We start from the raw sequence: 72,089 nt of genomic DNA on the forward strand, positions 1-72,089 counted from the left end.
AGTATACACAGCAGACCCAGCAGACCCAGTCTACATGGCAGACCCAGCAGACCCAGTCTACCCAGCAGACCCAGTCTACACAGCAGACCCAGTCTACACAGACAGTCTACCCAGCAGACCCAGTCTACACAGCAGACCCAGTCTAGACCCAGTCTACACAGCAGACCCAGTCTACACAGCAGACCCAGCAGACCCAGTCACAGCAGACCCAGCAGACCCAGTCTACACAGCAGACTCAGCAGACCCAGTAGACACAGCAGACAGAGTGAACCCAGTCTACACAGCAGACCCAGTAAACCCAGTCTACACAGTAGACCCAGCAGACCCAACAGACCCAGCAGACCCAGTAAACCCAGTCTACCCAGCAGACCCAGTCTACACAGCAGACCCAGTCTACACAGCATACCCAGTCTACACAGTAGACCCAGCAGACCCAGTCTACACAGCAGATCCAGCAGACCCAGTCTACACAGCAGACGCAGTCTACACAGCAGACCCAGTCTACCCAGCAGAACCAGTCTACACAATAGACCCAGCAGACCCAACAGACCCAGTAAACCCAGCAGACCCAGTCTACACAGCAGACCCAGTCTACCCAGCAGACCCAGTCTACACAGCAGTCTACACAGCAGACCCAGCAGACCCAGTCTACCCAGCAGACCCAGTCTACACAGCAGACCCAGCAGACCCAGTCTACACAGCAGACCCAGTCTACACAGCAGACCCAGCAGACCCAGTGCACCCAGCAGACCCAGTCTACACAGCAGACCCAGCAGACCCAGTCTACCCAGCAGACCCAGTCTACACAGCAGACCCAGCAGACCCAGTCTACACAGCAGACCCAGACCCAGCAGACCCAATCTACCCAGCAGACCCAGTCTACACAGCAGACCCAGCAGACCCAGTCTACAGGCAGACCCAGTCTACCCAGTCTACCCAGCAGACCCAGTCTACACAGCAGACCCAGTCTACCCAGCAGACCCAGTCTACACAGCAGTCCCAGTCTACAAGACCCAGTCTACACAGCAGACCCAGCAGACCCAGTCTACACAGCAGACCCAGCAGACCCAGTCTACACAGCAGACTCAGCAGACCCAGTAGACACAGCAGACAGAGTGAACCCAGTCTACACAGCAGACCCAGTAAACCCAGTCTACACAGTAGACCCAGCAGACCCAACAGACCCAGCAGACCCAGTAAACCCAGTCTACCCAGCAGACCCAGTCTACACAGCAGACCCAGTCTACACAGCATACCCAGTCTACACAGTAGACCCAGCAGACCCAGTCTACACAGCAGATCCAGCAGACCCAGTCTACACAGCAGACGCAGTCTACACAGCAGACCCAGCAGACCCAGTCTACACAGCAGACCCAGTATATACACAGCAGACCCAGTCTACCCAGCAGACACAGCAGACCCAGTCTACCCAGCAGACCCAGTCTACACAGCAGACCCAGCAGACCCAGTCTACACAGCAGACCCAGCAGACCCAGTCTACACAGCAGACCCAGTCTACACAGCAGACCCAGCAGACCCAGTGCACCCAGCAGACCCAGTCTACACAGCAGACCCAGCAGACCCAGTCAGACCCAGTAAACCCAGCAGACCCAGTCTACACAGCAGACCCAGTCTACCCAGCATACCCAGTCTACACAGCAGACCCAGCAGACCCAGTCTACCCAGCAGACCCAGTCTACACAGCAGACCCAGCAGACCCAGTCTACCCAGCAGACCCAGTCTACACAGCAGACCCAGCAGACCCAGTCTACCCAGCAGACCCAGTCTACACAGCAGACCCAGCAGACCCAGTCACCCAGCAGACCCAGTCTACAGCAGACCCAGTGCAGCAGACCCAGTCTACACAGCAGACCCAGACCCAGTCTACCCAGCAGACCCAGTCTACACAGCAGACCCAGCAGACCCAGTCTACATGGCAGACCCAGCAGACCCAGTCTACCCAGCAGACCCAGTCTACACAGCAGACCCAGCAGACCCAGTCTACAGCAGACCCAGTCTACCCAGCAGACCCAGTCTACAAGCAGGCCCAGCAGACCCAGTCTACACAGCAGACCCAGTAAACCCAGTCTACACAGCAGACCCAGCAGACCCAGACCCAGTAAACCCAGCAGACCCAGTCTAGACCCAGTCTACCCAGCATACCCAGTCTACACAGTACACCCAGCTGACCCAGACCCAGCAGACCCAGTCTACACAGCAGACCCAGTCTACACAGCAGACCCAGCAGACCCAGTCTACACAGCAGACCTACACAGCAGACCCAGCAGACCCAGTGCACCCAGCAGACCCAGTCTACCCAGCAGACCCAGTCTACACAGCAGACCCAGTCTACACAGCAGACCCAGCAGACCCAGTCTACACAGCAGACCTACAGAGCAGACCCAGCAGACCCAGTCTACCCAGCAGACCCAGTCTACACAGCAGACCCAGCAGACCCAGTCTACCCAGCAGACCCAGTCTACCCAGCAGACCCAGTCTACACAGCAGACCCAGCAGACCCAGTCTACACAGCAGACCCAGTAAACCCAGTCTACACAATAGCCCAGAGACCCAACAGACCCAGTAAACCCAGCAGACCCTGTCTACACAGCAGACCCAGTCTACCCAGCATACCCAGTCTACACAGTACACCCAGCTGACCCAGTCTACCCAGCAGACCCAGTCTACACAGCAGACCCAGCAGACCCAGCAGACCCAGTCTACACAGCAGACCCAGTCTACAGCAGACCCAGCAGACCCAGTGCACCCAGCAGACCCAGTCTACACAGCAGACCCAGCAGACCCAGTCTACCCAGTAAACCCAGCAGACCCAGTCTACACAGCAGACCCAGTCTACCCAGCAGACCCAGTCTACACAGCACCCAGACCCAGTCTACCCAGCAGACCCAGTCTACACAGCAGACCCAGCAGACCCAGTCTACACAGCAGACCCAGTCTACACAGCAGACCCAGCAGACGCAGCAGACCCAGTCTACCCAGCAGACCCAGTCTACCCAGCAGACCCAGCAGACCCAGTCTACACAGCAGACCCAGTCTACACAGCAGACCCAGCAGACCCAGGTCACCCAGCAGACCCAGTCTACACAGCAGACCCAGTGCACCCAGCAGACCCAGTCTACACAGCAGACCCAGTCTACCCAGCAGACCCAGCAGACCCAGTCTACCCAGCAGACCCAGTCTACACAGCAGACCCAGCAGACCCAGTCTACACAGCAGACCCAGCAGACCCAGTCTACCCAGCAGACCCAGTCTACACAGCAGACCCAGCAGACCCAGTCTACACAGCAGACCCAGTCTACCCAGCAGACAGACCCAGCAGACCCAGTCTACACAGCAGACCCAGCAGACCCAGTCTACCCAGCAGACCCAGTCTACACAGCAGACCCAGTCTACACAGCAGACCCGGCAGACCCAGCAGACCCAATCTACCCAGCAGACCCAGTATACACAGCAGACCCAGCAGACCCAGTCTACATGGCAGACCCAGCAGACCCAGTCTACCCAGCAGACCCAGTCTACACAGCAGACCCAGCAGACCCAGTCTACACAGCAGACCCAGTCTACCCAGCAGACCCAGTCTACACAGCAGACCCAGTCTACAGACCCAGTCTACCAGCAGACCCAGTCTACACAGCAGACCCAGCAGACCCAGTCTACACAGCAGACCCAGCAGACCCAGTCTACACAGCAGACTCAGCAGACCCAGTAGACCCAGCAGACAGAGACCCAGTCTACACAGCAGACCCAGTAAACCCAGTCTACACAGCAGACCCAGCAGACCCAGACCCAGCAGACCCAGTCTACCCAGCAGACCCAGTCTACACAGACCCAGACCCAGCAGACCCAGTCTACACAGCAGATCCAGCAGACCCAGTCTACACAGCAGACCCAGTCTACACAGCAGACCCAGCAGACCCAGTCTACACAGCAGACCCAGTATACACAGCAGACCCAGTCTACCAGCAGACCCAGCAGACCCAGTCTACACAGCAGACCCAGTCTACCCAGCAGACCCAGTAGACCCAGCAGACCAAGTAAACCCAGTCTACACAGCAGACCCAGTAAACCCAGTCTACACAGTAGACCCAGCAGACCCAAGACCCAGCAGACCCAGTCTAGCAGACCCAGTCTAAGCATACCCAGTCTACACAGTATACCCAGCAGACCCAGTCTACACAGCAGACCCAGTCTACACAGCAGACCCAGCAGACCCAGTCTACCCAGCAGACCCAGTCTAGACAGCAGACCCAGCAGACCAGTCTACACAGCAGACCCAGCAGACCCAGTCTCCACAGCAGACCCAGTCTACCCAGTGGACCCAGTCTACTCAGCAGACCCAGTCTACACAGCAGACCCAGTCTACACAGCAGACCCAGTCTAACCAGCAGACCCAGTAGTCCCAGCAGTTTGATGCTGCGCTCCATCAGAGCAGAAGTAATGTGCTGTGGATCAATAGCAGCAGCAGAGAGACCCAGCAAACCCAGTCTACCCAGCAGGCCCAGTCTACACAGCAGCATTATAAGGCCTGTTATAAAACTCATACCAGCTCATAAGGCTCTTTAAAAGTACCAAAGCTATACAGTAAATATCTATAAATGCATTAATATGGCATTACACAGCAGACACACAGGTGGCTGGCCACAGTTTCCCTCGTGTGGGGTACTGTGCCTGTAGTGGCTCCTCGAGTGCTGAGCTAATCCCACAGACTTTACGATTAACAGTAAACATTTCAACAACCGGGGCAAAGCGCAAACTTCTCTGATAACCCTCAAGCTGTCCTTTACAGAAACTCCCTCTCTCTATAGGCCTATCTATCTCACTCTGTTGCTGTCCTCCCTTGTGTCTCGGTCTCTCTCTCTCTCTCAATTCAATTCAAGGGCTTTATTGGCATGGGAAACATGTGTTAACATTGCCAAAGCAAGTGAGGTAGACAACATACAAAAGTGAAATAAACAATATAAATGAAGAGTGAACATTACACTCACAGAAGCTCCAAAAGAATAAAGGCATTTCAAATGTCATATTATGTATATATACAGTGTCGTAACGATGTGCAAGTAGAGTACAAAAGGGAAAATAAATAATCATAAATATGGGTTGTATTTACAATGGTGTTTGTTCTTCACTGGTTGCCCTTTTCTTGTGGCAACAGGTCACAAATCTTGATGCTCTGATGGCACACTGTGGAATGTCACCCAGTAGATATGGGAGTTGATCAATATTGGGTTTGTTTTCGAATTCTTTGTGGATCTGTGTAGTGTCCCCCGCTGTCTCTGGATCTGTGTGATCTGGGGGAAATATGTATCTCTAATATGGTCATACATTGGGCAGGAGGTTAGGAAGTGCAGCTCAGTTTCCACCTCATTTTGTGGGCAGTGAGCACATAGCCTGTCTTCTCTTGAGAGCCATGTCTGCCTACGGCGGCCTTTCTCAATAGCAAGGCTATGCTCACTGAGTCTGTACATAGTCAAAGCTTTCCTTAATTTTGGGTCAGTCACAGTGGTCAGGTATTCTGCCGCTGTGTACTCTCTGTGTAGGGCCAAATAGCATTCTAGTTTGCTCTGTTTTTTGTTAATTCTTTCCAATGTGTTAAGTAATTATCTTTTTGTTTTCTCATGATTTGGTTGGGTCTAATTGTGCTGTTGTCCTGGGGCTCTGTAGGGTGTGTTTGTGTTTGTGAACAGAGCCCCAGGACCAGCTTGCTTAGGGGACTCTTCTCCAGGTTCATCTCTCTGTAGGTGATGGCTTTGTTATGGAAGGTTTGTGAATCGCTTCCTTTTAGGTGGTTGTAGAATTTAATGGCTCTTTTCTGGATTTTGATAATTAGTGGGTATCGGCCTAATTCTGCTCTGCATGCATTATTTGGTGTTTTACGTTGTACACGGAGGATATTTTTGCAGAATTCTGCGTGCAGAGTCTCAATTTGGTGTTTGTCTCATTTTGTGAAGTCTTGGTTGGTGAGCGGACCCCAGACCTCACAACCATAAAGGGCAATGGGCTCTATGACTGATTCAAGTATTTTTAGCCAAATCCTAATTGGTATGTTGAAATTTATGTTTCTTTTGATGGCATAGAATGCCCTTCTTGCCTTGTCTCTCAGATCGTTCACAGCTTTGTGGAAGTTACCTGTGGCACTGATGTTTAGGCCAAGGTATGTATAGTTTTTTGTGTGCTCTAGGGCAACAGTGTCTAGATGGAATTTGAATTTGTGGTCCTGGTGATTGGACCTTTTTTGGAACACCATTATTTTGGTCTTACTGAGATTTACTGTCAGGGCCCAGGTCTGACAGAATCTGTGCATAAGATCTAGGTGCTGCTGTAGGCCCTCCTTGGTTGGTGACAGAAGCACCAGATCATCAGCAAACAGCAGACATTTGACTTCGGATTCTAGTAGGGGAGGCCGGGTGCTGCAGACTTTTCTAGTGTCCGCGCCAATTTGTTGATATATATGTTGAAGAGGGTGGGGCTTAAGCTGCATCCCTGTCTAACCCCACGACCCTGTGTGAAGAAATGTGTGTGTTTTTTGCCAATTTTAACCGCACACTTGTTGTTTGTGTACATGGATTTTATAATGTCGTATGTTTTACCCCCAACACCACTTTCCATCAGTTTGTATAGCAGACCCTCATGCCAAATTGAGTCGAAGGCTTTTTTGAAATCAACAAAGCATGAGAAGACTTTGCCTTTGTTTTGGTTTGTTTGGTTGTCAATTAGGGTGTGCAGGGTGAATACATCTCTCTCCCTCTCCCTCTCCCTCTCTCTCTCTCTCTCTCTCTCTCTCTCTCTCTCTCTCTCTCTCTCTCTGTCTCTACCTCTCATTTAGGTAGCTAGCTAATTGTTGTTAGATTGGTATGAAGGTGTATCAACTGTAAAACACATATAGTTATAGACTGCTACATTTTGGTTCAAACTTGTTGCCACAAATTATGACATTTTCATCTGTTAAATACTTTTTCTTTCATTTTTCACTTTCAACCCCCCGTTCATTCTTTTCTTTATCATTCACTTTCTGTTCCAAAACGTATCTCTCAGATTCTCCAAGCTGTGGCATGACAAAGTAGTGTTATCTGTTGCTGCCTCAATCCTTCTATACTGCATGTCAGAGACGATTGTTTACTGAGGACCTGACAAATAGACAGACAGATGCTAGTGAGCGCCGCAGACACCTTGTCGGCGCTGAGAGGGAACGGCGGTGGTGGCGCTAGCGTCACGTGCGTTCCTCCACTCGGCTCTGCGTTATCAGGCAGCAGATTGATTTCTGGGTCCATCTTGATGCTGTTCCCTTTGTTTATCAGAGCTCAGTTTAGAGGACCTATGATGTATTGATGTGTGCGCTGTGAATTACCCCGCTAAAAGCACCCAAAACATCTCTTTGGGATGGACAGGTTCTGTACTTTCATTTGTGACGGTGAATTGTTGCTGTTCAGGGCACGTCTAGTGAGGGGGTGGGTGATGGTAGAGGAAGGAGAGAGGTGGTGATGGGAGAGGAAGGAGGGGGTGGGTGATGGTAGAGGAAGGAGAGAGGTGGTGATGGGAGAGGAAGGAGGGGGTGGGTGATGGTAGAGGAAGGAGAGAGGTGGTGATGGGAGAGGAAGGAGGGAGGTGTTGATGGGAGAGGAAGGAGGGAGGTGGTGATGGAGAGAAAGGAGGGAGGTGGTGATGGAGAGGAAGGGGGAGGTAGGTGATGGGAGAGAAAGGAGGGAGGAAGGAGGGGGTGGTGATGGAGAGAAAGGAGGGAGATGGTGATGGAGAGGAAGGAGGGAGGTAGGTGATGGGAGAGAAAGAAGGGAGGGAGGAAGTAGGAGGTGGTGAGGAGAGAAAGGAGGAGGTGGTGATGGGAGGGGAGGGAGGTGGTGATGGAGAGAAAGGAGGGAGGTGGGTGATGGGAGAGGAAGGAAGGAGGGAAGGTGATGGGAGTGGAAGGAGGGAGAGGGGTGATGGGAGAGGAAGGAGGGAGGTGGGTGATGGGAGGAAGGAAGGAGGGAGGAAGGAGGGAAGTAGGTGATGGGAGAGGAAGGAGGGAGAGGGGTGATGGGAGAGGAAGGAGGGAGGTGGGTGATAGGAGAGGAAGGAGGGAGGTGGGTGATAGGAGAGGAAGGAGGGAGGTGGGTGATGGGAGAGGGAGGAGGGAGGTGGGTGATGGGAGAGGAAGGAGGGAGGGAAGGGGTGATGGGAGAGGAAGGAGGGAGGTGGGTGATGGATGAGGAAGGAGGGAGGAAGGAGGGAAGTAGGTGATGGGAGAGGGGTGATGGGAGAGGAAGGAGGGAGGTGGGTGATAGGAGAGGAAGGAGGGAGGTGGGTGATGGGAGAGGAAGGAGGGAGGAAGGAGGGAAGTAGGTGATGGGAGTGGAAGGAGGGAGAGGGGTGATGGGAGAGGAAGGAGGGAGGTGGGTGATGGGAGAGGAAGGAGGGAGGTAGGTGATGGGAGAGGAAGGAGGGAGAGGGGTAATGGGAGAGGAAGGAGGGAGGTGGGGTGGGATGGGAGAGGAAGGAGGGAGGTGGGTGATAGGAGAGGAAGGAGGGAGGGGGATGGGTGAGGGAGGAGGGAGGTGGGTGATGGGAGAGGAAGGGAGGTGGTGATGGGAGTGAAGGAGGGAGAGGGGTGATGGGAGAGGAAGGAGGGAGGTGGGTGATAGGAGAGGAAGGAGGGAGGTGGGTGATGGGAGAGGAAGGAGGGAGGTGGGTGATGGGAGAGGAAGGAGGGAGGAAGGAGGGAGAGGAGGTGATGGGAGAGGGGGGAAGGAGGGAAGGGAGGTGATGGGAGAGGAAGGAGGGAGGTGGGTGGTTGATGGAGAGGAAGGAGGGAGGTGGTTGATGGAGAAGAAGGAGGGAGGTGGGTGATGGGAGAGGAAGGAGGGGTGGGTGAGGAGGGAGAAGGAGGTGATGTGATGGGGGGAGATGGGAGAGGAGGAGGGAGGTGATGGAGAGAGGAAGGAGGGAGGTGGGTGATGGGAGAGGAAGGAGGGAGGAAGGAGGAGGGGAAGGTGGGTGATGGGAGAAGGAGGAGGTGGGTGATGGGAGAGGAAGGAGGAGGAAGGAGAAGGGTGATGTGAAGGAGGGAGGTGGGTGATGGAAGGAGGGGAGGTGGTTGATGGAGAGGAAGGAGGGAGGTGGGTGATGGAGAGGAAGGAGGGAGGTGGGTGATAGGAGAGGAAGGAGGGAGGTGGGTGATGGGAGAGGAAGGAGGGAGGTGGGGAGGGAAGGGAGGGGTGAAGGGAGATGGGGAGGGAGGATGGGAGGGAGGGAGGGATGGGAGGAGGAAGGAGGGAGGTGGGTGATGGAGAGGAAGGAGGGAGGTGGGTGATGGAGAGGAAGGAGGGAGGTGGGTGATGGGAGAGGAAGGAGGGAGGTGGGTGATGGGAGAGGAAGGAGGGAGGAAGGGGGAAGATGGGGAGGAAGGAGGGAAGGAGAGGGGTGATGGGAGAGGAAGGAGGGAGGTGGGTGATGGAGAGGAAGGAGGGAGGTAGGTGATGGAGAGGAAGGAGGGAGGTAGGTGATGGAGAGGAAGGAGGGAGGTGGGTGATAGGAGAGGAAGGAGGGAGGTGGGTGATGGGAGAGGAAGGAGGGAGGAGGGGGTGATGGGAGAGGAAGGAGGGAGGTGGGTGATGGAGAGAAGGAAGGAGGAGGGAGGAGGGAGGTGGGAGGAGAGGAAGGAGGGAGATGGGTGAGAGAGAAGGAGGGAGGTGGGTGATGGGAGAGGAAGGAGGGAGGTGGGTGATAGGAGAGGAAGGAGGGAGGGAAGGAGGGAGGTGGGTGATGGGAAGGAAGGAGGGAGGTGGGGATGATGGAGAGGAAGGAGGGAGGTGGTTGATGGAGAGGAAGGAGGGAGGTGGTTGATGGAGAAGAAGGAGGGAGGTGAAACTAGTATTTGTCTGTACACTATTATCTCTGACTACTGATTGAACAGCTACTACAAAGATGGGAAGACCCAGACCAAAAACGCTTACTTTTTCTGTACTGGTGATGGGTGAGGAAGGATGGAAGGAGGGAGGTGGGTTGATGGAAAGGTGTCCTCTTTGACTTTTGTGAGGAAGGAACACAATGCAACACAGCACCACACATTACTACACAACACACACAACACAACACCACACTGGGTGATAACACACCAAACCACAGAATACAACACACCACACAACACAGTATATTCCCCATCCCTTCGCTCAGCACTTCCTTCCCCTCCTTGACTTCCCTCCTGACTTCCCTCTCTCTCCTCTCTGATTCCCTTCCTTGAGGACTTCCCTCTCTCTCATTCTGTCTTCCTTCTCTTCCTTTGATCCCTCCTTGAGAGGAAGGATCTTCCTTCCCCTCATAAAGCAGGGTCAGTAGTTAATTATCTCGACAGCCTGTTTGCAGCCGACTGCTCAACACCTAATTAAGAAACTTGGTTAATTAAAAAAGCTGCAATAAGGCCGAATGGGTGGGAAAACTGAGTTAGTTAGTCTCTGAGGGAACCAATAATGATCATAGGAAATATTTATGCGTGGATGGCCAGAGTAAACAGTCAGTTCCTTCTGGTGCTGGATCACTGGATGCATGGTACTTTATATCCACTACCCAGAACCCATGTGGTGTTAAAGCGCGTCTCGCGGATCACATAGGATTACAAAACGTTTTCTCATAGCCTCATGACAAAATGTGTTGAAGTGCAGGAAGGTGCCCCAAATGCAGTCAGTCTGGCCCTGCAGAGCAGGAGTCTGGCCCTGCAGAGCTGCCAGTCCGGCCCTACAGAGCTGCCAGTCCGAGCAGAGCAGCCAGTCTGGCCCTGCAGAGCAGTCAGTCTGGCCCTGCAGAGCAGCCAGTCTGGCCCTGCAGAGTAGTCAGTCCGGCCCTGCAGAGCAGTCAGTCTGGCCCTGCAGAGCAGTCAGTCTGGCCCTGCAGAGCAGTCAGTCCGGCCCTGCAGAGCAGTCAGTCCGGCCCTGCAGAGAGTCAGCCCGGTGCCCTGCAGAGCAGTCAGTCCGGCCCTGCAGAGCAGCCATTGATGTTAGGCCATGTAAATAGCTGTGGCTGTGTTGTTGCCTGAGACAGATAGGGCAGGGATTGGGGACAGAGGGAGCAGAGGGAAGAGCGACTGGCCCTCCAACGCCACAGCATCTGGTCTCTCATCCAGGGAGCGATCAGGACCAGCCCTGCTTAGCTTAAGGGGGACAGCAGCAGAGGTATGGAGGGCAGTGCTGTAGGTCTATGGCTGCTGGCACATGTAATGTAGAATATACAAATACCGTTCCCTGCATTTGCCTGGCATGCATGTAAATACCTTCATGAATTCTAATAGCACATTTACAATACAAAGCAGTGAACACAAGTAACCGAAGTGGCTTAAACGCAGCACATTCACCACATAGCAAATGGAAACTTTGGGCTGTAAATTTACACACAAGGCCAAGAAATCTGCAAAGCTATTACTATGCAGATGGAGAGAGAGGCGAAGATGAGGGAGTGGAGGGGGAGGGAGGGAGGGAGGGAGGAGGGAGGGAATCAATAATGAGTGTTTCCAGTCCTGTTCCATTAGTGCTCGGCCAAGACCGGGCTGTGATTGGTGGGCTTGGCTCCTTAGAGTTGGGTTGTTGATGTGTGTTGGAATAATCAGGGCCGTCTAACAGTACAGTTGTACATGGAGGGTTGTGTTGATGTTTTGGTTATGGAAGGTTGAAGGCAGCATCGTCAGGGTTGGGGAATGGGGAAATGGGGTTGGGGAAATGGGGTAGGGAATGGGGAAATGGGGTAGGGGAATGGGGAAATGGGGTTGGGGAATGGGGGAATGGGTGATAGGGGAGGAAGGAGGGAAATGGGGTAGGGAAATGGGGTTGGGGAATGGGGGGTTGAAATGGGGTAGGGGAATGGGGTAGGGGAATGGGAATGGGTTGGGAAATGGGGTAGGGAATGGGGAAATGGGGTTGGGGAATGGGGAAATGGGAGTAGGGGAAATGGGGAAAATGGGGTTGGGGAATGGGGAAATGGGGTTGGGGAAATGGGGTAGGGGAATGAATGGGGAAAATGGGGTTGGGAAATGGGGTTGGGGAATGGGGAAATGGGGTGGGGAATGGGAGGGAAATGGGGTAGGGGAATGGGAAATGGGGTAGGAATGGGGAAATGGGAATGGGGGAAATGGGGTTGGGGAATGGGGAAATGGGGTGGGGAAATGGGGGTGAATGGGGAAATGGGGTAGGGGAATGGGGAAATGGGGTTGGGGAATGGGGAAATGGGGTTGGAAAATGGGGGAGGGAATGGGGAAATGGGATAGGGAAATGGGGTTGGGGAATGGGGAAATGGGGTAGGGGTTGGGGAACTGCTTCCCCATTCTATCTAACATGGTGTGTGTAACCTGGACATAGAGAAAAATGTAACACAGTAAACAAAAATCCGGGACACTCAAATTAGTATGATATCTAACATTTGGCATGGTATGTATTCATTTGTGGATGTCCTTCATCCATTTTGTATCATATGTTACAAATTACAATTTACTTGATATGTTGCAATTTTAATTTGTTGTGGCTAACGTTAGTTCAGTTGGCTAGGTGGCTAACGCAAATGTTAGGTAGGTTACCTAGGTGGCTAACATTAGCTAGGCGTTAGGGGGTTAGAGTTAGGGTAAAGGGTTAAGGTTAGGATTAGGAGTTAGGGTAAAGGGTTAGGAGTTAGGGTTAGGAGTTAGGGTAAATGGTTAGGGTTAGGAGTTAGGGTAAAGGGTTAGGGGGTGGGATTAAAGGGGGAGGTTAGGGTTAGGAGTTAGGGTAAAGGTTTAGGTTAGGGTTAGGAGTTAGGGTAAATGGTTAGGTTAGGAGTTAGGAGTTAGGATTAGGAGTTAGGAGTTAGGGTAAATGGGTTCAGGTTAGATTAGGAGTTAGGAAATGGTTAGGGTAGAGAGTTAGGAGTTAGGGTAAATGGTTAGGGTTAGGGTTCAGGTTAGGATTAGGAGTTAGGGTAAATGGTTAGGAGTTAGGTAAAGGGTTCAGGTTAGGATTAGGAGTTAGGGTAAATGGTTAGGGTTAGGAGTTAGGGTAAAGGTTTAAGGTTAGGGGAAGGGTTAGGAGGAGTTATGGTTAGGGTTAGGAGTTAGGAGGTTAGGGTGATAAAGAGTTAGGAGGGCAGGTGGGTAAAGGGTTAGGAGTTAGGAGTAAAGGTTAGGGGTTATGGGATTTAAGGTTAGGGTTAGGATTTAGGAGTAAAGGGTTAGGGTTAGGAGTTAGGGTAAAGGGTTAGGAGTTAGGAGTTAGGAAGGGTTAGGAGTTAAAGGGTTAGGAGTTAGGGTAAAGGGTTAAGGTTAGGTTAGGAGTTAGGTAAAGGGTTAAGGTTAGGATTATGAGTTAGGTAAAGGGTTAATAGAGTTAGGTAAAGGGTTAAGGTTAGGTTAGGATTAGGAGTTAGGTAAAAGGGTTAAGGTTAGGATTAGGAGTTAGGGTAAAGGGTGAGGAGTTAGGGTAAAGGGTGAGGAGTTAGGGTAAAGGTTTAAGGTTAGGGATTAGGAGTTAGGGTAAAGGGAGGATTAGGAGAGGGTTAGGTAGGGAAGGGTTAGGAGGAGTTAGGATTAGGAGTTAGGGTAAAGGGTTAGGGTTAGTTAGGGTAAAGGGTTAGGATTAGGAGTTAGGGTAAAGGGTGATTGGGAGTTAGGGTAAAGGGTTAGGGTTAGGAGTTAGGTAAAGGGTTAGGAGTTAGGGTTTCCTTAGGGTTAGGAGTTAGGAGTTAGGGTAAAGGGTAAAGGTTAGTTAGGGTAAAGGGTTAAGGTTAGGATTAGGAGTTAGGGTAAATGGTTAGGGTTTGGTAAGGGGAGGTTAGGAGGAGTTAGGGTAAATGGTTAGGGTTAGGAAAGGGTTCAGTTAGGATTAGGGTTAGGGTTAGGAGGAGTTAGGGTAAAGGGTTCAGGTTAACCAAAATAGAGTTAGGGTAAATATTTAGTTAGGGTTAGGAGTTAGGGTAAAGGTTAGGGTTAGGAGTTAGGGAAAGGGTTAGAACCCATTAGGGTTAAAGGGTAAATGGTTAGGATTAGGAGTTAGGGTAAATGGGTTAGGAGTTAGGGTAAATGGGGTTAGGTTAGGAGTTAGGTAAATGGTTAGGGTTAGGGGAAATGGTTAGGTTAGGAAGGAGTTAGGGTTAGGTTAGGAGTTAGGAGTAAAGGGTTAGGTTAGGGAGTTAGGTAAAGGGTTAGGAGTTAGGGTAAAGGGTTAGGAGTTAGGAGTTAGGGTAAATGGAGTTAGGTTAGGAGTTAGGGTAAAGGGTTAGGGTAAAGTTAGGTTAGTTAAGGGTTAGGGTTAAGTTAGGGTAAAGGGTTAGGGAGGAGTTAGGTAAAGTTTAGGTTAAAGGGTTAGGATTAGGAGTTAGGGTAAAGGGTTAGGAGTTAGGGTAAAGGGTTAGGGTTAGGTTAGGAGTTAGGGTAAAGGGTTAGGAGTTAGGGTAAAGGGGATTAGGAGTTAGGGTAAAGGGTTAGGAGGGTTAGGGTAAAGGGTTAAGGGAGTTAGGAAAGGGCTTAGGTTAAAAGGGTTAGGTTAGGGTTAGGAGTTAGGTAAAGGTTATTAGGAGTTAGGGTAAATGGAGTTAGGATTAGGAGTTAGTTAGGAGGAGTTAGGTAAAGGGTTAGGTTAGGTTAAGTTAGGGGTTAGGGTTAGGGTAAAGGGTTAAGGTTAGGGTTAGTTAGGGTAAATGGTTAGGAGTTAGGTTAGGATTAGGAGTTAGGAGTTAAAATGGGGAGTTAGGAGTTAAATGGTTAGGTTAGGGTAAAGGGTTAGGGGATTAGGAGTTAGGGTAAATGGTTAGGAGTTAGGGTTAGGGTTCAGTTAGGATTAGGAGTTAGGGTAAATGGTTAGGGTTAGGTAGTTAGGGGTAAAGGAGGTTAGGAGTTAGGTAAATGGGGGCTGTAGGTTAGGATTAGGGTTAGGAAATCTGTTAAAGGGTTAGGAGATAGGGTTAAGAGTTAGGTTAGGAAAGGGTTAGGGTTAGGAGTTAGGGTAAAGGAGGAGTTAATAAAGGTTTAGGAGTTAGGGTAAAGGGTTAGGGTTAAGGAGTTAGGGGGTTAGGATTAGGTAAAGGGTTAGGTTAGGTTAGGAGTTAGGGTAAAGGGTTAAATTAGGATTAGGGGGTAAAGGGTTAGGGTTAGATTAGGAGTTAGGTAAAGGGTTAAAGAGGTTAGGCAGTTAGGTAAAGGGTTAAATTAGGAAAGGGTTAGGGGTAAATGGAGTTAGGAGGAAAGGGTAAAGGGTTAAGGTTAGGGGAAAGGAGTTAGGGTAAAGGGTTAAGGGTAAAGGGTTAGGTTAGGGGTTAGGTAGGGTAAAGGGTTAGGGTTAGGGTTAAAGTTAAATGGGGTTAGGGTAAAGGGTTAGGGGATTAGGAGTTAGGTAAATGGTTAGGAGTTAGGGTAGGAAGGTTAGGAAGGGTTAGGGTAAATGGTGGGGTTAGGAGTTAGGGTAAAGGGTTAAGGTTAGTTAGGAGTTAGGGGAAATGGTAAAGGTAAAGGGGTTAGGATTAGGAGTTAGGGTAAATGGTTAGGGTTAGGAAAGGAGTTAGGGTTAAGGGGTAAATGGTTAGGGTTAGGGGAAAAGGGTTCAGGTTAGGATTAGGAGTTAGGGTAAATGGTTAGGAGTTAGGGTAAAGGGTTAGGTTAGGATTAGGGAGTTAGGTAAATGGTTAGGGTTAGGAGTTAGGGTAAAGGTTAGGGTTAGGGTAAATGGTTAAAGGTTAGGGTTAGAAAAGGGTTAGGAGTTAGGGGTAAAGGGTTAGTTAGGGTAAAGGGTTAGGGTTAGGATTAGGAGTTAGGTAAATGAGTTAGGGTAAATTGTTAGGATTAGGAGTTAGGTAAAGGGTTAGGAGTTAGGGTTTAGGAGTTAGGTAGGGTTAGGTTAGGTTAGGTTAGGAGTTAGGGTTAAGGGTTAGGAGTTAGGTAAGGGTTAGGATTTTTAGCCTTAAGTTAGGGTTAGGAGTTAGGTAAATGGTTAGGTAAGTTAGGTAAATTAGGTTAGGATTAGGAGTTAGGTAAAGGGTTAACAGGGTTTAAGGAGGGTTAGGGGTAAATGGTTAGGGTTAGGGTTTAGGAGGATTAGGAGTTAGGTAAATGGTTAGGAGTTAGGGTAAAGGGTTCAGGTTAGGATTAGGAGTTAGGTAAATGGTTAGGTTAGGAGTTAGGTAAATGGTTAGGGTTAGGAAAGTTAGGAGTTAGGTTAGTAAATGGTTAGGGTTAGGTAAGTTAGGGTAAATGGTTTAGGAGTTAGGAGTTAGGTAAATGGTTAGGGTTAAGAGGATTAGGGTAAATGGTTAGGAGTTAGGGGTAAAGGGTTAGGAGTTAGGTTAGTTAGGGTAAATGGTTAGGAGTTAGGTAAAGGGTTAGGGTTAGGGAGGGTTAGGAGTTAGGGTTGGGTTAGGGTTAGGAGTTAGGTAAATAGTTAGGAGTTAGGGTAAAGGGTTAGGACAGGTTAGGAAAGGGTTAGGATTAGGAGTTAGGTAAATGGTTAGGGTTAGTTAGGGTAAAGGGTTAAGGTTAGGATTAGGAGTTAGGGTAAAGGGTTAGGTTAGGTTAGGAGTTAGAGTAAATGGTTAGGGTTAGGAGTTAGGGTAAAGGGTTAGGTTAGGATTAGGAGTTAGGGTTAATTAAATGTTAGGGTAAAGGGTTCAGGTTAGGATTAGGAGTTAAAAGGATTAGGAGTTAGGGTAAATGGTTAGGGTTAGGAGTTAGGGTAAAGGGTTAGGAGTTAGGTAAAGGGTTCAGGGTTAGGAGTTAGGTTAGGAATTAGGAGTTAGGGTAAAGGGTTAAAGTTAGGGTAAAGGTTTAAGGTTAGGAGGAGTTAGGGTAAAGGGTTAGGAGTTAGGGTTCAGGTTAGGATTAGGAGTTAGGGTAAATGGTTAGGGTTAGGGTTAGGAGTTAGGGTAAATGGTTAGGGTTAGGGTTAGGAGTTAGGGTAAAGGGTTAGGGTAAAAGGGTTCAGGTTAGGATTAGGAGTTAGGGTAAATGGTTAGGAGTTAGGTAAAGGGTTCAGGTTTAGGAGTTAGGTAAAGGTTAGGGTTAGGAGTTAGGTAAAGGTTTAAGGTTAGGGTTAGGAGTTAGGGTAAATGGTTAGGGTTAGGAGTTAGGATAAAGGGTTAGGAGTTAGGGTAAAGGGTTAGGAGTTAGGGTAAAGGGTTAGGAGTTAGGGTAAAGGGTTAGGGTTAGGAGTTAGGGTAAAGGGTTAGGAGTTAGAGTAAAGGGTTATGAGTTAGGGTAAAGGGTTAGGAGTTAGGGTGAAGGGTTAGGAGTTAGGGTAAAGGGTTAAGGTTAGAGTTAGGAGTTAGGGTAAAGGGTTAAGGTTAGGATTAGGAGTTAGGGTAAAGGGTTAGGAGTTAGGGTAAAGGGTTAGGAGTTAGGGTAAAGGGTTAAGGTTAGGATTAGGAGTTAGGGTAAAGGGTTAGGAGTTAGGGTAAAGGGTTAAGGTTAGGAGTTAGGGTAAAGGGTTAGGAGTTAGGGTAAAGGGTGAGGAGTTAGGGTAAAGGTTAGGGTTAGGAGTTAGGGTAAAGGGTTAGGAGTTAGGGTAAAGGGTTCAGGTTAGGATTAGGAGTTAGGGTAAAGGGTTAGGAGTTAGGGTAAAGGGTTAGGATTAGGAGTTAGGGTAAAGGGTGAGGAGTTAGGGTAAAGGGTTAGGATTAGGAGTTAGGGTAAAGGGTTAGGAGTTAGGGTAAAGGGTAAAGGGTGAGGAGGTTAGGGTTAGGGTTAAGGTTAGGTTAGGGTTAGGGTAAAGGGTTAAGGTTAGGATTAGGAGTTAGGGTAAAGGGTTAGGATTAGGGTTAGGGTAAAGGGTTAGAGTTAGAGGAAGGGTAAAGGGGTAAGGTTAGGATTAGGAGTTAGGGTAAAGGGTTAAAGTTAGAGGAAGGGTAAAGGGGTAAGGTTAGGAGTTAGGGTAAAGGGTTAAGGTTAGGAGTTAGGGTAAAGGGGTAGGTTAGGGTAAAGGGTTAGGAGTTAGAGGAAAAAGGGGTAAGGTTAGGAGTTAGGGTAAAGGGTTAGGAGTTAGAGGAAGGGTAAAGGGGTAAGGTTAGGGTAAAGGGTTAGGAGTTAGAGGAAGGGTAAAGGGGTAAGGTTAGGAGTTAGGGTAAAGGGTTAGGAGTTAGAGGAAGGGTAAAGGGGTAAGGTTAGGGTAAAGGGTTAGGAGTTAGGGTAAAGGGTTAAAGTTAGAGGAAGGGTAAAGGGGTAAGGTTAGGGTTAGGGTAAAGGGGTAAGGTTAGGGTAAAGGGTTAGGAGTTAGGGTAAAGGGGTAAGGTTAGGGTAAAGGGGTAAGGTTAGGGTAAAGGGTTAGGAGTTAGGGTAAAGGGTTAAAGTTAGAGGAAGGGTTAGCTAACATGCAAAGTAGCAAGTAATTGCGAAGTTGCTAATTATCTCAAATTGTCCGTGATGAGAATCTAACACCCAACCTTTGGGATGCAAGACGTCCATGTTGTGCACCTCCCATCCACCTCCACCAAGCACCTTCCTATCGTTTTAGCCTTAAGTAACCTTCTGTCTTTTTGTAACAATACCAAACGTATCATACTAATTTGAGTGTCCCGGATTTCCATTTACTATGTGGTTTACTGTGTGTGTGTGTGTGTGTGTGTGTGTGTGTGTGTGTGTGTGTGTGTGTGTGTGTGTGTGTGTGTGTGTGTGTGTGAGAGGTCAGTGAGTCCTTGTAATAACAGTATAACCACACTTCATATCCCTGACCTTGAGCCACCCATCATATACCAGAAAGGCACAAACTATCAGACATGACAAAGTGGACCTGAAAGACCCATTTTTTTCAACCTCAGGCCTGGAAGTTTTCTCCTGTAATTTGATTGAACTTTTAAACCAATCGAGGTAAGCATGGTTTTACAAATGGAGATTGTATTTCCACATGAATGGAAAATGTCAAAAAGCCTCTGATAAAACTGAAGTGTCAAATAATTCATATTGGATAAAAGAAGCAGATGAGTGAGCACAGTACCTCGTTTTGTTTTTCTACAAAGGTGATGGAATTGTTTTGACTATGAATGTACTGTACATGCAGCAGAAGAACAGCGCACAGAGCCGACAGCTGCTGTATTGGATTTCACCAGCGAAGCTGAATCACGGTGGGGAACAAAGACTGTGAAGGTACATTTTATAGACAATTTATCTACATACAAGAGTTATTCCGTGTGAATGCAGAGACTGGAGGCTGTAGAACCTTTCTACCAAGGTGGCCTCGTTTCGCTCAACAAATGGCCTCACATTTATCAGGCCGGAGGAACATGGAGTCGTTAGGACACTTCTTTTCAGAGTTACTTCCAGGGACACGGCTATAGAGCCTGCTGTACAAATTCCTCACATTTATCTACCTACTCAAGAATAACTATGAGTGAACTATGAATTCACGTGGTATATCTCTTTGTGTTTCGTGTTCTGACTGTCCAAAAATAGCGTCTTCTTCCTGTCCCTCGTCCACTATTCATGGTGAAGTAGAAATAGAATGATAGACGACTCATACAAAAACATTCAACACGTTCCTCTGACAGTATTCTATGACAAAGTTAACAAGACAGTATATATGAATCATTGGACTGTTCCCTCCACTGTTCCCTTCACTGTTCCCTCCACTGTTCCCTCCACTGTTCCCTCCACTGTTCCCACTGTTCCACTGTTCCCTCCACTGTTCCCTCCACTGTTCCCTCCACTGTTCCCTCCACTGTTCCCTCCACTGTTCCCTCCACTGTTCCCTCCACTGTTCCCTCTCACTGTTCCCTCTACTGTTCCCTCTACTGTTCCCTCTACTGTTCCCTCCACTGTTCCCTCCACTGTTCCCTCCACTGTTCCTTCACTGTTCCCTCTACTGTTCCCTCTACTGTTCCCTCTACTGTTCCCTCCACTGTTCCCTCCACTGTTCCCTCCACTGTTCCCTCCACTGTTCCCTCCACTGTTCCCCCTACTGTTCCCTCCACTGTTCCCTCCACTGTTCCCTCCACTGTTCCTTCCACTGTTCCCTTCAGTCTTAAGGTTCTTTGTTGGATTGGAATGTGAGCACTAGGACGAAGGGACATTAAAAAAACAACCATCCTACAAAAGACAACTCTATACCTTCATGGTAATAGAAAAGACAACTCTATACCTTCATGGTAATAGAAAAGACAACTCTATACCTTCATGGTAATAGAAAAGACAACTCTATACCTTCATGGTAATAGAAAAGACAACTCTATACCTTCATGGTAATAGAAAAGACAACTCTATACCTTCATGGTAATAGAAAAGACAACTCTATACCTTCATGGTAATAGAAAAGACAACTCTATACCTTCATGGTAATAGAAAAGACAACTCTATACCTTCATGGTAATAGAAAAGACAACTCTATACCTTCATGGTAATAGAAAAGACAACTCTATACCTTCATGGTAATAGAAAAGACAACTCTATACCTTCATGGTAATAGAAAAGACAACTCTATACCTTCATGGTAATAGAAAAGACAACTCTATACCTTCATGGTAATAGAAAAGACAACTCTATACCTTCATGGTAATAGAAAAGACAACTCTATACCTTCATGGTAATAGAAAAGACAACTCTATACCTTCATGGTAATAGAAAAGACAACTCTATACCTTCATGGTAATAGAAAAGACAACTCTATACCTTCATGGTAATAGAAAAGACAACTAGAAAAAAGACAACTCTATACCTTCATGGTAATAGAAAAGACAACTCTATACCTTCATGGTAATAGAAAAGACAACTCTACCTTCATGGTAATAGAAAAGACAACTCTATACCTTCATGGTAATAGAAAAGACAACTCTATACCTTCATGGTAATAGAAAAGACAACTCTATACCTTCATGGTAATAGAAAAGACAACTCTTTACCTTCATGGTAATAGAAAAGACAACTCTATACCTTCATGGTAATAGAAAAGACAACTCTATACCTTCATGGTAATAGAAAAGACAACTCTATACCTTCATGGTAATAGAAAAGACAACTCTATACCTTCATGGTAATAGAAAAGACAACTCTATACCTTCATGGTAATAGAAAAGACAACTCTATACCTTCATGGTAATAGAAAAGACAACTCTATACCTTCATGGTAATAGAAAAGACAACTCTATACCTTCATGGTAATAGAAAAGACAACTCTATACCTTCATGGTAATAGAAAAGACAACTCTATACCTTCATGGTAATAGAAAAGACAACTCTATACCTTCATGGTAATAGAAAAGACAACTCTATACCTTCATGGTAATAGAAAAGACAACTCTATACCTTCATGGTAATAGAAAAGACAACTCTATACCTTCATGGTAATAGAAAAGACAACTCTATACCTTCATGGTAATAGAAAAGACAACTCTATACCTTCATGGTAATAGAAAAGACAACTCTTACCTTCATGGTAATAGAAAAGACAACTCTATACCTTCATGGTAATAGAAAAATAGAAAGACAACTCTATACCTTCATGGTAATAGAAAAGACAACTCTATACCTTCATGGTAATAGAAAAGACAACTCTATACCTTCATGGTAATAGAAAAGACAACTCTATACCTTCATGGTAATAGAAAAGACAACTCTATACCTTCATGGTAATAGAAAAGACAACTCTATACCTTCATGGTAATAGAAAAGACAACTCTATACCTTCATGGTAATAGAAAAGACAACTCTATACCTTCACAACTTCCTTCATGGTAATAGAAAAGACAACTCTTTACATTCATGGTAATAGAAAAGACAACTCTATACCTTCATGGTAATAGAAAAGACAACTCTATACCTTTATGGTTATAGAAAAGACAACTCTATACCTTCATGGTAATAGAAAAAGACAACTCTATACCTTCATGGTAATAGAAAAAGACAACTCTATACCTTCATGGTAATAGAAAAGACAACTCTATACCTTCATGGTAATAGAAAAGACAACTCTATACCTTCATGGTAATAGAAAAGACAACTCTATACCTTCATGGTAATAGAAAAGACAACTCTATACCTTCATGGTAATAGAAAAGACAACTCTTTACCTTCATGGTAATAGAAAAGACAACTCTATACCTTCATGGTAATAGAAAAGACAACTCTATACCTTCATGGTAATAGAAAAGACAACTCTATACCTTCATGGTAATAGAAAAGACAACTCTATACCTTCATGGTAATAGAAAAGACAACTCTATACCTTCATGGTAATAGAAAAGACAACTCTATACCTTCATGGTAATAGAAAAGACAACTCTATACCTTCATGGTAATAGAAAAGACAACTCTATACCTTCATGGTAATAGAAAAGACAACTCTATACCTTCATGGTAATAGAAAAGACAACTCTATACCTTCATGGTAATAGAAAAGACAACTCTATACCTTCATGGTAATAGAAAAGACAACTCTATACCTTCATGGTAATAGAAAAGACAACTCTATACCTTCATGGTAATAGAAAAGACAACTCTATACCTTCATGGTAATAGAAAAGACAACTCTATACCTTCATGGTAATAGAAAAGACAACTCTATACCTTCATGGTAATAGAAAAGACAACTCTATACCTTCATGGTAATAGAAAAGACAACTCTATACCTTCATGGTAATAGAAAAGACAACTCTATACCTTCATGGTAATAGAAAAGACAACTCTATACCTTCATGGTAATAGAAAAGACAACTCTATACCTTCATGGTAATAGAAAAGACAACTCTATACCTTCATGGTAATAGAAAAGACAACTCTATACCTTCATGGTAATAGAAAAGACAACTCTATACCTTCATGGTAATAGAAAAGACAACTCTATACCTTCATGGTAATAGAAAAGACAACTCTATACCTTCATGGTAATAGAAAAGACAACTCTATACCTTCATGGTAATAGAAAAGACAACTCTATACCTTCATGGTAATAGAAAAGACAACTCTATACCTTCATGGTAATAGAAAAGACAACTCTATACCTTCATGGTAATAGAAAAGACAACTCTATACCTTCATGGTAATAGAAAAGACAACTCTATACCTTCATGGTAATAGAAAAGACAACTCTATACCTTCATGGTAATAGAAAAAGACTAAATTAAAGATAACTATTCAAAAAATGTTCAACTCATGCTGACCTTAGTGCACAGATCCTCCTAAAGTCAATAGATGGATCCTTATTTGCTACCAACCTCCTCTGAAGGGTCTTTGTCAGTGTATGGATGAGGCTGTGCCTGGTGAGGATGGGTCTGTGATTGCTGTTTTAATTTCCCCAGTGAAGGGAGTGGGAGCTCCTCTTCCCGGCCGTGGTGTGTGTTGGACAGCCCCTCCAAAGTGTGGCAGAGAAAAACGGCCTTATTAGCCCAGTTCATTAAAAGCATTAATAGTCATGAAATGAGAGGCACCAGAGTCCAAAAGGCTTAATGCTCCATCCATTTTAATTAGACAGCTGCAAAACTGAAGTGAGGGAAGCCTAAGCTTCTACCCTTAGTGTAGCGCACACATCACACACACACAAATACACAGGCACCTAAGCACACACACACATACATGCACAAACACGTTAGCAACCTGCTTGTTATAGCTTCCCCCCCGTCCCGTCCCCCGTCCTTCCACACCCCCATTTCACTCTCTGTTACACCACTGACCCCCCCCCCCGTCCCTCCACACCCCCATTTCACTCTCTGTTACACCACTGACCCCCTCCCCCTGCTCCCGATTAAAATTCTGTTTAATTAAAATTTATCACATTAAGAAACCGATGTGGTTAATTAACTGGACTCTGGCGGAGTCCCTTCCTCTACATCTGACGGCTACATTGTAAAACACTTCCCATCGGGGGAGAGGGGGCAGGGGGCCGGGGGGAGAGGGGCAGGGGGGGGGAGGGGGCTGGGGGGCAGCCTATACATGTCTTACTGCAGCTCCTTCCCTTCCTACATATAACACTCCACCACTGTCTCTCTTAACCTCTGTGCAATCAAGCTAGAAGACATTTTGTCAGTTCAGCTAAAGTTCTCCCTCTCCTGCAACCTCTCTCTTCCTCCTACTCCATCATTTTAATGTACATTTTATTATTTATCCCTCCATCTCGCTCTCTACCTGTTCTTCCATCTCCTCCTTCCTTTTTTCTTCATTTCCTTCCTTCCTTTGTGTCTTCCACTCCTTCTTCCTCTTTCTCTCTCTCCTCTCCCTCTGCTAGCAGTAGAAGTTATGGTGAGTGGCTGGGTAGCTGACAGCGGTACAGCGGCAGGGTAGATAAGGCTGTGACCTCTCTGGCCGGCGGAGATGAGATGAATACATTAGTCCCCTGGTGATGGAGGGAGGTCGGGTTACTGGGGTGAATGAACTGCCAACACAAGGCCCCACAACTAAATATGCTGCATCTGTAACAAGGGACACAGACAGGGCTGAAGAAAAGAGGAGATGGGAAAAGAGAGAGAGAAAAGGGAAGAAGAGGGGGAGATAGGGAAGGAGAGGGGGAGATAGGGGAAGGGGAAGAGGGGGAGATAGGGGAAGGAGAGGGGGAGATAGGGGAAGAGAGGGGGAGATAGGGGAAGGAGAGGGGGAGATAGGGGAAGAAGTGGGGGAGATAGGGGAAGGAGAGGGGGAGATAGGGGAAGGAGAGGGGGAGATAGGGGAAGGAGAGGGGGAGATAGGGGAAGGAGAGGGGGAGATAGGGGAAGGAGAGGGGGAGATAGGGGAAGAAGAGGGGGAGATAGGGGAAGGAGAGGGGGATATAGGGGAAGGAGAGGGGGAGATAGGGGAAGGAGAGGGGGAGATAGGGGAAGGAGAGGGGGAGATAGGGGAAGGAGAGGGGGAGATAGGGGGGAAGGAGAGGGAGATAGGGAAGAAGAGGGGGATATAGGGGAAGGAGAGGGGGAGATAGGGGAAGAAGAGGGGGATATAGGGGAAGGAGAGGGGAGATAGGGGAAGGAGAGAGGGAGATAGGGGAAGAAGAGGGGAGATAAGGGAAGAAGAGGGGGAGATAGGGGAGGAGAGGGGGAGATAGGGGAAGGAGAGGGGGGAGAGGGAAGGAGAGGGAGAGATGGAAAAGGAGAGGGAGAGAGGGGAAGGAGAGAGAGAGATAGGGGAAGGAGAGGGAGCGATAGGGGAAGGATGGGAGATAGGGGAAGGAGAGGGAGAGATGGAGAAGGAGAGGAGAGATGGAGCAGGAGAGGGGAGATAGGAGATGGGAAGATAGGAGAGGGGGAGATAGGGGAAGGAGAGAGAGAGAGATAGGGGAAGGAGAGAGAGATAGGGGAAGGAAATGGGGATAGGAGAAGAAGAGGGATACATCTTCTCTCTTCTATTTTCCCCAGGGCTTGATACTGGATGATGGTAGAGGGACCATTCCATCAAAATGGATGTGTGTGTGTATGTGTGTGGGGGGGGGGGGGGGGTGCTCATTTGTTGTACGTTTTATCTGTGTTTGTGTCAGCCTACTCCCAGAGTACATGTATTTAATGTGTATAATCAGTGTCAGCCTACCATACTGACTGTCTGAGCCCAGAGTACATGTGTTTAATGTGTGTAATCAGTGTCAACCTACCATCCTGACTGTCTGAGCCCAGAGTACATGGGTTTAATCAGTGTCAACCTACCATCCTGACTGTCTGAGCCCAGAGTACATGTGTTTAATGTGTATAATCAGTGTCAGCCTACCATCCTGACTGTCTGAGCCCAGAGTACATGTGTATAATCAGTGTCAGACTGTCTGAGCCCAGAGTATGTGTTTAATGTGTATAATCAGTGTCAGCCTACCATCCTGACTGTCTGAGCCCAGAGTACATGTGTTTAATGTGTATAATCAGTGTCAGCCTACCATCCTGACTGTCTGAGCCCAGAGTACATGTGTTTAATGTGTATAATCAGTGTCAGCCTACCATCCTGACTGTCTGAGCCCAGAGTACATGTGTTTAATGTGTATAATCAGTGTCAGCCTACCATCCTGACTGTCTGAGCCCAGAGTACATGTGTTTAATGTGTATAATCAGTGTCAGCCTACCATCCTGACTGTCTGAGCCCAGAGTACATGTGTTTGTGTGTATTTTATTACCTCTGTTAATGTGTGGGCACATTTGTTTAGGAAAATGCTTTATTTTGTGTCTTTGTGTTTGAGAATATGTATTTGTATGTTTCTGTATGTGTGTGTGTGTGTGTGTGTGTGTGTGTGTGTGTGTGTGTGTGTGTGTGTGTGTGTGTGTGTGTGTGTGTTTGTGTGTAATTGAGTGTGCGTGCGCTTGTGCGTGTTTGCATGTGTGTGCCCGCCAAGGGCATCATTTATCTAGTGGCCTAGAGACAAAAACAACCTGCTGCCAGTATTAATGGTTCTTCCTGCAGCACCTGTGTGGATTGGGGTCAGGGGTCAGCAGTCACAGCCAATCTTGAGTAAATGGAGGCTGTGTAGCACTAGACAAACGGCTAAGAGCTTTAGAACAAAGCCAAGGCCATGGCCAACCATGTGAGTGAGTGTTGGGGGGTTGGGGGTGTCTGTGTGTGTATGTGTTTGTGTGCTTGGCTGTGTGTGTGTGTCTCATTTCTTTTACTCCTCTATGTCTCCCAGTCTTATCCACTATAACCAGATTAGCTAGTTTCTTGTTTATTATCCAGGAATCTGACCTCTTCTATCCATTTAAAGGAATCCTGCCTAACTTTATTGCATCGTATTCTATTACGGTATTGCTAACCTCCACAGGAATAAGTCCTTTTGACTGAATAACAGGATTGTAGTGTGGCAGCTGCTCACATGATAAAGAGCTATATCCTCTCTCCACAGGCTTATACAGTAGCATGGTATTATGTCTGGAAAGGAGAATAAGGAATGGAAAATAAACCAAACCTGCCTTAGTGATGTCTTTGATTACTAACTACTGGTTGCACACAAGCACCTCTCATTGTGAAGGGAATCTACCTAGTTACTGTAGAATCCACCTGTGAGGGAATCTACCTAGTTACTGTAGAATCTACCTATGAGGGAATCTACCTAGTTACTGTAGAATCTAACTGTGAGGGAATCTACCTAGTTACTCTAGAATCTACCTGTGAGGGAATCTACCTAGTTACTGTAGAATCTACCTATGAGGGAATCTACCTAGTTACTGTAGAATCTACCTATGAGGGAATCTACCTAGTTACTGTAGAATCTACCTGTGAGGAGTATCTACCTAATTACTGTAGAATCTACCTGTTAGGGACTCTACCTAGTTACTGTAGAATCTACCTGTAAGAGGAATCTACCTAGTTACTGTAGAATCTAACTGTGAGTGAATCTACATAGTTACTGTAGAATCTACCTGTGAGGGAATCTACCTAGTTACTGTAGAATCTACCTGTGAGGGAATCTACCTAGTTACTGTAGAATCTACCTGTGAGGGAATCTACCTAGTTACTGTAGAATCTACCTGTGAGGAGTATCTACCTAGTTACTGTAGAATCTACCTGTGAGAGGAACCTACCTAGTTGCTCTAGAATCTACCTGTGAGGGGAATCTGCCTAGTAACTGTAGAATCTACCTGTGAGGGGAATCTGCCTAGTTACTGTAGAATCTAACTATGAGGGGAATCTGCCTAGTTACTGTAGAGTCTAACTGTGAGGGTAATCTGCCTAGTAACTGTAGAATCTAACTGTGAGGGGAATCTGCCTAGTAACTGTAGAGTCTAACTGTGAGGGGAATCTGCCTAGTAACTGTAGAGTCTAACTGTGAGGGGAATCTGCCTAGTAACTGTAGGATCTAACTGTGAGGGGAATCTGCCTAGTAACTGTAGAATCTAACTGCGAGGGGAATCTGCCTAGTAACTGTAGAGTCTAACTGTGAGGGGAATTTGCCTAGTAACTGTAGAGTCTAACTGTGAGGGGAATCTGCCTAGTTACTGTAGAAGTATGCTTTTTGTATGATCCAAAACCATTTAGTGATTATATTTGACCACAAGGAGAATAGCTATAGTGTAATTACAGTGCACATGTATCTAGAATTGTTTACATCCTGGCCTTTTAAAGGAGGGGTTGGAGGGAGACATATCAAAGTAGTATTAAACACATTGATCCAACATGGTTAAAACTCTGTCTAGCATCATCGTAAACCATCCTCCATTTCCCTGCACGATCAGAGAGGAATTCATTTACATAATGTGGCGTCTTCACTATGCTAATGAAGTGCCCGCAGTATGCAAGAGCCACGTATATATGTGTAAGTGTGTGTGTAAGAGTGTGTGTTTGTGTGTGTATGTGTGTGTCTCTTAGCATGTGTGTATGTGCATGCTGTACAAACTAATGGGGGCGAGTGGGGTTTTTAAAAGCCCTCCAAAAAGCTCTCCATACCTGTTGGAGTGTGTGAGAGTGAACCCTAGATGCAGGGGCAGATACACACACTGCCGGAGATAGAGGCTGAGAGAAGACCTCGACTACAGCTCTTCAGTGGCAGATACACACACTGCCGGAGATAGAGGCTGAGAGAAGACCTCGACTACAGCTCTTCAGTGGCAGATACACACACTGCCGGAGATAGAGGCTGAGAGAAGACCTCGACTACAGCTCTTCAGTGGCAGATACACACACTGCCGGAGATAGAGGCTGAGAGAAGACCTCGACTACAGCTCTTCAGTGGCAGATACACACACTGCCGGAGATAGAGGCTGAGAGAAGACCTCGACTACAGCTCTTCAGTGGCAGATACACACACTGCCGGAGATAGAGGCTGAGAGAAGACCTCGACTACAGCTCTTCAGTGGCAGATACACACACTGCCGGAGATAGAGGCTGAGAGAAGACCTCGACCACAGCTCTTCAGTGGTAGACCGGGAACACATCACAGGAGAAGTTAAGTCACCAACACAGGACAATGGAGAATGAACAGAAGTGCTTTTGAAAAGAAGGGGAATAATAGCATCTGTTTATATTCCACATCGCTATACTCTATGACTATTTAGAATCATTTACTGTGAAATAGCAATGACATTTCGCTGCAATGGGACAAATGTCACAAATCAGCCTGATGATATTAATGTATGTGTTTTCACCATTGATTTCAGTTTTATGTATTTATTATTTTACCAGGTAAGTTGATTGAGAACACATTCTCATTTGCAGCAACAACCTGGGGAATAGTTACAGGGGATGAATGAGCCAATTATAAACTGGGGATTATTAGGTGACTGTGATGGTTTGATGGCCAGATTGGGAATTTAGCCAGGACACCGGGGTTAACACCCCTACTCTTACAATAAGTGCCATGGGATCTTTAATGACCGCAGAGAGTCAGGACACCCGTTTAACATCCCATCCGAAAGACGGCACCCTACACAGGGCAGCGTCCCCAATCACTGCCCTGGGGTATTGGGATATTTTTTAGACCAAAGGAAAGAGTGCCTCCTAATGGCCCTCCAACAGCAATTTCAGCAGCATCTGGTCTCCCATCCAGGGAATGACCAGGACCAACCCTGCTTAGCTTCAGAAGCAAGCCAGCAGTGGTATGCAGGGTGGTATGCTTCAGTGTTGACATGTCCAGGACACGTTAACCTCTGTCTGTGCGAGCGAACAGGGGCAGCAACAGCAGAGGTGATTGGGCCATGCCGTACAGTGACCTCTTTGCATAGCTTCCAAATGGTGATTCTAATTGGATGAACTCACCTATGTCAAGGCCTCATACAGGTCCCAATGGTCACCCTGTTCTATGTGACACACACACATACACACACACACATTTGTAAGCTAGAGTAAGTGATTTTCATTGCCAATTATCTGAAGCGTTTGTTCGCCACATAACCTAATTGACAACCCTGTCGTCGTTTATTACCGAGTGACGTAAAGAAAAAGGATTCATGCTGTGTCCCTGTTCATTACATGACAGCGATGACAGGTGTGGAGACAAGCCCAATCTGCCTCAGTAGGAGATACGTCTGTTCGCCTCATACCTGTTTCTGATGCCTTTCTCTGATGATCTGAATCCTGATGTTTCCAGGAGAGAGAGAGACGAAGAAGAGACGACAAGAGAAACAGCTGCGCAGTGTTTTTATCATGTTTGTATTTGTCATTCAGAACAGATGTCGCTGTACAACACACACAGAAAGATCTGCGCTACGGCTCGAACAGGAAGCTACAGACCCATTGAGATATGGAAGTTGTTGCACGTGAATGGTTATTCCTCCCCCTGATGTTCATGTACAATTCTCAACTTTATCAATAAAGAACAGAATAAGGGAAATATAAATGTGAATCAATCTTACCACTTATCTGAAAATGTCGGAGGTGCCGTATAGATGGTGTTGTGGACCCTCTGGAGGTCCTGCTGCTCTGCGAAGCGCAAGAAGTATGAATGTCCTGACTTCTGCAGAGGCCATGTCACCGTAAATGCTGTACAGCCAATGCAGACTTCGGATTGACCATGTAGCCTTTCAACCCTCCAATTCAGTGGCCTTGTGGTTAGAGTGTCTGCCCTGAGATTGGAAGGATGGGGGTTTGATCCCTGGTCTAGCTATACCCAAAGACTTAACATGGTTCCTGATACCTGGATTTGGGGGTGAAATGGTTCCTGATGCCTCTCTGCTTGGGAGTCAGCATTGGCTGTATAATCAGGAGATGGGCTCTTGCTTATAGGCAGTTCTGGCTCAGACGAGGTGTACTTACTTGCTTCCCCCTGGTCATGGAGGAGAACAGACATGTTTTTCTGGAACACTTCTCAGACTTAGAGTACAACCTTATCAAAAGCTAGAAACCGTGCTAGATGCTGTATTTCCATACAACTCAATGAAAGGAGGTCTGCACATGGTAATGGGAGGACTGAGTATGAGAGAGTGGAAGTATGAATGTTTATACTATACTGGCCAGTATCATAATCCATATTTATATGCATTCTTTCATCATTACATCCTGATCTGTTCTTTTTCAGTAGTTGTATGAATCAGAGTATGTTGTCATTTTGTTGTACTATCATTTTGTTCCTTCTCTCTCCTCCCTCTAGTTCTGATCACAGGTGATGAGCTGCACCTGTGACAGAAGGGAAGCGTATTTATTCGGGTGCTATGGGGTCAGTCTTCAGTTCTCCTGGGTTCTGGTCCCGGGAGAACAATGACATATGGTGTCTCCGACAGGAGCCCTTCTGTATTGCCACCCATAATATCATTTGTTTGTTATATTCAGCCTGAGGACCAAGTAAGATTAAAAATAAAAAGTAAAATAAATGTAAAATATGTAAAGAAGTAAAATTAAAATAAGCCATATTAAATCTCCATTTACTTTGGCCATAATACAACGTGGTCCTGAGTTTCATTCAATACGGTCCAGTCAATGGGCTGTCAGTGACGATTCTAGTGCGCTAAACAGTAAATGCACGGACCCCGTTTACAATTCAACACCTGTAGCCTACTTTTGAGGAGACTGTCAGTGAATCAAGTGTAGCCTAGCATAACATGTAGAGTGTTTATCCTACGGCTGCAGCAGAATGCTGATCTCTTGCCCGACGTGGTCTGTGCTTGTTTTGTGATAATAACTTGTGAAGTGAATAAGTGAATTAGCGGCTAATTGCTACGCATGTTTGTTCAGGGTCGCACCGAGCGAGCATCACCTGCCAAGGAGGCGGCGCACCCACACAAATCTAATTAGCGCTGGGCCGTCCTCTGGGGCTGGCATGAAATGGACCATTAGGAAGTCCTAACACGCACGCTCGCACGCACGCACACACACACACACACACACACACACTGTTGAATGGAGGCGGAAGTGTGGGATGTGTGATGGGTGGAGGGTGTTGTGTGCATTGGAGAGCATTGGAGAGCTTTGTGTCACTGCCAGTGTCTCTAATTGACACTATACACATGATACTTTCCTCTATATCACATGAGAGAAGGAAGGGCCAGTACTGTCCCCCTACCTTCCTCTATATCACATGAGAGAAGGAAGGGCCAGTACTCTCCCCCTACCTTCCTCTATATCACATGAGAGAAGGAAGGGCCAGTACTGTCCCCCTGTCTTCCTCTATATCACATGAGAGAAGGAAGGGCCAGTACTGTCCCCCTGTCTTCCTCTATATCACATGAGAGAAGGAAGGGCCAGTACTGTCCCCCTACCTTCCTCTATATCACATGAGAGAAGGGCCAGTACTGTCCCCCTGTCTTCCTCTATATCACATGAGAGAAGGAAGGGCCAGTACTGTCCCCCTACCTTCCTCTATATCACATGAGAGAAGGAAGGGCCAGTACTGTCCCCCTGTCTTCCTCTATATCACATGAGAGAAGGAAGGGCCAGTACTGTCCCCCTGTCTTCCTCTATATCACATGAGAGAAGGAAGGGCCAGTACTGTCCCCCTACCTTCCTCTATATCACATGAGAGAAGGAAGGGCCAGTACTGTCCCCCTGTCTTCCTCTATATCACATGAGAGAAGGAAGGGCCAGTACTGTCCCCCTACCTTCCTCTATATCACATGAGAGAAGGAAGGGCCAGTACTGTCCCCTGTCCCTCTATATCACATGAGAGAAGGAAGGGCCAGTACTGTCCCCATCTATATCACATGAGAGAAGGAAGGGCCAGTACTGTCCCCCTGTCTTCCTTCCTGATATCACATGAGAAGGAAGGGCCAGTACTGTCCCCCTACATATCACATGAGAAGGAAGGGCCAGTACTGTCCCCCTGTCTTCCTCTATATCACATGAGAGAAGGAAGGGCCAGTATCCTGTCTTCCTCTATATCACATGAGAGAAGGAAGGGCCAGTACATGAGAGAAGGAAGGGCCAGTACTGTCCCCCTGTCTTCCTCTATATCACATGAGAGAAGGAAGGGCCAACTGTCCCCCTGTACCTTCCTCTATATCACATGAGAGAAGGAAGGGCCAGTACTGTCCCCTGTCTTCCTCTATATCACATGAGAGAAGGAAGGGCCAGTACTGTCCCCCTGTCCTTCCTCTATATCACATGAGAGAAGGAAGGGCCAGTACTGTCCCCCTGTCTTCCTCTATATCACATGAGAGAAGGAAGGGCCAGTACTGTCCCCCCCTTCCTCTATATCACATGAGAGAAGGAAGGGCCAGTACTGTCCCCCTGTCTTCCTCTATATCACATGAGAGAAGGAAGTCCCCTGTCCTTCCTCTATATCACATGAGAGAAGGAAGGGCCAGTACTGTCCCCCTACTTCCTCTATATCACATGAGAGAAGGAAGGGCCAGTACTGTCCCCCTGTCTTCCTCTATATCACATGAGAGGAAGGAAGGAGAGAAGGAAGGGCCAGTACTGTCCCCCTGTCTTCCTCTATATCACATGAGAGAAGGAAGGGCCAGTACTGTCCCCCTGTCTTCCTCTATATCACATGAGAGAAGGAAGGGCCAGTACTGTCCCCTGTCCCTCTATATCACATGAGAGAAGGAAGGGCCAGTACTGTCCCCTCTTCCTCTATATCACATGAGAGAAGGAAGGGCCAGTACTGTCCCCTACCTTCCTCTATATCACATGAGAGAAGGAAGGGCCAGTACTGTCCCCCTGTCTTCCTCTATATCACATGAGAGAAGGAAGGGCCAGTACTGTCCCCCTGTCCTTCCTCTATATCACATGAGAGAAGGAAGGGCCAGTACTGTCCCCTGTCTTCCTCTATATCACATGAGAGAAGGAAGGGCCAGTACTGTCCCCCTGTCTTCCTCTATATCACATGAGAGAAGGAAGGGCCAGTACTGTCCCCCTACCTTCCTCTATATCACATGAGAGAAGGAAGGGCCAGTACTGTCCCCCTATTCACATATCACATGAGAGAAGGAAGGGCCAGTACTGTCCCCCTGTCTTCCTCTATATCACATGAGAGAAGGAAGGGCCAGTACTGTCCCCCTGTCTTCCTCTATATCACATGAGAGAAGGAAGGGCCAGTACTGTCCCCCTGTCTTCCTCTATATCACATGAGAGAAGGAAGGGCCAGTACTGTCCCCCTGTCTTCCTCTATATCACATGAGAGAAGGAAGGGCCAGTACTGTCCCCCTGTCTTCCTCTATATCACATGAGAGAAGGAAGGGCCAGTACTGTCCCCCTACCTTCCTCTATATCACATGAGAGAAGGAAGGGCCAGTACTGTCCCCCTACCTTCCTCTATATCACATGAGAGAAGGAAGGGCCAGTACTGTCCCCCTGCCTTCCTCTATATCACATGAGAGAAGGAAGGGCCAGTACTGTCCCCCTGCCTTCCTCTATATCACATGAGAGAAGGAAGGGCCAGTACTGTCCCCCTGCCTTCCTCTATATAACATGAGAGAAGGAAGGGCCAGTACTGTCCCCCTGTCTTCCTCTATATCACATGAGAGAAGGAAGGGCCAGTACTGTCCCCCTGTCTTCCTCTATATCACATGAGAGAAGGAAGGGCCAGTACTGTCCCCCTACCTTCCTCTATATCACATGAGAGAAGGAAGGGCCAGTACTGTCCCCCTACCTTCCTCTATATCACATGAGAGAAGGAAGGGCCAGTACTGTCCCCCTGCCTTCCTCTATATCACTCTCTCTCAAGCTTTGACTGTTTCTCTTCACATTAGAATATCGTGTTCAAATCAAACCACTGTAGCAGCTCTAGCATTCAGATTGTGCCACACTGTTATTTTACATTCTGTACAGTGTACAGTATATTGTGAAAGGTTCTCCTATGACAAATATGTATAATAAATATTTTGTACAATGGTAAGTCTGAGTATAGAATAACTTCTTAGAAAAAGGTACCCAGCTGACTAAACTCAGAACTCTGAAATGCCAGAAAGTATGTTCCAAAAAACTAAATGTGTGAACTAATGCCAATTGAACTATTTTCCTGCCACTTTCCATAATGATATGGTTAATGAATCAGAAAGGGAGGATGAATGAAATTTCAGGCTTGGACAAGCAAATGGCATGTGCATTTGGATTAATATCTGACTGGCTGCTCATCCTTCATTGAAAGAAGGTAAAGGCATGATAAAACACTGAGGCAGTTATTAAAGGCTAATGAACTGCAGCCCACGTGTTAGTATGAGATCGGACATATTCCACCCGGTCATTTAATGATGTCTACTGTCGTTCCCAATAATGAAATAGGAAGATTGGGACTTGGCCACTAGATGGAGACAGAGCACTGCCAATCCAGTAATGAAATAGGAAGAGGGTGAAATGCCCACTAGATGGAGACAGAGCACTGCCGATCCAGTAATGAAATAGGAAGAGGGTGACATGGCCACTAGATGGAGACAGAGCACTGTCAATCTACTTATGCTGTCTCTCTCTCTCTTACTCATATCTTTACATTCCCAAAGCAAGAGAAGTACAATAAACAGTACACTTCCTAAAGTGCCAAAAGAATAAAGACATTTCAAATGTCATATGTCTATATACAGTGACGTAATGACGTTCAAATAGTTAAAGTACAAAAGGGAAAATAAATCCACATAAATATAAGTATTTACAATGGTGTTTGTTCTTCACTGGTTGTCCTTTTCTTGTGGCAGCAGGTCACAAATCTTGCTGCTGTGACAGTACACTGTGGTATTTCACCCGATAGAAATGGGAGTTGATCAAAATTGGGTTTGTTTTGGAATTATTTGTGGGTCTGTGTAATCTGAGGGAAATATGTGTCTCTAATATGGTCATACATTTGCAGGAGGTTAGGTAGTACAGCTCAGTTTCCATGTAATTTTGTGGGCAGTGAGCACATAGCCTGTCTTCTCTTGAGAGCCAGGTCTGCCTTTGGCGGCCTTTCTCAGTAGCAAGCAAAGATTTGCTTAATTTTGGGTCAGTCACAGTGGTCAGGTATTCTGCCACTGTGTACTCTCTGTTCAGGGCCAAATATTACTCTAGTTTGCTCTGCTTTTTTGTAAATTCTTTCCAATGTGTCAAGTAATTATCTTTTTGTTTTCTCATGATTTGGTTGGGTCTAATTGTGTTGCTGTCCTGGGGCTCTGTTTGTGTTTGTGAACAGAGCCAGGACCAGCTTGCTTAGGGGACTCTTCTCTATGTTCATTTCTCTGTAGGTGATGGCTTTGTTATGGAAGGTTTGGGAATCGCTTCCTTTTAGGTGGTTGTAGAATTTAAAGTCTCTTTTCTGGATTTTGATAATAAATAGGTATCGGCCTAATTCTGCTCTGCGTGCATCATTTGGTGTTCTACATTGTACACTGAGGATATTTTTGCAGAATTCTGCATGCAGTCTCAATTTGGAGTTTGTCCCATTTTGTGAATTCTTGGTTGGTGAGCGGACCCCAGACCTCACAACCATAAAGGGTGTTACGAATCCCTTTTGGCCCGACAGTCTAGGGGGGATGGTAATGAGACCCGTAACATAACTCATGCAAATTATTATGGTGACAAAGTAAAAGTGTGCACGAAATAACCACGACAACAGAAATCTACCGTCAAACTCTAGGTTTATTTATAAACACACGGTAATGGGGGGAGCAGGAAAAGGGGCTGAGCTGGACCCAAGGAAAGAAACAATAAGTATTCAAAAACACCCCTAAGCTAGACTAGCCTACTTTTACAACAGCTAACTCACTAACCAAAAATACAGTGGGTGGTCCGCCCAGTTCTAACTAGTGTATTTAACAAAGTTCACCTACGGGTAGTGTACATTTACATTTTACATTTAAGTCATTTAGCAGACGCTCTTATCCAGAGCGACTTACAAATTGGTGCATTCACCTTATGACATCCAGTGGAACAGTAGTGCATCTAAATCTTTTAAGGGGGGGGGAGAGTTACTTTATCCTATCCTAGGTATTCCTTAAAGAGGTGGGGTTTCAGGTGTCTCCGGAAGGTGGTGATTGACTCCGCTGTCCTGGCGTCGTGAGGGAGTTTGTTCCACCATTGGGGGGCCAGAGCAGCGAACAGTTTTGACTGGGCTGAGCGGGAACTGTACTTCCTCAGTGGTAGGGAGGCGAGCAGGCCAGAGGTGGATGAACGCAGTGCCCTTGTTTGGGTGTAGGGCCTGATCAGAGCCTGGAGGTACTGAGGTGCCGTTCCCCTCACAGCTCCGTAGGCAAGCACCATGGTCTTGTAGCGGATGCGAGCTTCAACTGGAAGCCAGTGGAGAGAGCGGAGGAGCGGGGTGACGTGAGAGAACTTGGGAAGGTTGAACACCAGACGGGCTGCGGCGTTCTGGATGAGTTGTAGGGGTTTAATGGCACAGGCAGGGAGCCCAGCCAACAGCGAGTTGCAGTAATCCAGACGGGAGATGACAAGTGCCTGGATTAGGACCTGCGCCGCTTCCTGTGTGAGGCAGGGTCGTACTCTGCGGATGTTGTAGAGCATGAACCTACAGGAACGGGCCACCGCCTTGATGTTAGTTGAGAACGACAGGGTGTTGTCCAGGATCACGCCAAGGTTCTTAGCGCTCTGGGAGGAGGACACAATGGAGTTGTCAACCGTGATGGCGAGATCATGGAACGGGCAGTCCTTCCCGGGAGGAAGAGCAGCTCCGTCTTGCAGAGGTTCAGCTTGAGGTGGTGATCCGTCATCCACACTGATATGTCTGCCAGACATGCAGAGATGCGATTCGCCACCTGGTCATCAGAAGGGGAAAGGAGAAGATTAATTGTGTGTCGTCTGCATAGCAATGATAGGAGAGACCATGTGAGGTTATGACAGAGCCAAGTGACTTGGTGTGTATAGCGAGAATAGGAGAGGGCCTAGAACAGAGCCCTGGGGGACACCAGTGGTGAGAGCACATGGTGTGGAGACGGATTCTCGCCACGCCACCTGGTAGGAGCGACCTGTCAGGTAGGACGCAATCCAAGCGTGGGCCGCGCCGGAGATGCCCAACTCGGAGAGGGTGGAGAGGAGGATCTGATGGTTCACAGTATCGAAGGCAGCCGATAGGTCTAGAAGGATGGGAGCAGAGGAGAGAGAGTTAGCTTTAGCAGTGCGGAGCGCCTCCGTGATACAAATCAAATTTATTTATATAGCCCTTCGTACATCAGCTGATATCTCAAAGTGCTGTACAGAAACCCAGCCTAAAACCCCAAACAGCAAACAATGCAGGTGGAGCAGAGCAGAGCAGATACAGAGAAGAGCAGTCTCAGTTGAATGACTAGTCTTGAAACCTGACTGATTTGGATCAAGAAGGTCATTCTGAGAGAGATAGCGGGAGAGCTGGCCAAGGACGGCACGTTCAAGAGTTGGAGAGAAAAGAAAGAAGGGATACTGGTCTGTAGTTGTTGACATCGGAGGGATCGAGTGTAGGTTTTTTCAGAAGGGGTGCAACTCTCGCTCTCTTGAAGACGGAAGGGACGTAGCCAGCGGTCAGGGATGAGTTGATGAGCGAGGTGAGGTAAGGGAGAAGGTCTCCGGAAATGGTCTGGAGAAGAGAGGGGATAGGGTCAAGCGGGCAGGTTGTTGGGCGGCCGGCCGTCACAAGACGCGAGATTTCATCTGGAGAGAGAGGGGAGAAAGAGGTCAGAGCACAGGGTAGGGCAGTGTGAGCAGAACCAGCGGTGTCGTTTGACTTAGCAAACGAGGATCGGATGTCGTCGACCTTCTTTTCAAAATGGTTGACGAAGTCATCTGCAGAGAGGGAGGAGGGGGAGGGGGAGGAGGATTCAGGAGGGAGGAGAAGGTGGCAAAGAGCTTCCTAGGGTTAGAGGCAGATGCTTGGAATTTAGAGTGGTAGAAAGTGGCTTTAGCAGCAGAGAGAGAAGAGGAAAATGTAGAGAGGAGGGAGTGAAAGGATGCCAGGTCCGCAGGGAGGCGAGTTTTCCTCCATTTCCGCTCGGCTGCCCGGAGCCCTGTGTATGCCCATGGGCGACTTGTCTTGGTTTCCCCCTTTTCCCACAAACAAACAAACACCATAACCAAAAACAATACTCACAGGTGATGACAAAGTGCTATGGAGGTGCTCAAACAAAAGAGAGGTTAAGACACAAAGCGAGAGTGACACACAGAGACCTACAGACATGGCATTTACAGAGAGATTGAGCTAGAGATTGAGCAAACAAATGATGGGGTTTTTAAACCATGGGGAAGGAACTGTGATAGGGTAGGAAATAGGAGGAGGTGTGTCTTCTGATTGATGATTGATTGTTGACTGATTGGGGAGTGATGGTTTTCACCTGTGAGGGGAGAAGGAGAGAAAAGAAACACACACAGGATACACACACACAGGATAACTGTATCCGTAACACTCCCACCCTTAAAAGAGCAACCCTAGGGGTTGCGACTACAGTATTTCAATTAATACTCACAACAAAGCAACAACCTTGCAAAACATACAGAAATCATTTTCACACACGAGACAAAGCATCTGCCAACACATTATCAGAACCCTTTTTGTGGCGGATCTCCAAATTATAATTTTGTACAATCAGCGCCCAACGCATAAGGCGCTGGTTCTGGTTGTACAGTCGGTGGAGAAAAACTAAGGGGTTATGGTCAGTATATACAATCATGGGTAGGGCACTGGAACCAATATATACTTCAAAGTATTGCAGAGCCAACAACAAAGCAAGAGCTTCTTGTTCTATTGTCGCATAGTTTGTTTGACATTTATTAAATTTACGTGAAAAATAACAAACGGGATGATCCACTCCACTCTTGTCCTGCTGCAGTAGAACAGCACCTGCACCTCTGGCACTAGCATCTACCTCAAGTTTGAACGGTTGTTCAAAATCTGGAGCAGCAAGTACAGGTATACTACATAAGAGTGCTTTCGCTGATTCAAAAGCTCTCTTACAATCAGGGGACCACACAAATGATCTAGCCGGACTAAGCAAATCGGTCAATGGAGCAACTACAGCAGAGAAATTTTTACAGAAGCTACGGTAGTAGCCAACCATCCCTAAAAAGCGGCGTAACTCTCGTCTGGTGGTAGGTGCAGGGAATGCAGTTATAGCCAAGACCTTGGCATCAACAGGGCGCACCTGTCCATGGCCAACCTCTTTGCCGAGATAGGTAACAGTAGCCTTCCCAAACTCGCACTTTGCCAAGTTCAGGGTTAGAGAAGCAGCTGCCAACCGTTCACATACTACCCTTAGCGAGTCAACATGATCTGTCCACTCAGACGAATAAACCACTAGGTCATCAAGGTATGCACTACAATTAGGAACGCCAGCTAATACGGAGTTAACCAGTCGTTGGAAAGTGGCTGGTGCATTTCGCATCCCAAAAGCCATGACTGAGTACTGTAGGAAGTTGTCTGGGGTCACAAAGGCAGAAATCTCAGAAGCACGTGAAGTTAACGGAACCTGCCAGTAACCTTTTAAGAGGTCTAACTTGGTTACATACTTAGCAGCACCAATAGTGTCGATACAGTCGTCCAGTCGGGGTAACGGGAACGAATCTGGCATTGTGACAGAATTTACCTTTCGATAATCCGTACATAACCTGGACGTACCATCAGGTTTAGGAACCAGAATGCAAGGAGAACTCCAAGGGCTTGAACTTGGCTTAGCCAGGTCATTCTCCAACAAATATTTCACCTCATCCCTCATTATCTTCCTCTTGGAAGCGTTGATACGATATGGGTGTTGCTTGATAGGTGTAGCATTTCCCACATTAATGTCATGTTCCAACACGTTTGTGCGAGTAGGAACGTCATTAAAGAGACATGGAAAACTGTAGTAGCCTCACAATATCATTGGCCTGTCCATCCGTTAAATGAACCAGACCGGATTGAATAGACAGCAGCATTTCTGAGTTGGGCAATCTAACACACTGCTGCTGAGTATTGCGCAACTCCAAGCCATCAACATCATCAATATGACAGTCCACTATCATAGCAGTAGTAGCAGAGGAGACAGAGAGTTCAAAAACAGAGGAAGGTACTGCTAACTGTGTGATGGGTCGGGTGTGGTAAGCTTTCAACATGTTAATGTGACACACACGAGATTGGCGTTGTCTATCAGGAGTTTGAAGCACATAGTCAGTTTCACTTATTTTCTTTTCAATTAAATAAGGACCCGAGAAATGAGCTGACAGTGAAGATCCTGGAACAGGTAATAACACCAGTACTTGGTCACCTGGCTGTAGTGGACGAGAAACAGCCTCTTTATCATAGTGTCTTTTCATGCTCCTCTGTGAGGAAGACAGAGCTTCCTTTGCGAGAGCACAAGCTTGGTGTAGGCGCTCACGAAAGCGACTAACGTAGTCCAACACATTCTCATCTCTGGTACACAACTCTTGGGACAAGAACTGTTCTTTAAGGACTTTCATTGGTCCTCTCACTGTGTGACCAAACACCAGTTCAGCCGGGCTGAAACCTAGGGACTCCTGCACAGTTTCACGAGCAGCAAACAAAACTAGAGGAACTCCCTCATCCCAATCTTTCTCAGATTCCAAACAATATTTACGTAGCATAGACTTCAGTGTCTGATGCCATCTTTCAAGTGCACCCTGAGACTCTGGGTGATAGGCGCTTGACACACGGTGCGTAATTGACAAGGATTTTAACACCTGCCTGAAGAGCTTGGATAGGAAATTGGTACCTTGATCGCTTTGTACCACCCTAGGTAACCCGAATGTCGTGAAGAATTTTATTAAGGCTTTACTCACTACCGGGGCTGTAATCCTTCTCAGAGGAATGGCCTCGGGGTATCTTGTAGCCATACACATTATCGTTAACAAAAACTGGTTACCCGATTTTGTCTTCGGTAACGGTCCGACAATCAACCACCACATGCTCGAATGGTTCACCTATGACAGGTATGGGACAAAGAGGAGCGGGAGGAATAACCCGATTTGGTTTTCCTGTTATCTGACATGTGTGGCATGTCCGACAGAACTGAGCCACATCTTGTTTTAAACCCGGCCAAAAGAAATGTCGAAGGATCCGATCATAAGTTTTTGTGATTCCTAAATGACCAGACCACTGGTGATCATGAGCAAGGGATAACACATTTTGTCGAAAGGCTGTAGGAATCACTATTTGGTAAACAGCATTCCAATCTCCATCCGCGTCAACATGGGATTTCCATTTACGCATGAGGAGATTACCATCAATGAAGTAAGCCACGTTCTTCTTCTTCACATCTTCCAATGAGACAACACTAGAAAAACATTTAGCAAGCTTGTTGTCAACCTTTTGGTTAGCAATCAGCTGCTCACGAGTGACTGGTAACTGTATTGCATCAGCAATAAGTTCAACGTTCTTTGATTCTTTCCTGGGCTGTTTGTCAGAGGTGATCAGCTTCTCAGAGGTATTACACAATCCATCTTCTTGATCAACCTCTTTGAACAGAATATCACGTCACCCTCTTGTCGTGCCTGAGCACGAGTGACAGCACAAGCGGGGAACACATGTGGATAACTCTGTGCCAGCTCATTAGAGAGAGAGTGGTCACTTTTATCCAATACTTCCAATACGGGTACTACCTTTCCTCCGGCAATATCGTTACCCATTATAAAGGTCACACCTTTCACTGGCAACATAGGACGTACCCCCACTCTGAATATTCCACTGATTAACTCAGAGTGTACTTTCACAAAGTGCAATGGCACAAAACCCATTTCAATACCCTGCACTAACACACTAGAACCACAATATGTATCGTCAGATAAGGGCAACACATCAGACAATATAAACGACTGCGCCGCACCAGTATCTCTAAGGATTTTAACCGGTCGCTGAGACGCTTCGTCATTCGTTAGGGACACAAACCCCTCGAAAATGAATGGTTCATAACTGCGGTCGGGGACTGAGACTTTCAAACTACAGTTACCCTGAGGCACCTGTTTTGTTGCCGACCTCTTAACCGTACGAATTAGAGCAACACCTGTTGGTGGCTTGGCACGAAGAGGCATCCCTTGTTTGCGTTTAAGTAGGAAGCAATCATTAATCATATGTCCTACTTTATGACAATAGAAACAGGGACGCTCATTCTTCTGGCGTGCTTGATATACTACTGCTGGCCGACTAGGGCTAAAGGTAGGAAACTCAGTGACTCTACTCTCAGTTTGAGCCGAAAACACACTCTTGGAAGAGTTTAAAAATTGCTTGCCCGAACGCATTGTAGTTTACCTAAACGAACAGAAAGTATCCTCCCTGGCAGAAGCGTCTGTGTTGGCAGACGAGTTTGTGTTGGCAAACTCGTCTGCCAACACAGACGCTTCTGCCAGGGAGGATACTTTCTGTTCGTTTAGGTAAACTACAATGCGTTCGGGCAAGCAATTTTTAAACTCTTCCAACAAGATTAACTCCCGGAGAGAGTTGAAATCAGTTACCTTACTAGCAGCATGCCATTTATCAAAACAGATTTCCCTTGTCTCTAGCAAATTCCACATAAGTCTTACTAGAAGACTTTCTATGAGACCTAAATCTCTGTCGGTATGCCTCAGGCACAAGCTCATAGGCACGAAGAACAGTAGCTTTGACCACTTCGTAATTCAAACTGTCCTCCAGAGGTAGCGCTGACAAAACCTCTTGGACTTTACCAGTTAATTTACACTGAAGTAATAGGCACCATACCTCTTCAGGCCATTTCAATGCTACGGCTATACGCTCAAATACACAAAAATAGGAGTCAACCTCTGACTCTCTGAACAAAGGTACTAAGGCAATCTGCCTACTAATGTCAAACGTGTTTGAGGACACAGCAGGTGAGGACGGCTCACAAACAGGCACAGTAGGACCGGAGGCTAGCCTCGCTGTCTCTGCCTCCAGTTCCATCTGGCGCATTTTGAACTCCAACTGCCTTTGTTCTCTGTCTGCCTCAATTTTACACATCTCCAAATGCCGTTGTTCTCGTTCTTTTTCTGCCTCTATTTTACACATCTCCAACTGGAGAGTCTCTCGCCTAATTTGGGCTCTCTTCCACCTCCAGTTGGAACTGTGCTAAACGGACATCCCTCCTGGCATCACCATTTGACAGTGGGGAGAGTGGATCAAAACGGGACAATGTGGCTGGTGTTTTAGCCTCGCCCTCATTATCAGACACCAATGGGCTTACAGGAGCAGCAACATCCCCTACAGGAGTAGTAGGCTCAGGCAGCGGTAACACAAACACCTGCTCTTCCAACAATACATTTAATACTAGCCGTTTAACCTCCGCCTTAACTAAACTCTGCGGAATCGATACTGAATAATGGTCAGCCAAGGTCATTAAATCAACTCTACGACATTTGTCAAAAACCTCCCACGAAGGGTTATCCAAAAAGGATCTCAAATCAAAAGTAGTCATTTTACACTACTTCACAAGTGCCAAATAAAATAGCAAACACTAATGCTACTTCAGCTATGACGCTCAACACTGAACTATACCACTACAACAACCTACATGAGCGGCATGGGTGTCAGTTATGACAGATCCCGGACGAGCCCCCACTTATGTTACGAATCCCTTTTGGCCCGACAGTCTAGGGGGGATGGTAATGAGACCCGTAACATAACTCATGCAAATTATTATGGTGACAAAGTAAAAGTGTGCACGAAATAACCACGACAACAGAAATCTACCGTCAAACTCTAGGTTTATTTATAAAACACACGGTAATGGGGGGAGCAGGAAAAGGGGCTGAGCTGGACCCAAGGAAAGAAACAATAAGTATTCAAAAACACCCCTAAGCTAGACTAGCCTACTATTACAACAGCTAACTAACTAACCAAAAATACAGTGGGTGGTCCGCCCAGTTCTAACTAGTGTATTTAACAAAGTTCACCTACGGGTAGTGTATGCCCATGGGCGACTTGTCTTGGTTTCCCCCTTTTCCCACAAACAAACAAACACCATAACCAAAAACAATACTCACAGGTGATGACAAAGTGCTATGGAGGTGCTCAAACAAAAGAGAGGTTAAGACACAAAGCGAGAGTGACACACAGAGACCTACAGACATGGCATTTACAGAGAGATTGAGCAAACAAATGATGGGGTTTTTAAACCATGGGGAAGGAACTGTGATAGGGTAGGAAATAGGAGGAGGTGTGTCTTCTGATTGATGATTGATTGTTGACTGATTGGGGAGTGATGGTTTTCACCTGTGAGGGGAGAAGGAGAGAAAAGAAACACACACACAGGATACACACACACACAGGATAACTGTATCCGTAACAAAGGGCAATGAGTTCTATAACTGATTCAAGTATTTTTAGCCAGATCCTAACTGGTATGTTGAATTTTGCCTTTGTTTTGTTTTGTTTGTTTGTTAATTAGGGTGTGCAGGGTGAATATGTGGTCTGTCGTATGGTAATTTGGTAAAAAGCCAATTTGAGATTTGCTCAGTACATTGTTTTCGCTGAGGAAATGTACGAGTCTGCTGTTAATGATAATGCATAGGATTTTCCCAAGGTTGCTGTTGACGCATATTCCACAGTAGTTATTGGTGTCAAATTTGTCTCCACTTTAGTGGATTGGTGTCACGCCCTGACCTTAGAGATCCTTTTCATGTCTCTATTTTGGTTTGGTCAGGGCGTGATTGGGGTGGGCATTCTATGTTTTGTGTTCTATGTTTTCTGTTTTTGTGTCTGCACCAGACAGAACTGCTTCGGTTTCATTCGTTCTCTTTGTTGTTTTAGTTATGTCAGTGTTCAGTTCAAATAAAAGTATGATTATGTACCTTGCTGCACCTTGGTCCTCTCCTTCCAACAGCCGTTACATTACATTACATTTACATTTAAGTCATTTAGCAGACGCTCTTATCCAGAGCGACTTACAAATTGGTGCTTTCACCTTATGACATCCAGTGGAACAGCCACTTTACAATAGTGCATCTAGGTCTTTTAAGGGGGGGGAGGGAGGGGGGGGAGAAGGATTACTTTATCCTATCCTAGGTATTCCTTAAAGAGGTGGGGTTTCAGGTGTCTCCGGAAGGTGGTGATTGACTCCGCTGTCCTGGCGTCGTGAGGGAGTTTGTTCCACCATTGGGGGGCCAGAGCAGCGAACAGTTTTGACTGGGCTGAGCGGGAACTGTACTTCCTCAGTGGTAGGGAGGCGAGCAGGCCAGAGGTGGATGAACGCAGTGCCCTTACAGTTGGGGTGATCAGTCCTTGGTCCTTTCCTTCCAACAGCCGTTACAGTTGGGGTGATCAGTCCTTGGTCCTTTCCTTCCAACAGCCGTTACAGTTGGGGTGATCAGTCCTTGGTCCTTTCCTTCCAACAGCCGTTACAGTTGGGGTGATCAGTCCTTGGTCCTTTCCTTCCAACAGCCGTTACAGTTGGGGTGATCAGTCCTTGGTCCTTTCCTTCCAACAACCGTTACAGTTGGGGTCCTTGGTCCTTTCCTTCCAACAGCCGTTACAGTTGGGGTGATCAGTCCTTGGTCCTTTCCTTCCAACAGCCGTTACAGTTGGGGTGATCAGTCCTTGGTCCTTTCCTTCCAACAGCCGTTACAGTTGGGGTGATCAGTCCTTGGTCCTTTCCTTCCAACAGCCGTTACAGTTGGGGTGATCAGTCCTTGGTCCTTTCCTTCCAACAGCCGTTACAGTTGGGGTGATCAGTCCTTGGTCCTTTCCTTCCAACAGCCGTTACAGTTGGGGTGAGTCCTTGGTCCTTTCCTTCCAACAGCCGTTACAGTTGGGGTGATCAGTCCTTCCTTTCCTTCCAACAGCCGTTACAGTTGGGGTGATCAGTCCTTGGTCCTTTCCTTCCAACAGCCGTTACAGTTGGGGTGATCAGTCCTTGGTCCTTTCCTTCCAACAGCCGTTACAGTTGGGGTGATCAGTCCTTGGTCCTTTCCTTCCAACAGCCGTTACAGTTGGGGTGATCAGTCCTTGGTCCTTTCCTTCCAACAGCCGTTACAGTTGGGGTGATCAGTCCTTGGTCCTTTCCTTCCAACAGCCGTTACAGTTGGGGTGATCAGTCCTTGGTCCTTTCCTTCCAACAGCCGTTACAGTTGGGGTGATCAGTCCTTGGTCCTCTCCTTCCAACAGCCGTTACAGAGGGGTGATCAGTCCTTGGTCCTTTCCTTCCAACAGCCATTATAATTGGGGTGATCAGTCCTTGGTCCTCTCCTTCCAACAGCCGTTACAGTTGGGGTGGTCAGTCCTTGGTCCTTTCCTTCCAACAGCCATTACAATTGGGGTGATCAGTCCTTGGTTCCAAATATTGGGGAATATGCCAGAGCTGAGAATGATGTTAAAGAGTTTAAATATGGCCAATTGGAATTTGTGACCCCAAAAATCCCCAGATGATTGGAAAATTCTCCCACAACTCTCCACCAAAGAGCTCTGGGGAAACCGGGATGACGGCACTGTTACCAGCCGGGTTACTGAGGGGCTAGGAGGTTACTGTCGTGGTGGGCTGCCTGGTAAACAGTCCACGGAATTTCTCCCGCAATGTGTTCAATGATAGGTTGTGACGTTTGGCCAAGTCCTGGAACCCTTCCATCAGACCATGAAGCAACTCCTTGTGTCTACTAATGAGGGCTCCTTGGGAGGAGATGGTGTTATGGAGCTGGTCCAAGTCTGCTGGGTCAGTCATGTCCAGTTTGTACTATCACCTATTTTTGTGTGTTTTTTGTTGTTGAATTTTTACCCCCAATTTCGTAGTATCCAATTATTAGTAGTTACTATCTTGTCTCATCGCTACAACTCTCGTACGGGCTCAGGAGAGACGAAGGTCGAAAGCCATGCGTCCACCGAAACAACCTAGCCGCACTGCTTCTTAACACAGCGCGCATCCAACCCGGAAGCCAGCCGCACCAATGTGTCGGAGGAAACACCGTACACCTGGCGACCTGGCTAGCGTGCACTGCTCCCGGCCCGCCACAGGAGTCGCTGGTGCAGGATGAGACAAGGATATCCCTACCGGCCAAACCCTCCCTAACCCGGACCACGCTAAGCCAATTGTGCGTCGCCCCACGGACCTCCCAGTCGCGGCCGGCTGCGACAGAGCCTGGGCGCGAACCCGCGATGCAGTGCCCTAGACCACTGCACCACCTGGCGCAGTATGACCCAGGTGCAGACAGTGTAGAAGAAACAAAAGTGTATTCTTTAGTAAGGGGCAGGCAAACGACAGGTCAAGGCAGGCAGGGGTCAATGATCCAGAGAGGGTGTACGGCAGCGGAACAGCAGGCGGGCTCAGGGTCAAGTCAGGAAGAGGTTGATTATCCAGAGTAGAGACAAAGATAGAGGACAGCAGGCGGACTCAGGGTCAAGTCAGGAAGAGGTTGATTATCCAGAGTAGAGACAAAGATAGAGGACAGCAGGCGGACTCAGGGTCAAGTCAGGAAGAGGTTGATTATCCAGAGTAGAGACAAAGTTAGAGGACAGCAGGCGGACTCAGGGTCAAGTCAGGAAGAGGTTGATTATCCAGAGTAGAGACAAAGTTAGAGGACAGCAGGCGGACTCAGGGTCAAGTCAGGAAGAGGTTGATTATCCAGAGTAGAGACGAAGGTAGAGGACAGCAGGCGGACTCAGGGTCAAGTCAGGAAGAGGTTGATTATCCAGAGTAGAGACAAAGATAGAGGACAGCAGGCGGACTCAGGGTCAAGTCAGGAAGAGGTTGATTATCCAGAGTAGAGACAAAGATAGAGGACAGCAGGCGGACTCAGGGTCAAGTCAGGAAGAGGTTGATTATCCAGAGTAGAGACAAAGGTAGAGGACGACCGGCAGGCTCAGGCTCAGGGCAGGAAGAGGTTGATTATCCAGAGTAGAGGCAAAGGTAGAGGACGACCGGCAGGCTCAGGGTCAGGGCAGGAAGAGGTTGATATCCAGAGTAGAGACAAAGGTAGAGGACGACCGGCAGGCTCAGGGTCAGGGCAGGAAGAGGTTGATATCCAGAGTAGAGACAAAGGTAGAGGACGACCGGCAGGCTCAGGGTCAGGGCAGGAAGAGGTTTATTATCCAGAGTAGAGACAAAGGTAGAGGACGACCGGCAGGCTCAGGGTCGGGCAGGAAGAGGTTGATTATCCAGAGTAGAGGCAAAGGTAGAGGATGACCGGCAGGCTCAGGGTCAGGGCAGGAAGAGGTTGATTATCCAGAGTAGAGGCAAAGGTAGAGGATGACCGGCAGGCTCAGGGTCAGGGCAGGAAGAGGTTTATTATCCAGAGTAGAGGCAAAGGCAGAGGATGACCGGCAGGCTCAGGGTCAGGGCAGGAAGAGGTTGATTATCCAGGGTAGAGACAAAGGTAGAGGACGACCGGCAGGCTCAGGGTCAGGGCAGGAAGAGGTTTATTATCCAGAGTAGAGACAAAGGTAGAGGATGACCGGCAGGCTCAGGGTCAGGGCAGGAAGAGGTTTATTATCCAGAGTAGAGGCGAAGGCAGAGGATGACCGGCAGACTCAGGGTCAGGGCAGGAAGAGGTTGATTATCCAGAGTAGAGACAAAGGTAGAGGATGACCGGCAGGCTCAGGGTCAGGGCAGGAAGAGGTTTATTATCCAGAGTAGAGACAAAGGTAGAGGACGACCGGCAGGCTCAGGGTCAGGGCAGGAAGAGGTTTATTATCCAGAGTAGAGGCGAAGGCAGAGGATGACCGGCAGACTCAGGGTCAGGGCAGGAAGAGGTTGATTATCCAGAGTAGAGACAAAGGTAGAGGACGACCGGCAGGCTCAGGGTCAGGGCAGGAAGAGGTTTATTATCCAGAGTAGAGGCAAAGGCAGAGGATGACCGGCAGGGTCAGGGCAGGCAGGAAAGGTCAAAACCGGGAAACTAGAAAACAGGGACTATAGCAAAGACTGGCGCAAGGGAAACCGCTGGCAGGTTGAACGAACAAAACAAACTGGCACAGACAGACAGAAAACACAGGTATAAATACCCAGGGGATAGTGGGGAAGATGGGAAACACCTGTAGGGGGGTGGAGACAAGGACAAGGACAGGTGAAACAGATCAGGGTGGGACAGTTACATTGTCGTAGTTCTGTCTAGGGGGGTATATGGGGGAGGGAATGCTGTCACCTCCAGGTAGGTGTTTGTCCCACTGTGTGCTGAGGGTGTCGGGTTCTTGTCTAGTTCTGGCATTTAGGTCGCCACAGACTAGTACATGTCCCTGGGCCTGGAAATGGTTGATCTCCCCCTCTAGGATGGAGAAGCTGTTTTCATTGAAGTATGGGGATTCTAGTGGGGGGGGTATAGGTAGCACACAGGAGGACATTTTTCTCTGTTGAGATCATTTCCTTATTCATTTCTAGCCAGATGTAAAATGTTCCTGTTTTGACTAATTTAATAGAGTGGGTTAGGTCTGTTCTTTACCAAATTAGCATACCCCCTGAGTCCCTCCCCTCTTTCACACCTGGTAGTTTGGTGGATGGGACGCTCTCTCTTTGCTCTCCCCCACCCTCTGAACTTTTCACACTCTTATTACTCACATTATACACACACACGCACACACACACACACACACACCGTGTAAACCTTTTAGCGCCTGTGTAGGTGTGTCAGGTGGGTGTGGCTGGTCCATCAGCTCAGACACTTAAGTGTGGCGGAGGCAGAGGAGCAGAGGGAATTATGGAATGGTAGTCAACGGCTGTAGACAAGAAGCCCTGCTGGGATGATTACAGAGGAGTGACGAACCAACGAGACGCTCCAAAACAACAGATAGATAGAGGAAGGAGAGAGTGTCACAGACAGTTCTCTGTTGCACCATTAGGGAGTGTCACAGACAGAGCCTCAATGTAACAGTATAATATCTACCAAAACAAGACAAACTGAGGAGAAAGGCTGTGGGCGAAAGAGACAAAAACACAGGTTAAAAGTTCAGTATTGTTCCAAAGTGAATTATTTGCATGACAAGTACACAAGACAATCGCTTAGAAATACATATTAACCTACAAATAGACTTATCAACAATACAACAGTCTTGTGCAGAAACCTAATGCCTGCAAAGGAAATACTTAGACAACAGTGCCATCTAGTGGACCAACTAGGACATTCACGTCAGTATGTCTACAGTCGTATGACCAAATAAACCTGGTCAGATAGATAGGTCCCTCTTTTTCAATGTCCAGTACTTTAAAGCGATCAAAATGGGGTTTTAGAAGAAGGAGAGGAATCTCACTCAATCTGCAGGTTTTGTACCAGTATAGTATGAATACAGAGACTGTCAGCTGTCGTAATTCACATATGTCACCGTCACTGTCAAGCACAATAGAAGAGAAGCAACACAGACAGCTACAAACATCTCATAGACAATAGAGCTCCATGTTCACACCTCTGTCTCTGTTGTGATTCATACCAGACAGGACCAGAGGTGCCCAGGCCTTGAGACACCCTCCATCTAACTATCACACCATCACCACCACCCCTGGCTCAATGGGTGCTGATGGTGCAGAGGTATGAGACCAGACAGACATGCACTCTGACAGGGGTGAAGAGACACACACACACACACACCCTGTGGCACTAACGCCGGACCTGCCACTCGGACGCTCAGCAAATCAGACGGACAAATCTCCAACAGACTGCTCCTGACAAAGAGATTAACGCCCTGACAGGAGAATTTCAGTGTGTGTGTGTCCATACACATATGCACACACATACGCGCACACGCAAACACAGGGACACACTGATAATGAATTGGTACAGAACCATCCGGTGAATCTCTAATTGCGTTGACAGCCTAATAAAGACTAATCATTTACGATATGAGGTGGGAATGTGGATAGAACTCATAAGATGTGAGCTGTTGTACCTGTTACTGGGGTCTATTCACTGACTACACTAGAGGGAACTCACCTCCAACCTCCTGTACGGTTGCTGTTACTGGGGTCTATTCACTGACTACACTAGAGGGAACTCACCTCCAACCTCCTGTACGGTTGCTGTTACTGGGGTCTATTCACTGACTACACTAGAGGGAACTCACCTCCAACCTCCTGTACGGTTGCTGTTACTGGTGTCTATTCACTGACTACACTAGAGGGAACTCACCTCCAACCTCCTGTATGGTTGCTGTTACTGGGGTCTATTCACTGACTACACTAGAGGGAACTCACCTCCAACCTCCTGTACGGTTGCTGTTACTGGGGTCTATTCACTGACTACACTAGAGGGAACTCACCTCCAAACTCCTGTACGGTTGCTGTTACTGGGGTCTATTCACTGACACTAGAGGGAACTCACCTCCAACCTCCTGTACGGTTGCTGTTACTGGGGTCTATTCACTGACTACACTAGAGGGAACTCACCTCCAAACTCCTGTACGGTTGCTGTTACTGGGGTCTATTCACTGACTACACTAGAGGGAACTCACCTCCAACCTCCTGTACGGTTGCTGTTACTGGGGTCTATTCACTGACTACACTAGAGGGAACTCACCTCCAACCTCCTGTACGGTTGCTGATGGAGGATATTGGCAGCTTTCCAGAACAGAAAGTCGATTAATGTTCTCTCTCTTCCCCTCCTTCCTCCCTCTGTAAAAGCTTCATTTACCTCCTATGGAGAAGAGAGAGAAACAGCATTAGGGAGACGATGGCAGAGCAGGAGAAGACAAGGGGGAATCTCACAGTCGGATGAGCTGAGTAAGGCCCCCATGTCTGGCCATATGCAGTTTGTGTGTGTGTGTGTGTGTGTGTGTGTGTGTGTGTGCGTGTGTGTGTGCATGTGTGCGTGTATGTGTTTGTGTCTTCCTCATCAGCAGCTCTGAGACGGAAGTGTGCCTCAAATCTTGAGTACAATAATGAGATAGGATTTGTTAGGGGAGAGGAGAGATGGGGGTTGTTATGGTTGTTGGGGGAGGAGAGGTGAGAGGGGTTGTTAGGGGGAGGAGAGGTGGGGAGTTGGGAGGCGAGGTGGGGGGTTGTTATGGTTGTTAGGGGAGGAGAGGTGAGAGGGGTTGTTAGGGGGAGGAGAGGTGGGGGGTTGTTAGGGGGAGGAGAGGTGGGGGGTTGTTATGGTTGTTGGGGGAGGAGAGGTGAGAGGGGTTGTTAGGGGGAGGAGAGGTGGGGGAGTTGGGAGGCGAGGTGGGGGATTGTTATGGTTATTAGGGGGAGGAGAGGTGGGGGGTTGTTAGGGGGAGGAGAGGTGGGGGGTTGTTAGGGGGAGGAGAGGTGGGGGGTTGTTAGGGGGAGGAGAGTTGGGGGAGTTGTTAGGGGGAGGAGAGGTGGGGGGTTGTTAGGGGAGGAGAGGTGGGGGGTTGTTAGGGGGAGGAGAGATGGGGGGTTGTTATGGTTGTTAGGGGAGGAGAGGTGGGGGGTTGTTATGGTTGTTTGGGGGAGGAGAGGTGGGGGGTTGTTAGGGGGAGGATAGGTGTGCGGGTTGTTATGGTTTTTAGGGGGAGGAGAGGTGAGGGGGGTTGTTAGGGGGAGGAAAGTTAGGGGGAGAGGTGATGGGGTTGTTTGGGCGGAGGAACAGGTTAGGAGAGGTGAGGGGGTGTAAAGGTACAGGAAAGCTGAGGGCAGGTGAGGGACACTGTATGTAGGGATCAGTCTGGGGGCAGGTGAGGGACACTGTATGTAGGGATCAGTCTGGGGGCAGGTGAGGGACACTGTATGTAGGGATCAGTCTGGGGGCAGGTGAGGGATGCTGTATGTAGGGATCAGTCTGGGGGCAGGTGAGGGACACTGTATGTAGGGATCAGTCTGGGGGCAGGTGAGGGATACTGTATGTAGGGATCAGTCTGGGGGCAGGTGAGGGATGCTGTATGTAGGGATCAGTCTGGGGGCAGGTGAGGGACACTGTATGTAGGGATCAGTCTGGGGGCAGGTGAGGGATACTGTATGTAGGGATCAGTCTGGGGGCAGGTGAGGGACACTGTATGTAGGGACTGTGTGTGGGTGTGTGTGTGTGTGTGTGTTTGTGTGGGTGTGTGTGTGTCTGTCTGTCTGTCTGCCTAGCTGTGTATGTGTGTGTCTGTCTGTCTCTGTGTGTGTGTGTGTGTGTCTGTTTGTCTGTCTGGCTGTGTGTGTGTGTGTGTGTGTGTGTGTGTGTGTGTGTGTGTGTGTGTACATTATGTTTGTGTGTACGTGGCAGCCAGCGGCTGGGGAGATGGCATGCAGCACGTTAACATCAGGACTGCCTGGTGTGTCCCTTTCTACACCAGTAGAGTTGGCACGACCTCCTAGCTGCCCAGCCCAGGCTCAGTGTGCCAGCTGGGACTACCAGGAGAGAAAGCCCCCGAAGAGGGGGGCTCAGCTCAGCCGTGATAGAGGGATAGAGAGAAGGATGGATAGAGAGAAGAGAGGCATATAGAGTGTGTTCTAAAGGAGTTTGAAGGTCTAAGTCAAAATAATGACTTCAGTGTTCCACTTCTCTGTTTTGGATGCTACTGACGTTAACTGTGTTCCTGAAAATAAAAAGTATTTAATTGAACTGAAACAGAAGCAAATCACTAACAGCTCATCAGTGCCAATATGGAATAGGCCTTGATGTCTCAACCCAGCGACATCATTCTTAATTTAGATGAGTAGAAGGCTCCAGCCCTGCCGGACATCCTGACAGGGAGAAAGGTGAAGGGGACGACCCCCTCGTGATGCCATGTTCCCTTAGCCTGTTCCCCATTGGACCTGACTTAAAACAGTAACCAGCTCTAATCACCAGGCGCTGGCTCTTTGTCAGAGGTTTCTATGGAAGGTGTGAGGGAGGGCAAGTAGAGAGTATGTCGTGAATGAATGAAACAGGGTTGAAAAGAAAGAGGGATTGAGGAGAGGAGAGAGGAGCTGTTGAGCCTTATAGGATTAGGTCACCATCCCTCCTTTCTCAGAGACGATAACAAGAGTTAATTATTCTAACAAGGTTCGTAACGAGGGCTTAGACGTGTCAAAGATCTCTGACCCCTAGAGAAGTTAGTTAATACATGAGGAGAACAAGATAAAACAGAGCTCATCCACACTGATCATAAAGACAGAGGAAGAGAGAGAGAAGGAGAGAGGAAGAGAGGGAGAAGAAGAGAGAGGGAGAGAGAGAGAAAAAGAGAGGGAGAAAGGGAGAAGAAGAGAGAAAGAGAGAGGGAGAGAGAGAGAGAGAGAGAGAGAGGAAGAGAGAACGAGAGAGGGAGAGAGAGAGAAAAAGAGAGGGAGAAGAAGAGAGAGGGAGAAAGGGAGAAGAAGAGAGAAAGAGAGGGAGAGAGAGAAAGAGAGAGAGGGAGAGAGAAAGAGAGAGAGAGGGAGAGTGCGAAAAAAGAGAAAGAGAGAGGGAGTGAGAAATAGCACGTATTTTGCTGAAAAGGTGAAATAATGAAATGCCAAGAACATCTAATGCTACCCCTGGTGGGTAACAGCTAGTCCTCCCTTTTCTCTCCCTCTTCCTCCTCTCTCTCTGAGGGCCTGTTGTGGCATGGACGGGTGCTGGGCTGGGTAGAGGAGTCACCACAGCTATAGGAACACAGTGGAGCATAGAGGGGTCACCACAGTTATAGGAACACAGTGGAGGATAGAGGGGTCACCACAGCTATAGGAACACAGTGGAGGATAGAGGGGTCACCACAGCTATAGGAACACAGTGGAGGATAGAGGGGTCACCACAGCTATAGGAACACAGTGGAGGATAGAGGGGTCACCACAGCTATAGGAACACAGTGGAGCATAGAGGGGTCACCACAGCTATAGGAACACAGTGGAGGATAGAGGGGTCACCACAGCTATAGGAACACAGTGGAGGACACAGCTGGAACACAGTGGAGGATAGAGGGGTCACCACAGCTATAGGAACACAGTGGGGGATAGAGGGGTCACCAAGCACACAGTGGAGGATAGAGGGGTCACCACAGCTATAGGAACACAGTGGAGGATAGAGGGGTCACCACAGCTATAGGAACACAGGGGAGGATAGAGGGGTCACCACAGTTATAGGAACACAGTGGAGGATAGAGGGGTCACCACAGCTATAGGAACACACAGTGGAGCCCCCTGTAATCCCTTTATCCCTCCTGTCCTCTTCTATTGCTCCACCCTGACCTCTCCTGAGTGACACCCCCCATATATTCCCCCTGACCCCGTCTCTCCTGCATGGAACCCCCAATATACTCCCCCTGACCCCCTCTCCTGCATGGCACCCCCAATATACTCCCCCTGACCCCCTCTCTCCTGCATGGCACCCCCAATATACTCCCTCTGTTCCCCTCTTTCCTGCATGGCACCCCCAATATACTCCCCTGACCCCTCTCTCCTGCATGGCACCCCCAATATACTCCCTCTGTTCCCCTCTTTCCTGCATGGCACCCCCAATATACTCCCCTGACCCCCTCTCTCCTGCATGGCACCCCCAATATACTCCCACCTAACCCCTCTTCCCTGTATGGCACCCCCAATATTCTCTCCCTGACCCCCTCTCTCCTGCATGGCACCCCCAATATACTCCCCCCTGACCCCCTCTTTCCTGCATGGCATCCCCAATATACCCCCTGACCCCCTCTCTCCTGCATGGCATCCCCAATATTCTCCATCCCCAATATTCTCCTCCCCTGACCCCCTCTCTCCTGCATGGCATCCCCAATATACTCCCCTGACCCCCTCTCTCCTGCATGGCATCCCCAATATACTCCCCTGACCCCCTCTCCCTGCATGGCATCCCCAATATACTCCCCCTGACCCCCTCTTTCCTGAGTGACACCCCAATATACCCCCTCCCCTGACCCCAATATCTCCTCCTGACCCCCTCTCTCCTGCATGGCATCCCCAATATACTCCCCTGACCCCCACTTTCCTGAGTGACACCCCCAATATACTCCCCTGACCCCATCTCTCCTGCATGGCATCCCCAATATACTCCCCTGACCCCATCTCTCCTGCATGGCAACCCCAAATTTCCCCCTCCTGACCCCCTCTTTCCTGCATGGCACCCCCAATATACTCCCCTGACCCCTCTCTCCTGCATGGCATCCCCAATATACTCCCCTGACCCCCTCTTTCCTGCATGGCATCCCCAATATACTCCCCTGACCCCCACTTTCCTGCATGGCACCCCCCCCAATATACTCCCCTAACCCCATCTTTCCTGCATGGCACCCCAATATACTCCCCTGACCCCTCTTTCCTGCATGGCACCTCCAATATACTCCCCTGACCCCCTCTCTCCTGTATGGCACCCCCAATATAGTCCTCCCTGACCCCCAATATACTCCCCTCCTGCATGGCACCCCCAATATACTCCCCTGACCCCCTCTTTCCTGCATGGCACCCCCAATATACTCCCCTGACCCCCTCTTTCCTGCATGGCATCCCCAATATACTCCCCTGACCCCCTCTCTCCTGTATGGCACCCCAAATAAACCCTCCCTGACCCCCTCTCTCCTGCATGGCATCCCCAATATACTCCCCTGACCCCCTCTCTCCTGCATGGCATCCCCAATATACTCTCCCTGACCCCCTCTCTCCTGCATGGCATCCCCAATATACTCCTGTCCAATATACCCTCTTATATTCCTCCATTCTGCTCCCCTCTTTCCGCATGGCTTCCACCCCCCCCCCTCCCTATCCCATGTCCGTGCTCCCCTCTCCTGCTACCCACCATATCTCCTACTTCCTCCTCTCCTATATCCTCCATAGTCTCCATCTCCTACTTCCTCCATCCACCTCCCCTCCTATCCCATGTCCGTGCTCCCCTCTCTACTCACCATAGCCTCCTCTCCTACTTCCTCCATAGTCTCCTCTCCTACTTCCTCCATAGTCTCCTCTCCTACTTCCTCCATAGCCTCCTCTCCTACTTCCTCCATAGCCTCCTCTCCTACTTCCTCCATAGTCTCCTCTCCTACTTCCTCCATAGCCTCCTCTCCCACCTCCTCCATAGTCTCCTCTCCTACTTCCTCCATAGTCTCCTCTCCTACTTCCTCCATAGCCTCCTCTCCTACCTCCTCCATAGTCTCCTCTCCTACTTCCTCCATAGTCTCCTCTCCTACTTCCTCCATAGTCTCCTCTCCTACTTCCTCCATAGTCTCCTCTCCTACTTCCTCCATAGTCTCCTCTCCTACTTCCTCCATAGTCTCCTCTCCTACTTCCTCCATAGTCTCCTCTCCTACTTCCTCCATAGTCTCCTCTCCTACTTCCTCCATAGCCTCCTCTCATACTTCCTCCATAGCCTCCTCTCCTACTTCCTCCATAGTCTCTCTCTCTCCCCCTCCCTCTGTCTTTCGGTCCCTGGCTGGAGCAGGCTGGGGCAGCTGTGCCGGGAGCTGTGCTGTCACAGGCGGTTAGGGTGACAGCCACTCACACTTCATAATGCCCCTGTCACAGGTCACTGGGCGACAACCTCGGTCGCCATGCTCCAGCGGATAGCCCCAGGGGTCGGGGGGCTGGGGTAGGGGGGCACCACCTCTCCATCAACACCCCAGCCCCCTGATCCTCTCCCCCTTCCCTCCCCCCGTCCAATACCCACACCACCCCCACTAAGAAAAACAGATGGGGGGGCAGGTGGATGAGTGAGGTGTGCTATTATAGTGGAATTAGTCTGGAACAGTGGAGCAAGGCTACTGCTGTCCTCCTAACTCACTAGCATAGATACACATAAGGATATCTACATGGTTTACAGCAGGGTCAGAGGTCATAATATATATATATCTACGTGGTTTACACCAGGGTCAGAGGTCATAATATATATATATATCTACATGGTTTACAGCAGGGTCAGAGGTCATAATATATATTTATCTACATGGTTTACAGCAGGGTCAGAGGTCATAATATATATATATATATATATATCTACATGGTTTACAGCAGGGTCAGAGGTCATAATATATATTTATCTACATGGTTTACAGCAGGGTCAGAGGTCATAATATATATTTATCTACATGGTTTACAGCAGGGTCAGAGGTCATAATATATATATATATATCTACATGGTTTACAGCAGGGTCAGAGGTCATAATATATATATATATATATATATATATTTATCTACATGGTTTACAGCAGGGTCAGAGGTCATAATATATATATATATCTACATGGTTTACAGCAGGGTCAGAGGTCATAAGATATATATATATCTACATGGTTTACAGCAGGGTCAGAGGTGATAATAGGCCCTGTCACATCTTCTACATGTCACACAAAGGATGCTGTCCGAAGGCTGTCAGATAGAGAAACATGAAGGACATATCTACAGGCATCCATAGGAATACTGTGGAAGTCTATGGAGCAATGTTTAGAATCATTACAAATAGAACATGACTGCACAGGGTAAAACAAGATGCTTAAACACTAGAATGACAAACTCCACTAGTTGCCATAGGAATACTGTGGAAGTATATGGAGCAATGTTTAGAATCATTACAAATAGAACATGACTGCACAGGGTAAAACAAGATGCTTAAACACTAGAATGACAAACTCCACTAGTTGCCATAGGAATACTGTGGAAGTCTATGGAGCAATGTTTAGAATCATTACAAATAGAACATGACTGCACAGGTTAAAACAAGATGCTTAAACACTAGAATGACAAACTCCACTAGTTGCCATAGGAATACTGTGGAAGTCTATGGAGCAATGTTTAGAATCATTACAAATAGAACATGACTGCACAGGGTAAAACAAGATGCTTAAACACTAGAATGACAAACTCCACTAGTTGCCATAGGAATACTAGAATGACAAACTCCACTAGTTGCCATAGGAATACTGTGGAAGTCTATGGAGCAATGTTTAGAATCATTACAAATAGAACATGACTGCACAGGGTAAAACAAGATGCTTAAACACTAGAATTACAAACTCCACTAGTTGCCAATGTCACTTATTAAAGCTACATGACGTTGTGATGTCATCGAATCAGTAAATAGGGATCAGTTAATGAACGAGCCTCAGTTGACGTGTGTGTGTATATTCTGCTCTGTCGTTACGGTAAGACAGCGCCGTATGCTGTCATCCAACTGTCATTAACGATCATCGCCTCAGTGTTTTACCTCATTACCAAGTCTACTATGGTCCTAGTCCAGGGCTGAGGACACATTCTGACCATGACAACATTATCAGCATTACTCCTACGCTGGACAACGATATATTTGATCATGACGGACTGATAAAGGATGTAGTTGACGTTGCCATTTGTTATTGAGACGATGTCAGTTGAAAGAAAGTGATTGTATATTCAAAACATTGTGCTGTTTAAAATATTTAGGACAGAGACATTCGTTGAATAGTTGCACTTTCGGTCCACAATAAAACATTTTTAAGGCATTTATAATCATTTTGCTCACCATTTATAAATCATTACTTCCACGTTTTAAATATTAGTAAGCTAGTTATTCAGACATAAATATATATTTTCTTAAACATCTTCGGTGTTGTGTGCTAGTTATTTTACCAGGTACTGATGGAATGTCTACCAATGGCATGTCCATCTGTTTGTATGAAATGACACTGGTCATTCAAAACATTGAGACATTATTTATAGCACTCACTTTAGATTAGGGATGGAAAAAATACGAATTATTAGTAAATGTCTGATAAAGGTGGGAGTAATGATTAATAGATGGTGAACACACTCTTTATAAATGCCTTCGCCATGGTTTATCACCTTATAATAAACTGTTGTGTTTCTGATTGGCACGTCTGTCTCTTGTTGAAAAACATGTAGAAACAATTATTCATCTTAAAATTCCTAACTATTTAAATAAGAACATGCAATATTTATTTTGGTGGTGATATTCAGCACACAGTTTCATTCCAAGAGGAAGACAGAGGGCTGGAGACAGTACGTAGGACCCAGTGAATATTTACTTCTAATCAGGCTGTTGAGAAGTCAAAAGGTCATACCAGCAATGCCATGTTAGAATGACAATTTGCACAGCATTTTTACACACTTCAAGAATATTACAAACATGACTTTAGGTCTGCTTCAATGGCGTTTGTATGTAGTTAAACATCGATAGATAAGGAATGATGTCAAATGTATGGCAATTATGTATGTCCAAACGTGAAAATGAAATGACCTTGAAATCAATGAGGTGTTAGGTGGTGTATATTGCAAAGTCCCTCAAAATGGTTTTGTTAAATGTCAAATGATCCAGGTTCTGCCATCATGTTTCCACCATGTCCAGACTACATTCTGAAATAATAGATGACAAAGAGACATTGTTATTACTATTAAAGGCATTATTTTATGTGCGACCTCAAGTCTGAATATTGATTCATTGACTCCACCATGAAATGTGGATTAACCCATTTATGTTGCCTGATATAGTGTTTTCAACCATTCAATCATATTGTTATATTGTTATATGTTTAGCCTTTTTAGAATTGAACTATTTATTTTCATATTCCTACTCTTCAAGTTCTCTACTAAAAGTAATGGTGCAATATTAATCCCTCACCAACTGAATTCCTGACTTTTATCACAAGTTTTCTTACATCCCTCTGAGTGGGCAAAGTTAGAGTGCCACAACACTGAACTGCAGCAACCCAAAATTATACAAATTATGCAAATTGATGCAGGATGGCTGGGAGAGTTGACCAATCAAGTTCAAGTGAATATGTTTTGCATATTCACTTCCAAATCCATTGTCAAGGCAACTTCTTCTGAAACAAAGTTTTTGGAAAACTATTAACAGAGTAAGGCATTATCTGTCAGGGAACATAACATAACACTGTTAACAGAGTAAGGCATTATCTGTCAGGGAACATAACATAACACTGTTAACAGAGTAAGACATTATCTGGCAGGGAAATAACAGAACACTGTTAACAGAGTAAGGCATTATCTGGCAGGGAACATAACATAACACTGTTAACAGAGTAGGGCATTATCTGTCAGGGAAAATAACATAACACTGTTAACAGAGTAAGGCATTATCTGTCAGGGAAAATAACATAAAACTATTAACAGAGTAAGGCATTATCTGTCAGGGAAAATAACAGAACACTGTTAACCAAGTAAGGCATTATCTGTCAGGGAACATAACATAACACTGTTAACCAAGTAAGGCATTATCTGTCAGGGAAAATAACATAACACTGTTAACCAAGTAAGGCATTATCTGTCAGGGAACATAACATAACACTGTTAACAGAGTAAGGCATTATCTGGCAGGGAACATAACATAACACTGTTAACCAAGTAAGGCATTATCTGTCAGGGAACATAACATAACACTGTTAACAGAGTAAGGCATTGTCTGGCAGGGAAATAACATAACACTGTTAACAGAGTAAGGCATTATCTGTCAGGGAAAATAACATAACACTGTTAACAGAGTAAGGCATTATCTGGCAGGGAACATAACATAACACTGTTAACAGAGTAAGGCATTATCTGTCAGGGAAATAACAGAACACTGTTAACAGAGTAAGGCATTATCTGTCAGGGAAATAACAGAACACTGTTAACAGAGTAAGGCATTATCTGGCAGGGAAATAACAGAACACTGTTAACCAAGTAAGGCATTATCTGTCAGGGAAATAACAGAACACTGTTAACAGAGTAAGGCATTATCTGTCAGGGAACATAACATAACACTGTTAACAGAGTAAGGCATTATCTGGCAGGGAAATAACATAAAAAACAGAGATGCCTATTTACAGTATATTGTAATAAAACTATTTTCCTCTTTTACGCGCCGCCAAACGCTAAGTTAAGCATGCGGATTGGGGTCTAGATAAGCTAATTGGATGCAATGCCTGCGATTGGTTTCAGCTGCGAGTGAGACGCTTCGCACCTAATCTCCATGAGGCGGACAGTCGGAGAGCTCCGACTGCGGTTAATTCGCTGAAGGTGCACACACACTGAACCCACTGAACAATGTGAAGCAATTAATTTCGCTCTCCCTCCCACATCTGCCGCTCTACGATGTGGCCCTAGCGTCGCCGTGCCGACCGTGCCGTGGCGCCAGGGCAAGGCGAGCCCCGGCGATTTCACACGTAGGAGACCCCAATGAAACGTGAAGAGAATACGTGGCATTGTTAAATTGCATTAAAGAGTTTAAAAAGGAGGGCATGTGAATATGCGATGCACCCCCTTCCCTCTAAATAACAAACAGTTCATGTGTTCAAATGCTCAGTGATAGTGAAACATAACGCAGAGTAATATGCACAGGGGAACGCTGAGCTTCAGAGGAGAAGAGAAACACTGGAGGCTCTAGAAGCCACTCGGAGAGGGCTAGCACAGTGTACTGTCAAAGGCTGAAAGATAATGGTCATGCAATCATCATATCAGTTGTTTATGTATAGGCCTGTGCCCAAATTGGTTCTGATTGGTTTCAATAGCTCTTTTAGAAACAACTTGAACGTGATGCTTTTGATTCAATTCAAAAATATAAATCAGAAGTCACGCCAGTTGAAATGTCTTTGCTCTTTTGACTGAGGGAGACAGGATTGCTTATAGTGTATTTGGGGAATTGTAATTGACATGATATTCATTCTGCCATCTATTCTCCATGTTTAATATGTATAATGTTTGTCCCCTTTCTATCCTCTCTCATCTTCACTACCGCCTTCCTCTGTATCTCTATCTCTTCGTCTGTCTCCCCTTTCTATCCTCTCTCATATTCACTACCCCCTTCCTCTCTTTCCCTCTATCTCTATCTCTTCGTCTGTCTCCCCTTTCTATCCTCTCTCATCTTCACTACCCCTTCCTCTCTTTCCCTATCTCTATCTCTTCGTCTGTCTCCCCTTTCTATCCTCTCTCATCTTCACTACCCCCTTCCTCTCTTTCCCTCTATCTCTATCTCTTCGTCTGTCTCCCCTTTCTATCCTCTCTCATCTTCACTACCCCCTTCCTCTCTTTCCCTCTATCTCTATCTCTTCGTCTGTCTCCCCTTTCTATCCTCTCTCATCTTCACTACCCCCTTCCTCTCTTTCCCTCTATCTCTATCTCTTCGTCTGTCTCCCCTTTCATCTTCACTACCCCCTTCCTCTCTTTCCCTCTATCTCTATCTCTTCGTCTGTCTCCCCTTTCTATCCTCTCTCATCTTCACTACCCCCCCTCTCTTTCCTCTGTCTCTATCTCTTCGTCTGTCTCCCCTTTCTATCCTCTCTCATCTTCACTACCCCTTCCTCTCTTTCCCTCTATCTCTATCTCTCTTCGTCTGTCTCCCTTTCATCTTCTCCCCCTTCCTCTATCCTCTCTCTCTTGTCTCCCCTTTCTATCCTCCTCATCTTCACTACCCCCCTCTTTTCCCTCTGTCTCTATCTCTTCGTCTGTCTCCCTTTTTATCCTCTCTCATATTCATTAACACCCTCCTCTCTTTCCCTCTCTCTCCATCTCTGTCTCCCCTTTCTCTCTTTCCCTCTATCTCTATCACTCCGTCTCTGTCTCCCCTTTCTATCCTCTCTCATATTCACTAACACCCTCCTCTCTTTCCCTCTATCTCTCCATCTCTGTCTCCCCTTTCTCTTTTTTCTCTCTCTCTCTTGTTCTCTCTCTTTCTCTCTCCTTCTGTTTTCTGTCAATGCCACGGTGCCAGTCACCCTGCTCCAGGGTTCTGGAGATATTTCAAACCTATCTGAGAAATCAATCTTACAGGAAGCTGAAGGAAAGCCTGGAATGTCATTGAACAATAACTATCAGGGCTGTCAGAGGTGGAGCTCAGAGGCCAGCCTGGGGGATGTTTGGCCTGCCAGTGTCCCAGAGAGCGACCTCGTCAGCTGGGTTCTCCCCCCTCCCCCCCTCCCCTCCCCCTGACCTCCCACTCCCATATACACACTTACTGTATGCAAGCACGCACATGCACGGAAGCACAAACGTAAGTCAGCAAGCACACACACACAAACACACAAACACAACTTACTTACTCACATGTACCCCACCCTTAACCACCGCACAAACTCATGCACACACTCTCAACCCCCATTACCACTTTTCCATCACCAAACACTCTCAGTCCCAGGATTTGCACCCCCCCTCCCCCACCCCAGGGTCCATGGTGAACACCCACCCCAGGTTCCATGGTGACCCCCACCCCAGGGTCCATGGTGACCCCCTCACCCCAGGGTCCATGGTGACCCCCCACCCCAGGGTCCATGGTGACCTCCCACCCCAGGGTCCATGGCGACCCCCACCCCAGGGTCCATGCTGACCCCCCACCCCAGGGTCTATGTTGACCCCCCACCCCAGGTTCCAAGGTGACCCCCACCCCAGGGTCCATGGTGACCTCCCACCCCAGGGTCCATGGTGACCCCCACCCCAGGGTCCATGCTGACCCCCACCCCAGGGTCCATGGTGACCTCCCACCCCAGGGTCCATGGTGACCTCCCACCCCAGGGTCCATGCTGACCCCCCACCCCAGGGTCCATGGTTACCCCCCACCCCAGGGTCCATGGTGACCCCCACCCCAGGGTCCATGGTGACCCCCTATCCCAGGGTCCATGGTGACCTCCCACCCCAGGGTCCATGGTGACCCCCTACCTTAGGGTCCATGGTGGGCCCCCAACCCAGGAGTGAGGAGGAGTGCTGTGGCTACAAAGTCACTGTCATCCCATTCCTACTTTAATCAAATGAGTCCCAATGAAGCCCTTTTGTCTGTCCCAAAGCTCTGGCCACCCTGTGAATTAATGCATTTATAAATGACATATTTTCTTTCTGGTACTTATCCAGTCACCTAAACTAACTGACATTCAGCACGAGCCAAACATGATTCATAACTTGCAGCATATGGCTTTTCAAATAAATAACATATCACCTGTTTTTGGGTGGGGAAATGATTTGGCTTCGATCAGAATGTCACAGAGTAGTGCTGCTCTGTAGTGGCCCTTCTCTTTCACCCCAAAGACAGATAGGAGAGAGAGAGAGATGGAGAGATGGAAGGAGGGAAGGAAGGAGAGAGAGAGAGAGAGAGATGGAGAGATGGAAGGAGGGAAGGAAGGAGAGAGAGTCCAGGCACAGACAGACGAGTGAAGAGAAGCAGAAGTTGATGGAACAAGATGTTACGAGTGATGGGTCATCACGCCCAAGTAAGCAACGGGACACTAGCTGGGTCTGGACACATACATGCACACTCACACACACACCACACACACACCACAAACACTCACTCACTCACACACTCACCACACACACACACATACACACCATAAACACTCACACACACATACCACACACACACACCACACACACACACTCACAAACACATACCACACACACACACACACACACGCACACTCACAAACACACACCACACACATACACACCCACACACACACACACACTGGGTCCTACACACACACACACACACACACACACACCACACACACACCAAACACACACCACACACACTCACACACCACACACACACACACACACACAAACACACACACACACACACACACACACACACCAAACACACACACACCACACACCACACACTCCAAACACACACACACCACACACACCAAACACACACACACACACACCACACACGCGTCCATCTCTGACTCGGCTCTCTCACCTCCCGTACAGTAAGACCGACCACTGGAAGAACACTTCACAGTTCAATACAGTCTACTCCTGATTGTCCATCTCCCAGCGTATTCACTGGGTCCTACGTACTGTCTCCAGTCACAGTTCAATACAGTCTACTCCTGATTGTCCATCTCCCAGCGTATTCACTGGGTCCTACGTACTGTCTCCAGCCACAGTTCAATACAGTCTAATCCTGATTGTCCATCTCCCAGCGTATTCACTGGGTCCTACGTACTGTCTCCAGCCACAGTTCAATACAGTCTACTCCTAATTGTCCATCTCCCAGCGTATTCACTGGGTCCTACGTACTGTCTCCAGTCACAGTTCAATACAGTCTGCTCCTAATTGTCCATCTCCCAGCGTATTCACTGGGTCCTACGTACTGTCTCCAGTCACAGTTCAATACAGTCTACTCCTGATTGTCCATCTCCCAGCGTATTCACTGGGTCCTACGTACTGTCTCCAGCCACAGTTCAATACAGTCTACTCCTAATTGTCCATCTCCCAGCGTATTCACTGGGTCCTACGTACTGTCTCCAGTCACAGTTCAATACAGTCTACTCCTAATTGTCCATCTCCCAGCGTATTCACTGGGTCCTACGTACTGTCTCCAGTCACAGTTCAATACAGTCTACTCCTAATTGTCCATCTCCCAGCGTATTCACTGGGTCCTACGTACTGTCTCCAGTCACAGTTCAAATACAGTCTACTCCTGATTGTCCATCTCCCAGCGTATTCACTGGGTCCTACGTACTGTCTCCAGCCACAGTTCAATACAGTCTACTCCTGATTGTCCATCTCCCAGCGTATTCACTGGGTCCTCAATGTCTCCAGCCACAGTTCAATACAGTCTACTCCTGATTGTCCATCTCCCAGCGTATTCACTGGGTCCTACGTCTCCAGCCTGTCTCCAGCCACAGTTCAATAGCACAGTTCAATACAGTCTACTCCTGATTGTCCATCTCCCAGCGTATTCACTGGGTCCTACGTACTGTCTCCAGCCACAGTTCAATACAGTCTACTCCTGATTGTCCATCTCCCAGCGTATTCACTGGGTCCTACGTACTGTCTCCAGCCACAGTTCAATACAGTCTACTCCTGATTGTCCATCTCCCAGCGTATTCACTGGGTCCTACGTACTGTCTCCAGCCACAGTTCAATACAGTCTACTCCTGATTGTCCATCTCCCAGCGTATTCACTGGGTCCTACGTACTGTCTCCAGCCACAGTTCAATACAGTCTACTCCTGATTGTCCATCTCCCAGCGTATTATTCACTGGGTCCTACGTACTGTCTCCAGCCACAGTTCAATACAGTCTACTCCTGATTGTCCATCTCCCAGCGTATTCACTGGGTCCTACGTACTGTCTCCAGCCACAGTTCAATACAGTCTACTCCTGATTGTCCATCTCCCAGCGTATTCACTGGGTCCTACGTACTGTCTCCAGCCACAGTTCAATACAGTCTACTCCTGATTGTCCATCTCCCAGCGTATTCACTGGGTCCTACGTACTGTCTCCAGCCACAGTTCAATACAGTCTACTCCTGATTGTCCATCTCCCAGCGTATTCACTGGGTCCTCTCCCACGTACTGTCTCCAGCCACAGTTCAATACAGTCTACTCCTGATTGTCCATCTCCCAGCGTATTCACTGGGTCCTACGTACTGTCTCCAGCCACAGTTCAATACAGTCTACTCCTGATTGTCCATCTCCCAGCGTATTCACTGGGTCCTACGTACTGTCTCCAGCCACAGTTCAATACAGTCTACTCCTGATTGTCCATCTCCCAGCGTATTCACTGGGTCCTACGTACTGTCTCCAGCCACAGTTCAATACAGTCTACTCCTGATTGTCCATCTCCCAGCGTATTCACTGGGTCCTACGTACTGTCTCCAGCCACAGTTCAATACAGTCTACTCCTGATTGTCCATCTCCCAGCGTATTCACTGGGTCCTACGTACTGTCTCCAGTCCACAGTTCAATACAGTCTACTCCTGATTGTCCATCTCCCAGCGTATTCACCATGGGTCCTACGTACTGTCTCCAGTCACAGTTCAATACAGTCTACTCCTGATTGTCCATCTCCCAGCGTATTCACTGGGTCCTACGTACTGTCTCCAGCCACAGTTCAATACAGTCTACTCCTGATTGTCCATCTCCCAGCGTATTCACTGGGTCCTACGTACTGTCTCCAGCCACAGTTCAATACAGTCTACTCCTGATTGTCCATCTCCCAGCGTATTCACTGGGTCCTACGTACTGTCTCCAGCCACAGTTCAATACAGTCTACTCCTAATTGTCCATCTCCCAGCGTATTCACTGGGTCCTACGTACTGTCTCCAGCCACAGTTCAATACAGTCTACTCCTGATTGTCCATCTCCCAGCGTATTCACTGGGTCCTACGTACTGTCTCCAGCCACAGTTCAATACAGTCTACTCCTGATTGTCCATCTCCCAGCGTATTCACTGGGTCCTACGTACTGTCTCCAGCCACAGTTCAATACAGTCTACTCTACTCCTGATTGTCCATCTCCCAGCGTATTCACTGGGTCCTACGTACTGTCTCCAGCCACAGTTCAATACAGTCTACTCCTGATTGTCCATCTCCCAGCGTATTCACTGGGTCCTACGTACTGTCTCCAGTCACAGTTCAATACAGTCTACTCCTGATTGTCCATCTCCCAGCGTATTCACTGGGTCCTACGTACTGTCTCCAGCCACAGTTCAATACAGTCTACTCCTGATTGTCCATCTCCCAGCGTATTCACTGGGTCCTACGTACTGTCTCCAGTCACAGTTCAAATACAGTCTACTCCTGATTGTCCATCTCCCAGCGTATTCACTGGGTCCTACGTACTGTCTCCAGTCACAGTTCAATACAGTCTACTCCTGATTGTCCATCTCCCAGCGTATTCACTGGGTCCTACGTACTGTCTCCAGCCACAGTTCAATACAGTCTACTCCTGATTGTCCATCTCCCAGCGTATTCACTGGGTCCTACGTACTGTCTCCAGCCACAGTTCAATACAGTCTACTCCTAATTGTCCATCTCCCAGCGTATTCACTGGGTCCTACGTACTGTCTCCAGCCACAGTTCAATACAGTCTACTCCTGATTGTCCATCTCCCAGCGTATTCACTGGGTCCTACGTACTGTCTCCAGCCACAGTTCAATACAGTCTACTCCTGATTGTCCATCTCCCAGCGTATTCACTGGGTCCTACGTACTGTCTCCAGCCACAGTTCAATACAGTCTACTCCTGATTGTCCATCTCCCAGCGTATTCACTGGGTCCTACGTACTGTCTCCAGCCACAGTTCAATACAGTCTACTCCTAATTGTCCATCTCCCAGCGTATTCACTGGGTCCTACGTACTGTCTCCAGCCACAGTTCAATACAGTCTACTCCTGATTGTCCATCTCCCAGCGTATTCACTGGGTCCTACGTACTGTCTCCAGCCACAGTTCAATACAGTCTACTCCTGATTGTCCATCTCCCAGCGTATTCACTGGGTCCTACGTACTGTCTCCAGCCACAGTTCAATACAGTCTACTCCTGATTGTCCATCTCCCAGCGTATTCACTGGGTCCTACGTACTGTCTCCAGTCACAGTTCAAATACAGTCTACTCCTGATTGTCCATCTCCCAGCGTATTCACTGGGTCCTACGTACTGTCTCCAGTCACAGTTCAAATACAGTCTACTCCGAATTGTCCATCTCCCAGCGTATTCACTGGGTCCCACGTACTGTCTCCAGCCACAGTTCAATACAGTCTACTCCTGATTGTCCATCTCCCAGCGTATTCACTGGGTCCTCCATCCAGCCACAGTTCAATACAGTCTACTCCTGATTGTCCATCTCCCAGCGTATTCACTGGGTCCTACGTACTGTCTCCAGCCACAGTTCAATACAGTCTACTCCTGATTGTCCATCTCCCAGCGTATTCACTGGGTCCTACGTACTGTCTCCAGCCACAGTTCAATACAGTCTACTCCTGATTGTCCATCTCCCAGCGTATTCACTGGGTCCTACGTACTGTCTCCAGCCACAGTTCAATACAGTCTACTCCTGATTGTCCATCTCCCAGCGTATTCACTGGGTCCTACGTACTGTCTCCAGCCACAGTTCAATACAGTCTACTCCTGATTGTCCATCTCCCAGCGTATTCACTGGGTCCTACGTACTGTCTCCAGCCACAGTTCAATACAGTCTACTCCTGATTGTCCATCTCCCAGCGTATTCACTGGGTCCATCTCCCAGCGTATTCACTGGGTCCTACGTACTGTCTCCAGCCACAGTTCAATACAGTCTACTCCTGATTGTCCATCTCCCAGCGTATTCACTGGGTCCTACGTACTGTCTCCAGTCACAGTTCAAATACAGTCTACTCCTGATTGTCCATCTCCCAGATTGTCCATCTCCCAGTTCAATACAGTATTCCACTGGGTCCTATCTGTCTCCAGTCACAGTTCAAATACAGTCTACTCCTGATTGTCCATCTCCCAGCGTATTCACTGGGTCCTACGTACTGTCTCCAGCCACAGTTCAATACAGTCTACTCCTGATTGTCCATCTCCCAGCGTATTCACTGGGTCCTACGTACTGTCTCCAGCCACAGTTCAATACAGTCTACTCCTGATTGTCCATCTCCCAGCGTATTCACTGGGTCCTACGTACTGTCTCCAGCCACAGTTCAATACAGTCTACTCCTGATTGTCCATCTCCCAGCGTATTCACTGGGTCCTACGTACTGTCTCCAGCCACAGTTCAATACAGTCTACTCCTGATTGTCCATCTCCCAGCGTATTCACTGGGTCCTACGTACTGTCTCCAGCCACAGTTCAATACAGTCTACTCCTGATTGTCCATCTGGGTCCCATACGTACTGTCTCCAGCCACAGTTCAATACAGTCTACTCCTGATTGTCCATCTCCCAGCGTATTCACTGGGTCCTACGTACTGTCTCCAGCCACAGTTCAATACAGTCTACTCCTAATTGTCCATCTCCCAGCGTATTCACTGGGTCCTACGTACTGTCTCCAGCCACAGTTCAATACAGTCTACTCCTGATTGTCCATCTCCCAGCGTATTCACTGGGTCCTACTGTCTCCACTGTCTCCAGCCACAGTTCAATACAGTCTACTCCTGATTGTCCATCTCCCAGCGTATTCACTGGGTCCTACGTACTGTCTCCAGCCACAGTTCAATACAGTCTACTCCTGATTGTCCATCTCCCAGCGTATTCACTGGGTCCTACGTACTGTCTCCAGTCACAGTTCAAATACAGTCTACTCCTGATTGTCCATCTCCCAGCGTATTCACTGGGTCCTACGTACTGTCTCCAGCCACAGTTCAATACAGTCTACTCCTGATTGTCCATCTCCCAGCGTATTCACTGGGTCCTACGTACTGTCTCCAGTCACAGTTCAAATACAGTCTACTCCTGATTGTCCATCTCCCAGCGTATTCACTGGGTCCTACGTACTGTCTCCAGCCACAGTTCAATACAGTCTACTCCTGATTGTCCATCTCCCAGCGTATTCACTGGGTCCTACGTACTGTCTCCAGCCACAGTTCAATACAGTCTACTCCTGATTGTCCATCTCCCAGCGTATTCACTGGGTCCTACGTACTGTCTCCAGCCACAGTTCAATACAGTCTACTCCTGATTGTCCATCTCCCAGCGTATTCACTGGGTCCTACGTACTGTCTCCAGCCACAGTTCAATACAGTCTACTCCTGATTGTCCATCTCCCAGCGTATTCACTGGGTCCTACGTACTGTCTCCAGCCACAGTTCAATACAGTCTACTCCTAATTGTCCATCTCCCAGCGTATTCACTGGGTCCTACGTACTGTCTCCAGCCACAGTTCAATACAGTCTACTCCTGATTGTCCATCTCCCAGCGTATTCACTGGGTCCTACGTACTGTCTCCAGCCACAGTTCAATACAGTCTACTCCTGATTGTCCATCTCCCAGCGTATTCACTGGGTCCTACGTACTGTCTCCAGTCACAGTT

The sequence above is a fragment of the Oncorhynchus nerka genome, linkage group LG27 (assembly GCF_034236695.1).
Source record: "Oncorhynchus nerka isolate Pitt River linkage group LG27, Oner_Uvic_2.0, whole genome shotgun sequence".
NCBI classification, from domain to species: domain Eukaryota; kingdom Metazoa; phylum Chordata; class Actinopteri; order Salmoniformes; family Salmonidae; genus Oncorhynchus; species Oncorhynchus nerka.